The 68,693-nt window shown below is 62.2% G+C and overlaps 2 protein-coding genes across 4 annotated transcripts in view; one reads left to right on the top strand and one right to left on the bottom strand.

Moving 5' to 3' along the window:
• Window positions 1-28,836: 28,836 nt before the first annotated feature.
• On the top strand, window positions 28,837-59,741 carry LOC117651550 (nuclear hormone receptor E75-like). 3 transcript variants are annotated; one of them, XM_034395648.1, is made up of 5 exons: window positions 28,837-29,358; window positions 31,433-31,521; window positions 47,773-47,917; window positions 55,317-55,558; window positions 56,430-59,741. In XM_034395648.1, the coding sequence occupies exons 1-5, from the start codon at window positions 29,169-29,171 to the stop codon at window positions 58,440-58,442; spliced, it is 2,679 nt and encodes an 892-aa protein (XP_034251539.1). In that variant the 5' UTR covers window positions 28,837-29,168; the 3' UTR covers window positions 58,443-59,741. The 3 variants fall into 3 exon arrangements, with proteins under 3 accessions (XP_034251539.1, XP_034251541.1, XP_034251540.1); XM_034395650.1 differs by lacking the exons at window positions 28,837-29,358; window positions 47,773-47,917; XM_034395649.1 differs by lacking the exons at window positions 28,837-29,358; window positions 31,433-31,521; window positions 47,773-47,917 and adding an exon at window positions 53,052-53,557.
• A 3,794-nt stretch (window positions 59,742-63,535) lies between these two features.
• LOC117651954 overlaps window positions 63,536-68,693 on the bottom strand; it is a 6,435-nt gene continuing 1,277 nt past the window's right edge. The window contains exons 3-4 of the mRNA XM_034396581.1: window positions 64,022-64,121; window positions 63,536-63,909 (exon numbers count right to left, since the gene is read on the bottom strand). Of these exons, the coding sequence (XP_034252472.1) occupies window positions 63,792-63,909; window positions 64,022-64,121 (218 nt within the window). The 3' untranslated portion in view covers window positions 63,536-63,791. The remainder of the gene's footprint in view (window positions 63,910-64,021; window positions 64,122-68,693) is intronic.

Here is a 68,693-nt window from a genome sequence, read left to right as displayed (position 1 = left end):
AGTGTACTGGCGTGCGTGCGTGCGTCGGCCACGTCGATACCGAAACTGATGATGTGCCGAAGATTATTCGCAGAAATGGGAAGGAAAAAGGCTGTGCGGGGCCGCCTCGCCTGCAAGCTGACGGCCCAGTCGGACCAGTCGGACCGAACGCCCAAATGCCCGAGCCGATTCAATCATGTTCCCCTTGCAGACTGATTCCGCGAGTCGTCTTCGTCGCTCTGTCTCTCTCGCAGCAGTGCGGGACGCCCCGTGAGTGCGAGAGAGACAGAGCGACGACTTGAACAGCCTCGCGGTGCAAGTCCCTGCAGCTGCTGGCCGTGATGCGATTAGATTTTCCCTGATTTTCCACGGGATTCTCTCTAAAGCGTTTCCTGCGCGCGTGCCGCACTGCTGTCTCTGTCTCTCTCGCACTCGTGGAGCGAGCCCCAGGGGTGCGAGAGAGACAGACACCGGCGCGTGGCGCACATGGCCATCCGGAAGACGGTCATACGCGGGGAGTATACGCTATTTATAGTGTAGTGTGATGTGCCGCCGTTGCACGCCGGCCAGGCGTGAGCCAAGGGAACCGAGGGAAGGACCTTTGCAGTGGGGCGTAAGTCGCCCTTCCCCAGCTGGGCCCAGTCACGCACACACACACACACACACACACACACGGAACGCTTCCAGTAAACGGGCCGTGTTCATGACGATGCATATGCGTCACCCACGGTGTACCTGTCATGCGTCACCACGCTTGCGGTGTGGCGGTGCGCTGCCTCGTTTCGAGTTTTGAGCCACCGCGGCACACCGATTCCGAGAGTCGTGTTCGTCGCTCTGTCTCTCTCGCACCTCCACGGGACGCCCCATGAGTGCGAGAGAGACCGAGCGACGAAAACGACTCTCGGCACCGCTCTGCGTGGGGGCTTTAGGGGCCCTATTCAGCGGTCTATGCGCGCTGATGAGTTTCGAGAGCGTGTTTGTTGTGTGTGGTGGATAGTGAGAGGGAGTGAGAGGTAGCAGATTGCCGCGTGCAGTCAGATGAGCTGTCGCGCAAAGAAGACAAACCGCGTGTCTCTCTTTCGCTTTCGATTCTTACGGCGGCATTGTGGTATTTGGTGTAGTAGCACCCGGAAACATGTCGCCGGACGACTCATCCTCCATATGACACACACACACACACACACACACACGGAGTGCTGCTGTCATTACAGAGAGGTCTCACATTTCACACTTCCAGGCGCATCCAGGTGTGTGGAAGGCGATGTGAGGCGTGTTGTCCCTTGCCAAGACCGAAAGGAGAGAGAGAGGGGGGGGGGCGCCCGGAAGCCTCGTCCCGTCCCGTTAGGCTCACACTTCATTTATCCGGCACGCGCGGCTTATTCATTACGTCGTGACGAGGCAGTACACTGTCGGTAGCGCGGCGTGGCGCGGCGCGGCGTCGGGGTGAACTAAGGTCAAAACACGTCCCGTACGTGTACTAGCCATTATGACGCGTGGTATGGAACGAAAGAGACTGTTTTGGAAGCCGCGTCTTCCTGCCCTGCCGCGTTCCTCTGAGCGGTCGAACGGTAGCGCTTTAAAAACTGTTTTGGTACATCTAAAAAGTTGCAATTTCATAACAATTTTTTGAATTTGTTTCAATTTACTCCTTGTTTCCACGCCCCTATTTTTTTTTGGCGAAATTCACTTTGAATCTGCTCAAATTTTTTTTAGAATATTTCTGAATGACGTGAGAATCGCAAGGTTTTGTTTACGTATCCGTTGTTGTTAAAACTAATTTTTTTTTGTCAAAATTCTTGAACGATTCTTTTGGATGTCTCGGGCGCGTGGAGAAGAGCATCTGCATCATCGCAGGGACGTTGTTTGGCATAAAGGACTAAAAGGGGAGCCGCTTTTTATCGGCGGGCCTTTGGGGGGCCTTTGGGGCAGCGTGGCGCGTGGCGGGGGGGGGGGGGGGCGTGCGCTTGTAACGGGACTGCACAGGTAAAGGGTGCCCGGTGGCGGTGATGTCATCTGGCATCAGCCCTTTTCAGACCCCACACGCGTCTGCACGGCCAGCCGGCAAATAGTTAGAAAAATAATGTTTATCTGTCGTGACGGATAAGTTATTGTCGCAAGCCAAGGCCGCAACATAGACGAGCACTCGAGTCGGAAACGTCGCAGAAAAAAAACAGGCGCGGATTATCTTATCAGTCAACATCTTACATGTGCAGACACGAATTTGCTAGGTGTTCTGGGAACCACGCGGATGAGGCAATGGTGCGTCGCTCTCTGGCCAAGCGTTCTTTTTCGGTTCCTGTGAAACCTTGAACCCTGAATGGCCTTGAACCCTGAATGGCCTTGAACCCTGAATCGTTTTGAACCCTGAATCGTCTTGAACCCTGAACCGCATTGAGCCCTAAATCGTGTTGAACCGCCTTGAGCCTTGAATCGCCTTGAGCCTTGAATCGCCTTGAACCCTGAACCTCATTACGCAACCACAGCGGTTTTCCCTTTCTTTAATTACCTCAAGTTATTATCCAGCGTGACGTCGTCGGGGTGGGGGTGCGTCCGGTTAAAAGCGACAGTGAGGCCTGCGGCTGGCCCTGCGCGCCCTGCGCCCTTCCCGGATGATATAACAGGAACGGGCCAGGTGCGGGCCGCGAGGGCCTGCCGGGGGGTTGGACCGGGTTGGACCCCGTGCCCTTCTGAAAGGAAAAACTCGGGGCGGGGCTGCGGGCCCTGCGGGGCAGGTCACCTGAGGGCAGCGCAGCCATTCCGAACTCCGCTTCTGTCTCTGTCTCTCGCACGCGCGGGGCGGCGGGAGCGAGAGAGACGGCGACGGAGCTTTCGGAATGGGTCTGCAGGTCCCGTTAGACGCGTTCCGTCCACGCGCCAGCCGGGACGAGCCGGGAGCACGCCGGTAGCGGGGGTGGGGGCGGGGGCGGGGTAATCACTGGCGTAATATTTGGGTAACGGGTCGTCGTCGCACCCCTCGAGGTGCACCCCCGCACGCGTCGGCCACGCGGTACCCCGGCCGGCAAAAAAAAAGGCCGCCGTTAGCCGTCCCTTGTCGACGGCGGCGGGACTCGAACCTGGGTCCAGGTGGGTCCGGGTTCAAGCGCCGCGAACGGCCCTGATCTTCTCCAAGTTGACGCGCGGCTCCTAGACAAGCGATTGATGTGACTCTGCCCCCACCTCCTCGCAGTGTCCGCGGCTCGCCACGGCCCGGCGCCACGTGCCACCGCGGTGCCACCGCGCTGGTGCGGGCCTTGTCCTTGGCGCCGCGCTGGTTCAACGACTCGCGAGGTAGGCGCCGTGCCACGCCATGCCGCCCAGCGTAGCGCCGCGTGGGCAGTGTTTGGCATGTTCAATGCGCGCCTTGCCGCGCCTTGCCTGCCGCGCCTCGAGAGGCTGATTTTGGCATCAAGTACTCTTCGGGCCAAACCAGGTGGCGGTTGCCTCGTGTGGATACATAGTGCGACCTTTATAAATCTACGGGCTCTAGAGTCGCTCACTGGGCAGCGCATTGCGGTGGGTCACCCTTTGGCTCGGTGTTGTCACACTGTGCTGTTCGCCCCACAACGCGCCGACTCACGGCTGTGACACATGTCACCCGGTGACCATTATAATGATGAGAAATTGTTGGGGTAGCGAGGCCCGGCGTATGAGTCGCGTATTGGACGTCACAGAGGACACGTAGAGGTCTGTGGGACTTTAGGAAAAGCTATCATCCTTGTGAGGGAAAGCGTACGCTCTTGAAGGCTAAAAATTCGATATTATCTGTTGACCGTCACGTCTTCTTTCCTTAGGCCAGCGGTTCTCAACCTTTCTCGGCTCGCGACCCCAAATTTAAAGCCAAAAATTTCCGCGACCCCCAGGAAAAATTTCGCGACCCCACGGGACCCCTCCTTTAACATGCCACGGCGTCTGATCCGAGGCGGGCATTTTGCTCCCTCAACGGGCAACTGGTCTTTGGACCTTCCTATAGCATGCCTTTGTTACGGAGTGCAATTATCAGTCTTAGTTAGGGAGCAGTATTGTCTCAAAGTTGGCCGAAACGGTCAGCAGTGTCTTTGAAAAATCGTGTTTTGGGCCGATTTTAAGCAGCCACTGCGTCTGATCCGAGGCGGGCATTTTGCTCCCTCAACGGGCAGTTGGTCTTTGGACCTTCCTTTAGCATGCCTTTGTTACGGAGTGCAATTATCAGTCTTAGTTTGGGAGCAGTATTGTCTCAAAGTTGGCCGAAACGCTCAGAAATGTCCATGAAAAATCGTGTTTTGGGCCGATTTTAAGCAGCCACAGCGTCTGATCCAAGGCGGGCATTTTGCTCCCTCAATGGACAATTGGTCTTTGGACCTTCCTTTAGCATGCCTTTGTTACGGAGTGCGATTATCAGTCTTAGTTTGGGAGCAGTATTGTCTCAAAGTCGATCAAAACGGTCGCAAGTGTCTTTGAAAAACCGTTGTGACTATTTTGGTCAACTTTGAGACAATACTGCTCCCAAACTAAGACTGATAATCGCACTCCGTAACAAAGGCATGCTAAAGGAAGGTCCAAAGACCAACTGCCCGTTGAGGGAGCAAAATGCCCGCCTCGGATCAGACGCAGTGGCTGCTTAAAATCGGCCCAAAACACGATTTTTCATAGACATTTCTGAGCGTTTCGGCCAACTTTGAGACAGTACTGCTCCCAAACTAAGACTGATAATTGCACTCCGTAACAAAGGCATGCTAAAGGAAGGTCCAAAGACCAACTGCCCGTTGAGGGAGCAAAATGCCCGCCTCGGATCAGACGCAGTGGCTGCTTAAAATCGGCCCAAAACACGATTTTTCATAGACATTTCTGAGCGTTTCGGCCAACTTTGAGACAATACTGCTCCCAAACTAAGACTGATAATTGCACTCCGTAACAAAGGCATGCTAAAGGAAGGTCCAAAGACCAACTGCCCGTTGAGGGAGCAAAATGCCCGCCTCGGATCAGACGCAGTGGCTGCTTAAAATCAGCCTAAAACACGACCCCAGCATCGCCGCGACCCCTTAAAAAAATTTCGCGACCCCGCTTGGGGTCGCGACCCTAAGGTTGAGAACCACTGCCTTAGGCAATTGTGCAAACGTTACTCATCAAGTCTGTCGCAACCCGCAAGTATTCCACCTCGTTTGTCCCGAGTCACATTTACCGTATGGTTGCCCTCCGACTGGTTTCCGAGTCGTCCAATCAGGCGGTGCCAAACCCAGCCCGTGATAAAGGAGGTCCTCAGCTACAACACGCGCCCGCTTGCTCGTTCCGCCCGCTTGCCGCAGGTGCGGCGTGGCCGCCAAAGGTCACACCAGGACGGGTCTATTGGTCAGTGGCCTATCTCCCAAGGTCCCGGGCCTAGGCCCGTGCCTCGACCGCGTCAAGGACAAGCTAGAGCGCGCTAGAGCGAGCCAAAGAGCGAGCTAGAGCGGCCAAAAGAACGAGTTGGAGCCAGAGCGGCGGTCGTTCACCACGTTTTGGGACACTTCCATCTGTCCGTCTTCAGTGTTAGTTAATCAGCAGACTCGCGGAAACTGGGAAAATTGCGTTAGTTCTTTTGTTTTTCGCTGTTTTTTGGCGACGAGTGCTTTTTACTCTGGCCGGCGCGTGGCGTCCTTTGCAGTGCGTGGAAGGACGCGGAAACCATTTTGCTCGCGTCCTTGGGGAGGAGCTTGCCCCCCGCACCAAATTGGCCTTGAATTATTTGCAGAGAGACTGTGGCAGAATAATGGGCCCGGTGTTGGCGGCACTAATCGGTTTCGCTCGCGGCGACGCACTTTTCGGTAGCGCAACGTGAGTCAAAAAGGGGGTACAGTACGGCGTGCGCACTTCGATGAGTTGAGTCACGAAGTAGTCGACACAGTGGACCAGAACACCGGCCCAGGCGCAAAGTTCTAGACGCTTTTTGAGCTCCAGAGTCACAACAGCGTTGTGTAGTCTTGTGCAGTGGTCTCGGAAGTATTTCGAAAAACGGCGGGGGTCAGCAGCAGGCCTGTGAGTGGGCTCCGGTAACCGACCGACTGGGCGCTGCGTCGGCGCTGGAAAAGCAGTTTTTGGTGTCCGGTCACAGCCCGAGCTGCGCTCTCGACTTTATTTCAAAAACTCTCTTGGGAAAAAAAAAGAGGCCCGGCATTTTCCGAACGCGTCCTGCCCGGCTAGCCGTTCCATTACATGTCGAGACAAAAGAGAGTCCTTCGGTGGGTCCGGTGCCTTCACAGTGCCTTCACGCTGCCTTAGGTGTCGCGTGGGCAGTGCAATGACCCGCGCTATCCGCAGGACGTGACTAACACGAAACAACATCCAGCAGACGACAAACGGCGGCTGCTGTGCGTTCGCTCTGAGAGATGGAACGAGAAAGACAGAGTACAAGCGAATTCGCACCTCCCTCCCTCCTCACTCGGCAGCTCATATACGCCCAAAGGATTCCCGTCTTCGTGGGATTCTTGCGCCGAAAGAGTGTGCAGTCAATGAACGTGGTCAGAGTCAGAATGGAGAGCCGTGACATAACCCGTGATTTCCTCCTCGGGTCCATCGTCGTGCACTGCAAGTCAAAAGAGCAAAGTCTTCTTGCACCAATAATTGTCTGAACACTGATGGATTCTAATTTTGTGTCGGTTTCTGTCTGCTTGCCAAAGGTTCTTGAACTTTTCTCAGAAAATAAGCTGCACACCACCCACGTTTATTTTTGCAGTGTGCTCGATGGAGGCAAGACAATTGGATGTCGATGCCCTTGTCCTGCACCCACAACACCCAAAGCCCGGAAGTCAGCAGTCTTTTGATGCGCGTGCCCACCACACCTGGGGCACTCTGTCTGTGTGTGTTTACGTATTCCGTGAAGTGCAGCAAGGCCTGATGCGCAATAATGCAAATGGAGGTCCAGGTGCTCATATCTGCGAGGCATCTGCCATGGCCATCCCCCCAGCCTAACCTCCACCCCTTTTGCCCGCTTTTGCCGAAGCAAACCACAAACGCCAGTTGTTGTTGCCTCCGTTTTGGGCAAGTGATGCTCCGAGGCAATAATAGCCTTGGACGTGAATGCCGTGTGAGGGGCCTTCACCCCCAGCAGCACAGCAGCGCCGCGATATGATAATAATGTGACGGACAAAGACGAGTCCAGGTGGTCCAAACCCGTCCGCGGGACAGAGGCGGACAATGAATCCAAGTCGGCTGGGTGACAGCCTGGCAGCCTGCTGACGTTTTGGAGGCCTGGTTAAACGCTCTTCGATCCGCACCGCCCAAACCGTCAGAACTGTCCAAACCGTCCGAATCGGGGCGCTGCTCCTCAAAGCGGCGGCCACACATGGTTTTTGGAGCTCGCCGGAAGCGGCGTTTATCCCGCAAAACCTTCCGTGCGGTGATGACATTGTGAAACCCGAGCCGGCGTGGGCCTTCCAGCTTCCAGAGAGCTGGAGCCGCTGGAGCTACCACACTGGACGGGGTCATCAACCGCAGGGCATCGTGCAACCGGAAACCGAACCCCAAAAAATTGGAATCCGGCCATCCTGGACCTCCCTGGACCAGGTGCGTGCGGCATTGGAGGTTAGCCACAGTCAATGGCCTCCGAGCTGCTTGCTTTGCATTTTTTGGGAGTGCGAATGTGTATTCGTGCGAGTGGCCGCGTGCCCCGACGCAAAGTAAATTGCACGCTTTACCCGGAGGTGTTGGTCCCCCCACCCTCCCTCACACACACACGCCCCGCCGGATATAGCCCGAAGCTGGTTTTCATATTTCGAGCGCTCCCCTCGTTGCCACCGAGGTCCCTGTCGCCTTCGATGATACGAAGACGAAAGTGTTGTCCGCACGCACCTGGGCCTCATTGTCGGCGCAAATTCACTCACGCATCTGCACTGTGCGGAATCCGGTCATCTGATTTTGCTCTATAAAAGGCTTGTCGTTGGGAGTCAGGCCGGGAGAGACTGGCAGACAGCTGCGGCTCGGCTGGGCTGGCTAACCCTCGCCCCTTTTGCCCCCTTTTCGCAAGGTGTGCCTCCAGTGTGCCCACGACGTCCTCCTCCGCACCTGTTGGGGGTGGCAAGGGTTCGGCCGTGGGTTCGGCGCGGTGGGTGGGGTGCAGGGTGCAGCAGAAGGACCCCAACCTCGTCCTGGCGTCACCCAAGGCTTTCTGGAGGAAGTGTTGCGTTTGTGTGAGGATGCGCGTTCTGCGGCAAAGGAAGGGGGAAGGGGTTGGCGCGGTCCGGCCGCCCAGGTGCGATCGAAGGCAAAAAGGATTTGGCAGAACAAAACATTTGCAAGCACTTCCTTTTCGGCCAGCGGAACTGGCGCAGTGTGCCTATTTTACGTTCAGTTAAAATCAGTTCGGGGACCATTTTTGGTTACTTTTGGTAAGTAGTTGCTGCCTTGGTGTCTTTTATCGGCCATATTCTTTCACGAACAGATCCACGCCACCCTTTCGGTGCTGGGTGCACAGGAAAACGGTTATTTTGCCAAAAATAAACGGGCTACGCCCGTTTTATGTCTTCCAGAATGTGCTCTGCAACCAGACAACGAACTGACCTCGTCTTTTTCTGCAGTCGCGAATGCTTTTTACGACATGCAATCTTGCACGTACCGAAAAAAAGTGCGATTTTTTTTACGAGCCAGCCTTGAGTAGGGCAGGGCGAATACCCCTTGCCTGCTGCCCAGCTGCCACACTGTCGGCGAACCCTTCCCTGCCGTCGCAAGCCCTTTTTTTTCGTCTCCGTCTCACCTAAAAGACCGGAATTCACCCCCTTTTTTCGGGCTTTCTGTTTTCACCGACGGACCCCGCGCAGGTAGTTTTGTGCAGAACATCATTAGATCGGATGATACAGTTGGCGGAGTGCTCGGTGGCCCGCCGCGCCGATTCGGTATAACTTGTGACGAGGGTGGGGGAAGGCTGCCATAGACAATGGCACACACACACACACAGCCCTAATGTGCCCACACTTACTTCGATTCTCACTTTTTTGGGTTACTTCCACGTCAGGTGTGATTCTCGCACGTGCAACGCGTGGTAGGGTTATGGAATCGGCAAATGGGTGGAAATGTAACCCTTTTTTTGCCGACCTTTTTCATTCTTTCCGCCGCTGCCGGTCGGAAGGGCGTCCGCATCGCCTTGTTTTCGCCAGACAGTGGAGGAAGCGTGCGCGCCGGACGCATTTTGCCTCATATTTATCGTACATTATTTTTCAAAAATAAAAAATAAAATTCACTTTTCCAAAAGAAAATGATTGCTTTCAATAGTTTTTACTTCTGTTTGTTTTTGGTTGATTCTGCAGTGCTCGCCTTACTGGGCGAACAACCGTGTGAAAAAGAACTTTCGACTCTACCACATCGGGCAAAGAAAACGCGAACTTGGCCTTGGTTGCGGTGACTAAACCATGGTGTGTGTGTGTATGTGTGTGTGCGTGTGTGTGTGTGTGTGTCTGTGTGTGTGTCTGTGTGGCCCTTCCCGGCCCGCGGCCCGCCATTCGGAAATGTCAGCATGCTGGCCCTGCAGTTCGCGGAGTCGCGGTGTAAATATAGAGCAAATGCGCCGCCAAGGTGACATCACAAACTTACTGACCTATTGTTTTCCAAGGGGGGAAGAAGAAGAAGAAGAAGAAGAAGAAGAAGAAGAAGAAGAAGAAGAAGAAGAAGAAGAAGCGGCAGCGTTCTGCGTGGCAACCGCGCCATCACGCATGCGTCATCGTAAAGCGAACTCCGTATTGAGCGCTGTGTGTGTGTGTGTGTGTGTGTGTGTGTGAGAGAGAGAGAGAGAGAGAGAGAGAGAGAGAGAGAGAGAGAGAGACTGTTGGACTTGGCACCTACCAAGGACACGCTTGTCGCGTACGCCCGTGCGCCAATACGACGGCCGGTGTTCCATTACCGTTCCATTAGGGCGTGTGTCGCGCCCTCGCTCTGCCTCTCTCGCACTCTCGGGGCGTTCCCCTTTACCCTGGGGGTGCGAGAGAGACAGCGGCCCCTCGAGGACGCCCCTGGCCTTCTGGCCGGGTGCTGCGGCGCTGCGCCGCGTCGACCCCAGCCCCGGCCGCCACGGCCACGGGGCCAAGATCTGGCCCCCTCTTCTTCCTGCCCCTTCCCCCCCTCCCCCCCTGCCGCCCCCCAGGGGCCCCGGACCGCGTCGCGCGGCCCCAGTCGGGCCATCGAAAGTTGAATGATCTGGTGATCGCGGCCGCCAAAAACTCCACGCGCATCTCCTGCTGCCGCCCCCCCTCCCCTGGGAACCCCTTCCCCCTCCCCCTCCCCGTCGCCACTGGCCGCGGCCAAGCGGCGAAGCGGGCGAAGCTAAGCCCTGCTGCCGTGGTTTTCCTTTTTCAAGCCGCCAGCCCGGTCTGCCCGGCCGCCCCGCTGGCTGACTGCCCTGCCTGGCCGGCTGGCCCGCTGGCCTGGCCTGCTGATCCAAACCCAAATCGGGCGAGCCTCTCCCCGCACGCTCAAATTAGCGAAAGGAAGAGAAAAACAAAGCGAGTCTCTGGTTAAAAGAGCGGCCCAGGCTCGCTGTACCACTTATTCAAATAGGATTGGGTGACTCGCGCGACGGGTTGTTCCGTTGCGTCGTTCGTTTTGCTCTCCTCATCCGTAATGTGTATTGTGTGGGCAGACGGGCCGATGTGGGCGAAAGGCTGCGAAAGGCGGGCACAGTGTGGGCACGCTGAGCCACTGCCTCAAGCACCGCGCGCGTCATCGATAAAGACGGACAACTGCGCCTGTCGGCTTTTAGCTTTTGTTTGCCGGGAGGAAATATTTTTCGGTCGCATTTTTCTGCTTTTGTTTTTTACTGCTTTCGTCTCCCACACACAAACACCTTCGCCTTATTATTTTCACTTTGCTGAATCAATGTCACACACGTGCTTGCGTGATGTTTGTCGCACGGACACACACACACACACACACACACACACACACACGCGCACACGTGTCGTCAAGTCCAGCGTTTTTCCCTGGCGGGGTCCGGTTTGCGACCGCGGTCGTGTCGGTAGTGTCGTGCCTCAGTCGAATCAGCCGAATTGTCTGCCCATCGCTGTTTGTTCACGTTCACTGGTCCACGTTGTTGCGGAAGGCGGCTGACTGCCTGACTACTACACTGGAATTTGCCGGGGCACTATTACACGCCCCACTCGGCCGTGACCCTCAGACCCACACCACCGAATCGGGGCGCCCCGCCCCGCCGCGCCCCGCCCCGCCGCGCCCATTACCATGGCGCTTGTTTTTTTGGCGGGCGAGAGGGGCGCGGTGTAGAAAGGGGCAGAAAGGGGCGATGACGCCGATAGCTGGAGTGGTTAGGCCCCGGCGGCCAGGATTGCGCTGGAAGACGAGGTGAGAGAGAGAGAGAGAGAGAGAGAGAGAGAGAGAGAGAGAGAGAGAGAGAGAAGGGAAAAGGGGGGAGGCGTGTTTTGCCAGCAGGTCGGTCGGGAGCGTTGAACCAGCCGCTGAGGTGCACGGCCGCGCTGTGCCGCGCTCGGGAAGCTCGCGGGGGTCGGGGAGGGGGAGGGGGAGGGGGAGGGGGAGGGGGAACGAGTTTCTCAGGCGCACTGCGCCGTCCTCCCGCCGCGACCAACAGTCGTTTCGCCGCCGGAAATTTCGGCCCTTTTCTGCCGTAATCCAGTTCGCTCCATGCCGGAATGTCGTGACGGTCTCTCTATCTCTCTCTCTCTCTCTCTCTCTCTCTCTCTCTCTCTCTCTCTCTCTCTCTCTCTCTCTCTCTCTCTCTGACGGACTATTTTTTGGCCAAGGTTATATACGTCCCGATAATTACGAGAAATGGTGTCTGCGCCGTTTCGATGAGGACTGACTGAAAAACCGCAGGTTTCCGTTTCCCGACATCGTAGCATTCCCATTTCCGGCCAGAGACGCTTTTAGAAAGGCTAAGACGGGTGCGGGACTCCTTATGCATTCGAGCGCGTTTAATTTTGAACGGGGGGTTTGACGATTTCATGGTTCGGTCGGACGGAAGCCCCGTGAAGGGGAGGGAAGGGGGGGGGGGGGGGGGTACTGTAAGTGCAATGCCCGTGACAGACCGCCGTGCAGTGGAGCCCCTTCTCTTGCCAGTGGTTCAGTAGTGTGTGTGTGTGTGTGTGTGTGTTCAACACTCCGCTTTTCGCTTTTCTCGCGTAATGCAGCCCGCTGTCTGTTTTGGCGGCGATAGGCTGCGATACGGGGCGATGGGTGTCTGGCCCAACACCTTCAGCTGAGCGTCACCCACTCAGCGTGCCCCTCATGCCGCCCGTCGCGGTGGTTCCGCGAGATACGCACCGCTTTGGCGTCCAAAATACCCCTCCGCGATCGGGAGTTTGACCGCCTGCGCCGGTCTTCTGGTCCACTGTGCGGCGGGGGGAAAGCCAATCTAGCCTCAACCTGGGGGCGGCCGGCGGGCAGGGCTCTGCTTTCTCGGCCAGTGCCTTGCACTACTGTGCCTGCACTGTGCGGTCATAGCTCCCCATTTATCACGTCAATTACGAAATCGCTTCGCTGGCTGTGCCGCGCTGGCGAGAGCGGCCTGCCCGGCCCGGCCTTGGAGATGACGCGTGTGGCTGCTATCAGCCTCGCTATCAGCGTAGCGATACTGGCGATACCCCGCGCGAGGCTCTCCGAAGCGCCAGCCTCGCGCGAGGGGTATCTGCATTGTTTTCCCCTCTGAGACGCCGCGTTTCGGCGCGTTTTGCGCGAGCACCCCTCACGAGCGCTTTGCGAGCGTCTGAGGTCCGTGCTGCGCGGTGCCACGGCGGCGCCACCCCGCCCCGCAGTTTCCGCATGTAGTTGTAGAAAGTGCGTGGACCATGCACGCCACAGTTTTTGCACGAAACGCGGGGAAGGTCCCGGGCTGCCGTCAGCATGGCTGTCTGCCTGTGCGCTTGTCTGTCCACCACACACACAAACTCACTAACACACACACACACAGTGTACCACACCCACACACGTGGACGTGACCTACCCCTCGCCGCCACGGCGGCGTAACAACAACACAGTGGTGGTGCACACACTATCTCCGCGTGCCGAGGTAGGGAACAGGAGATAGTGGAGAAAACGCTCGAAAACGCTCCGCCGCGGCCGGTGGTCGAACCCGGGCCCGCGCCCCGGCGGTCTGCCCTCCCCAGCAGCGGTTGCGGCCAAAGTTTCCGTAGCGTAGCCGTTGCGGTAGGGTGCGATACGTGCAGATACGCGCTGGTTGTGGACATTCCCGGGTCCGATAGAGAGAGAGAGAGAGACACAGAGAGAGAGAGAGTACACCCCGTTGTTTTTTGATCTCGGTTTATTTCCCGGCCCACTGGTGCACTGGAGCAGTAGTCGTAGCCGGGGGCGTAATCTGCTGAAGAATGCCCCCGACATATCACGCCGTCTGTGGTCGGCGCCAGCTAAGTGAGGCCTAAGCCGGCCGGGGTGCAGTGGGCCAGAGACCGGTGGAGGCGGCCAAAACTCTAGACGCGTTTTGAGCTCCAGAGTCGCTAAAGTGGACTCGAACCGAGCGTGTGACCCCACCAATGGATTGCTCTCCAATCGAGGAATCGGGTTACGCGTTCGGTTCGAGTCCCATTTAGCGACTCTGGAGCTCAAAACGTGCCCGGGATTTCGACCGCGTCCTCCGTTCTTCTGGCCCACTGTGCGGGTCTGGCCGGGGCGTACGGCGTGGAGCAGCCCGAGCGTGGCGGGGCGGGCGGGGCTGGCGGCGCGCTCGGCTCTCGTTCCAAGGTGTCACTGCCCCGTTTCTCTCTCGCTCTCTCAGTTCACTGCTCTCACTGCCCCGGCACTGCCACGGCACTGCCCCCCTCTCTGACGTCATCAGGATGCACCGCGACCCTGCACCGGCTGCACCGTGCAATGCACTCAGAACCGCTTTTCATGCCCCTCTCTCTCTCTCTCTCCCTCCCTCTCGCCGCCTCTCGCCCTGCCTCTCGCTCACCCTTTCTCATTGTCACGGGCGCACTCTCGCACTCTCATTCCCGCGAACTTGTCACTTCGACTTTCTCGGTTTCGTGATGATTTTCGCGCGTCGACTGTCTGTCGCTGTCTGTGTGTGAAAACGCTCAAAATCGTCGAACAGTGACTTGATTTTCCTGGCTACTGGTACACGTCAAAATGGCTAAGCTTCTTCTTCTTCTTCTTCTTCTTCTTCTTCTTCTTCTTCTTCTTCTTCTTCTTCTTCTTCTTCTTCTTCTTCTTCTTCTTCTTCTTCTTCTTCTTCTTCTTCTTCATCTTCTTCTTCTCCCCCCCCCCCCCCCGATCGCTGCCTGTGGTTTTGCCGCCACTGTACTAGACTGGTTCCGAGGGTCGCCTCTGTCGCTCTGTCTCTCTCGCACTCACGGGGCGTGCCGTGCCGGCGCGAGAGAGACAGAGCGACGACTCTCGGAATCGGTCTGGTACTGGAGCACCCCAAGCGAGACGGCCATCGCGTCGCCGTGCTGGAAATGATGACACTGCCGCGCGCCCCGCCACATCTAGGACACCTCCTTTTACTACGACGCGAGTTCGTCGTCCCCGTGACAGGCCTTCTGGCCAAAGGCCTGGCAGTGGCGCGGGCAGCGCGGCAGGGGTGACTCGTGGTGTCTCCGGGTCGTGTTCCAGCGCGTCGCCTTTTTCGTCGGCCTTTCGTTAGCCTTTCGCCAGCCACCCGGCGAAGAAGGGTCTGGCAGAGGAGGACACTTTCATGAGCGGGTTCACATGTTTTTATAATGTTTGAAATTTGCTTTGGGTGCCAGAGAGAGAGAGAGAGAGAGAGAGAGAGAGAGAGAGAGAGAGAGAGAGAGAGAGAGAGAGAGAGGAGAGGGTGAGAGACGCGTGAGTCGCGTGCAGGCTGGCACACCTTTCTCCCCCGACTGCGCTGGCTGCGCTTCGCGGAGGGTCGATGCACTATACGCAGTCCGCGGCGCCTGGCTCGCGAGACTGCAAATAAGTGGGTGTAGTAAACCGCGGCCGGCGGCACCGGCGGCACCCCTGCATGCAGCCCGATGCCGTGTCTCTCTCGCACCCGCGGGGCGTCCCGCATGGTCTGCATGGTCCCGCAGGGGTGCGAGAGAGACGGAGCGTCGTGAAAGTGCGCGGTAATTGGAATGGCGTTCGAGGACTTTTCCGTCCAGTAACGACGTGATCAGACACTTGACAAAAATTCCCGACAGAAGTGCCTGCCTCTAAGGGCACGCGTTGCGATCATCACACGGAGAAATGGTTTCGTCTTTAAATTTGATCTCCGAAAGTTTTCTCGTCTTGCGTGTGAGAGCCGTGGCGCTCGCCCTGGCCGAGATATGAGCACTTTGGTGGATCCGTGGAAGTTTGGTCGTGGACTCCCTGTTGCCGTGGTGCGCGCGTTGCACGCCGTGTGGGTGGCGGTGGCGCTGCGGTTCGACCCGAGCGCTGTAGGGCCGAGAGGGCCGAGAGGGGCGAGAGGGGGATGGCCGGCAGGGCCGGCAGGGCAACGAGTTACCTCGTGCGGTAGCCGCGGACCGCCCCCGCCGCCCCCGGCGCCCCCGGCGCCACACGCGGGGCAACGGCCTCCAGCCCTTCGCGGGGCGAGAAAAATAGCGAGCTATCGATTGTGGGGGCCGGTGAGTCGCGCGTGGGAGAGAGAGAGAGAGACGGGGGGGAGGGAGGACGGTTGAAATTTCCAGTTCCTTTCAGTTCCTTTCCGCCGCGGTTCCTTTGGCGAGTGAATGGCTGACGCGGCCGCGGCCCGGGTTGCCTGGGGTTTCCGTGACGTGCTCCAAAGTCGCCGAGTCCAAGAAGGAAAGGGCGGCCGGGGCTGATGCACGCTGGAGCCGGACAAGATGGCCATGTTTTTATTTCGCAGCGCCCACGCCTCGCACGCCTGGCCTGCAAGCCTCAGCGTAACTCCACCGTAACTCCGCGCAACGCAGCGCGAGCCGCAACTCCGCGGCCCGGCCCCGCAGTTACCGGACTTCACCGCCCCGCGGGACTACACTGCAGAGCGATTCCGCACAGCGCCGTCTCTCTCGCACTCGCGGGGCGTTCCGCCTGGGTGCGAGAGAGACAGAGCGACGAGGCTGCTGCGGTGGCGGCGCCGGGCCGTGGCGAGCCGCGCCGGCCCCGCCTCTATGCGGTCATTCGCTTCCATGGAAAGTTCAATGTCACTCTCCCTGGACTCGGCGTCTCTCTCCCACCTTCCTCTTCCCCTACCTTCTCTCTCTCTCTCTCTCTCTCTCTCTCTCTCTCTCTCTCTCTCTCTCTCTCTCTCTCTCTCTCTCTCTCTCTCTCTCCTCGGTTGGTCACTCCTCTTCCTCGATTCGTTTTTCGCGTCTTGCTCTCTTCCCCTTCTTCCCTTTCGGCCACGCTTCAACTCCTGCCACCACTGTTGAAGTGTTTTCCGATACGCAGTTGCTCGAAATAGTGTCTCAGACAAAGAATACACTCTTCCACCTCGACAAATATTTACCACACACGTCATCTGCACGTGTAGAATAATTTTTCGGTTGCAATCAACTCAGCAAACGGAATAAGCACATTCTGAGCACAAAATTCAAACGGGGGCATTTTCTTCCGAGCAAAGTGGTTTCAATATGATCCAGCCCGACTTACGTATCTATCTTTTTGGTCCCTGTGTCTCTCCCTGTGCCCCGACACCCTTAAAGGTCACTTCTAGTGACGCAGGGGCACTGGAATGAGACCGATTGTTTTCTACAGTGTTGTTGTTTTCGTGTTTGTCCGTCACGTTCCAGGCCCCTCCAGGCCCCTCCAGCCCCCTCCCGGGGCTCCTCAACCCGCGCCTCAACCTCATCCTGACCGGGATGTAGGACGACGCGTCACAGCGCCTCTCCCATGATTACGCCTTTTCGGTTGGCGAAAAACATAGTTTCCTCCGGCCGGCTGGCTGGCCGCGGCTGGAGAGGCTCGCTGGAGGCGGTCTAGGCGGGCGGGGCTGGAGTCGGCCTGGAAGTGGGTCTCGGTGTGCTGGAAATTGCGCTGTTGTTGTTGACGTTTCTGCACGGGTACCTCCTCGCCTCGCGGCCCACCGCGCCACGTGGAGGCGGTATGGAGGGTCACAGACCTGCCGCTGGAACTTCGCTCCCGCCCCCTCTCTTCTTGTCCGCTCGTCGTCTAAGAGTCCTCACTCTCTTTTACAGTGCTCTACTCCGAGGTGCTCCGAGTTTTCAACGAGTTGAAGCGAGCGCGCACTGTAAGCGGGGGTAGGCAAGGCGCAGGGCGTTTGTTCCACAAGTCCAATAAAATACTCTGTGTGTGTGTGTGTGTGAGAGAGAGAGAGAGAGAGAGAGAGAGAGAGAGCCCGCATAAGGTGCGCGTCATTGCTGCCACAACAAACTGCGTCGGATCGTCATGACTCCATGGCCCGGCGGCCCGGCCCGGCTGCCCGCACTACCTGCTTGCCAATTACGCCCAGAGTCAGTGCTCCGCGGAGCCTTCCACGTGGAGAACTTGGCCTCGAAATTTGGCGCGCTGACGTCACGTCACGCCGCGTCACTGGAAGGCGGGGCGGGGTGGGGCGCGTCGGCAGCCCGCGGCCCGGAACGCGATGTGCTGCGCGGCTCGCTCAGCTTCGGTTGTTGTTTTAGGTTATTTTGTGCGGAAGCGGCATAACGATCGGCTCGGGGAGGGAAAATGGGTGCAGGCTCTGCGTGGAAACTGTATGAGAAATTTGTCGCAGTTCACGCTATATCTTTGTGTGTAGTACAGTGTGCGCGCCTCATATTTGACGCAATTTGTGCTGGTAGTTTCCTCTTCGTGTGAACAGAATTATAAATTTTTCAGCAAAGTTTTATATTTTGTCGAAATTTTCATCTTTTGATTGTATTTTATCTGGCTTGTTCCTATCCCAGTGGATCCCCGTACGGCAGTCTTGACTTTGACATTAGCGTGACCTTGCTCCATCCTAAAAACTTGGCATTTTGCGAGACCTTTCACTTGGACAGATTAGCTTTCGTTTCGGGAGCCCCACTGCCTCAGAATGGTAATCTGGTCGTGTTAGTTTGGTCAGCCTTACGGCAGATGGCACACCTTACACAACCGGACCTGGCGCTTGCTTCGCGCTGCCCCCTCCTACACACACACACACACACACACACACACACACACACACACACACACACACACACACACACACACACACACACACACACACACACACACACCATTGAACCGCTCAAAAACGTGACTGACTGGTTTGTGTTCTTTTTCTGTTTCCAGGTTCGTATGTCGAGTCGACGTGGCGGACTGGCGCCGCCTTCTCCGATGAGATAAGGAATTCTTCTCTTCAATTATGCAAAACCGTGGCAGCAATAGCTAACGGGCCCTGTCGCCAAACTCGCTCGATGAAGGAAAGTGAGGTTGTTCGCGTCGCGCCACCCCGGCGGGTTCGTGGAAGGGCTGGGCGTTGCATTGGGGTCCTGCGGGCCTTTATGCAAGCGGGGAACGTCCCCAGCGCCTTCCGTAAACGGTGCCAAGGAAATGCGTACCCCTTTCTGCGAATTCGGTCCCCTACATTCCGAGAAGTCCCGTTGCCCTATGTGGATCACCGACCCGGCCGCCCAGGGACGTCCGAGGACGTCTGCAGTGACCCCGGCCACGGCCACGGCACATTAGCAGCATTGTCCTGCCACGCTCCGCGCAGCGCCGAGCACCCCTTGAGTCCTGTCCCGTTGCTCGACTAAACGCCGTTTGCCTTTTGGCGAACGCGTCAAAGTCGCCAAAGTCACAACAACAATGTGCGGAGGCTGTAAATCAGCGGTCACCCCTTACCCGGCCGACGTCGCGCGACCTTACCCCATTCTCCGGCAAGTTGGCGAGACAATTGCGTGCTAACGGGAGCAACCTTCACGTCGATCTGGAAACGAGGTAAACAAGAGCAGTTTGGCAGGGAGAGATGAGACTGAGGTCGCTTCGCAGGGCTTCGCACTTCGGACACGCTCGCCGCTCCAGTCAGGCCTGTGGTTCATCCACTTCGTTTCTTTCAGGAAGAGTTACGTAAACTCGACTAGAGTTTGGTTCGTTTTCTTTCCGTTTTGTCATTTTGACTCAGGGGGGCAAATCCTGGCTCCGCCTCTGAAATTTAGTCAAAAAGAGTAGGGTACTGTTAAGAAAATGATCATCTTCCAGCACTTGCGTTGTTGCCCTTGCACCAGTCCCACATTGCTTCCACCGGACTCGGCGGCGTGCATAGCACTGCATAGCAAGCAGGCAGGATATCCGACCTTGAAACCGAGGCATTATGTGAGAAAAATAAAGTTGTCAAAAATGGTCGTGCGACTGGCATTGTCTCCGGTCGCGCGCCGAGAGGTGGAGGGGGGTGGCGGCGTGCCCTGTGTCTGCCGATGGCCTAGTCGCGTATATAGCCCCAATAACCATTATCTCTGCTCAAGGCTGGACCAGGCTGGACCATAATGCACCTGTCCATCACGGTGCATCTCCCCGCCTGGCCTTCTTTAGCGGCGGCACTTCAAAGCCCGGCCAAAGGCACGCCAAAGGCACGGACGGGCGGCATTCAGGATTAGACGCATGGATTCCGAGTTTTGACCCACTTTTCCCCATTTTGCCATTCGTCTTGTCCACTCTGATTCGGCATGCCGGACCGGCCGCGCTGTCGCGTCTCTGTCGGGCGTGTGTCGTGTCTGGCGTGTGCCACGGGCACCACGGATATGCACATCAGGACTTTTGTGAGGACTCGAGCAGGACACCTCAGTCGGCTGTACACTGTACACGACCTCCGAAACTGGAGCACCGGTAAAGAGTCACTGCAAAATCCACATCTACACATTGTGTCAAACTCCCAATTCAAAAAAGTAATCCACATTAGAAATTTCTTTATTCATTTTCTTTTTTGGTGAAAAATTGACGGTGTGCCCCGCTCTGCTGGAGCGAACGCTCGGAGCCTGGGGGGGGTCTTTGGCCTGTCCAGCTCGGGGCCCGACTTGGAGGCGGAGGCGGTGTTTGCAAACATGACAGTGCCGCGTGCATTCCGCGCGCCGAGTCCGCGAGCGCGGCGGTGTCACGCAGTGTGTCACGCAGTGTGTCACGCTGCTAGACCCGATGGCCCGCTACTGGAGGCCTCTGGAAAGATCCTGGAAGGGCTGGAAGGTCCCTGGGAAGCCGGTAACACCCTTGTCACTGAGTCGTTATCGCGCGCCGCATCTCACACGCACGCCGCCAACGGGACTGGAGCCACGAGACGCCTTGTGCCACGCCTCGCCCCTAGCCACGCAGTGCTACGCACAGCACAACAGGAGACTCGTCCGCCCAGAACGGCTTGCGGGCCGGAAAAACGCGCGCGCGCGGCCCAACTGCGCGCTCAACGCCTTGCGACGCCTTGCGCGATGACGCCAACAGTGCCAATGCGGGCGCGAGCGCGCGAGCAAGGCGGTGCGTACAGTCGCGCAAATGCCGAACGAGATGCGGGGCTTTGGCGCGCTGCGCTCTGTGTACGGTCACGGCGTTACCTCAGCAATGGCCGCCCCGCCCCGCCACCGCCGCAGCGCCGCGCGCCAGTGCACGGCCGCGGGGTAAGCGACTTGAGTTGACCTCACGAACAGAGAGGGGGGATCCTCGAAGTGGTGCTGGCGGTGGTTGTTGCACTCGCGTCCTCTGTGTGTGTGTGTGTGTGTGTGTGTGTGTGTGTGTTTGCGCGTCGAGATCGAGACTGCTCCTCGCGTTGCATCCCTCGCGCACACTTGGCAGAATATACAGTGGCGGAGCTGCAACATGTTTGGTTTTATGGACTCGGAGCGGCCTTACATTGACGAGTCGATTGCCTCCAATTGGACAACTCGCAAAATTCTCGAACGGGCTGTTTTGGTCCCGCCGCGCCTGTTTACCACCCCATGAAGACGCGATTGAGAAAATGAGAGCCATCGGCGAATAATCGCCCCCGACCCCGTCGACTCAGGACCGAATAAATATGATTTAGATGAGACAGACGCGGGGGGACAGCTCGCAAAACGCGTTTTAAAAACAAAGCGCCGGCCCGCCTTTTTGCGGGCGTGTTGTTTGACGGGGCTTCCTTTCCTCTCCGGGCGTTCGCCGCGCTCGCCGCGTTCGCCGACCCAGCGTTCCAGAGGGCAGCCACCTGCCGACGTCCTGCCGCCGAGTGGGAGGAGAGAGAGAGAGGGAGGGAGAGAGGAGAAGCAGAGGGTGAGAGAAGAGGAAGGGTTATCCTCTCTGGACCAACGATGCAGCCAGTTGTCACGAAAAGTCAAAGCCCGCTTCTCTTGCCTTCTTCTTCTTCTTCTTCTTCTTCTTCTTCTTCTTCTTCTTCTTCTTCTTCTTCTTCTTCTTCTTCTTCTTCTTCTTCTTCTTCTTCTTCTTCTTCTCCTCCTCCTCCTCCTCCTCCTCCTCCTCCACTGCAGGACAATGCCGCCGCTGCTACATTAGGTCAGTGGCCCGACGGGCCGGCCGGCCGGGGAAGGACTTGGACTTGTTTGCGCGAGGGCCGCGAGGGAAGGGAAGGGGCAGGCTCGCAGGTTCACTGCGCCCCGCCTGGAGAGCCCCTCCGCCCCTCGCCGCTGGAGTGACTGGAGTGAAGGGGGAGCGGACCGTGACAGGAAAGAGAAATTCTCCAGAGATGAGCGCCGTTTTGGCCAGCCACTGGAATCATAGATCGTCTCGTTTCTCCGGCCAGACTTCTCCCAGTCTCCCTCTCTCCCTCCTTCTCCCTTCGGTTCATCGCTCGCTCCGTGAACCAGATTGAACCTTCTTCTGTCAGCTGGGGAGCGCGCGCGGTGGCAGCCAGGGGCGGCAGCGCCGGCCGGTGCGTCGTCGTCCTGTAGTTTTACTACCTGCCCGATATCGGAAGGCCATCGAGGAGAAGAAAAAATTGTGCCCCCAAGGTTTTTCCCCTTTGTGAGCTCAGACACGACAGACACGCTTTTTGCATGCCGGTTTGTTTACTCGGAATAAACACAGAATAAAGTCGAGTCTTAGCCGGCCATCGTCCAAAACGAGACCACTTTGAGTTTTTGTCTCGCGACCCTGGCAGGCAGGCCTGCCACCCTCGTCCATTGTGGGACGTCGTCGCGGCACATCGTGGCCGCCTCGGTGTTTTTCACGTTTTTACGCGCGCGGCAGTTTGAATAGGTGAGTTCACTACCCCAGCCCAGTGTGCACACCCCGGCCAGCGTCCCCAAAACGTAATCCTGCGCCCCGACTTCCTGCCCGCCCTTCCTGTGTGTCCGACGTGGCGCCGTGGTCAGCGCTCTGTCTCTCTCGCACTCGCGGGGCGCGCCGAGGGGGTGCGAGAGAGACCGCGCCCCGCACGCGAGGGCCGTATTGACCCAGGGCGGATTTCGCTAAGCGCTGGTTGGCGTGCCGCAGACCGAGAGTCGTTTTCGTCGCTCTGTCTCTCTCGCTCACTCACAAGCGCCCCGTGGAGGTGTGAGAGAGACAGTGTGCTGGCCGACCCTCGCGAGAGCCTTGCCCCCGCCGGCCAGCAGGGCGGAGCAGGGCCGCGGTGTCCTTCAACCCAGCCTTCAACCCGTCAGGCCGTCAGGCTGGAGGGGCGAGGCGCACCCGGGGTGGAGCCCTTCCGAAACACGACGGGCGGCACGCCAGGCCGCGATTTTCGGCTAAAAGGAAATGTATTGAACGTTTTGGAGGCCTGGAGGGGGCGCTGGTGGTCGCGTCAGGCCAACGACACTGCCGACCCCAGCGACGCCGGCAGGCCCCGGCCCGGCAGGCCCACCCCTTTGGGGCCCTAGCTGGCCGCGGACGGGGGTGGCGGCACGGGGTGTCGAGTGCAACGCTCGGTCGGCGTCGCTCCGGCCGGCGTGCAGGGGCAGGGTCCTGCCTCCAAGGTCCCTGCCCTCACCTGCGATCGATCTCGGCGCCCCGCCCTGCCGCGCCACTGGCCGCGCTACGCCCCACGCCCCCTCACCGTCGCCTGCACTGGGAGTCATCTCACGCCGCTTTTTCTTGAGGGTGGCTTCGTTGCTGCGGAGCGCGTCATCTGCTCTGGACAAACATTTCTCAGGGGACATTCTCCGAGAAGCGAGTGTCTTGGTCGCTGTTTTTCACTCCCAGTAAAATACGGCGGGGTTCGAAACGGGGCAAAAAGCGAGTGCTTCTCGCTCCCCTTTCCCCTGTTTACCGGCGTGATTGGAGGAATTTCGAAAAGCGAGAGTTTTTTCCCTTTCCTGCCCTCGGTGTGTGGGAGGGAGGAACCCCTTCGTTCTCACTGACCTTGATCCCATCCGATGCATCCACCACTTTTTCCCTCATTTTATTTTTTTTTCGGCGGCCCCACCGCGCAGCATCTTTTTGCCCTCTATTATCGAGATTCTGTCCTGCGTCTACCTGGGCTAGACGCGGCAGGTCCTCCTCCGCCCCCACTTTCCATTTCCACGACGTGTGTCCGCCAAGACCGCCGCATCTGCGCGCCGCGTCTCACGCAGTTACGCGGTTCTTCGCCGCGCCGCCGAAGGGTTCCTTTTTTTTATTTCGACTACCCGGTCCTTTGGCCCTTTTCACTTTTATGTCTGGGATGCGCGCGGCCTGCGCGGCCGGCCGGCAGACGCACAATCCAACACGTTTCGGCCAACCCTTTTCGCCAAAATGGGGGGGGGGCGCCTGGCTCCGCGCAGAAAAATTCGGCAGATGGCGTCGCCGAGGGGCGGCAGGCCTGGCGGGCCACAGGCGGGCCGACCTGGGGCGTCCCTACCTGCTACCCCTGCCGTGAGAACACGGCGAGAACGACTAGAACGCGGCTGCCTTTCTGGGTCATACTACCCTTTGTGGCTCCGAGTACGACGCACGATAACCGCGCCAGCAGACTCATTCCGAGAGTCGTTTCGTCGCTCTGTCTCTCTCGCACTCGCGGGGCGTCCCGTACATAGGTGCGAGAGAGACGTATACCGCTGTGTACACCCGCTCGGCGAGGTCGCGCTTGGCGCTGCGTGCCGCACTGGCTTCGCTATCGGTCGCGGTGGTTCAAGGGTTCACGCGCCGCAAGCCCGCCGAAGGACCTGTTTGGCACGTGCCGAAAAAAGAAACGGGAAATCGAACCGAGCTGGTATTCGAACCCACGACTGTGGGAGCGAACGGACCGGGCGAGTTCTCGAAAACAAGGTGAGCCAATCGGGAGCGTTTTTGGCGCGCGAGCGCAATCCCACGTGTCGCAGCGGGCCTAAGCCCAAGGCCGCGTGTGCGAGAGAGAGCGAGCGAGTGTTAGTTTAGTCACATAAGTTCGCGAGCGTTCCCCCCCCTCTCAATCGTCCCGCGCACAGCCTTCTATATTTGCGGCAAGGTCGGCATCACCATGCCAGGCCATGCCAGGCCATGCCATGAGGCCAGGCGACGAGCCCCGCCAATCGGATGATGAGAATTAGCAGACGCGTGTGCTGTCTCTCTCTCTCACTCACAGTGCTCTCGCCTTGACGAAACGAAATCAAGGCAGCAGGCGTGTGTGCGCCTGCAGACTGATTCCGAGCGTCGTCTTCGTCGCTCTGTCTCTCTCGCGCCCATTGGGAACACCCTTAGTGCGAGAGAGACAGAGCGACGAAAACGACTCAGTCTCCTGGCTGCCTGGCTCGCGCCTGCCGTATTTTCCGGTGGCGTCGCCGCGGCGACTCGAAAATTCAGGCAGTGTGTCGTCATGCCAGCAGAAGGTGGAAAAATCTTGGCGCTGTTGCGCAATCACAAAAACACGCGGAAAAACGCGCGGTCGCCTGGTATACAACACAAACAAAAACGTCAAAAACAAAATCGGGACCAGTAAGCTGATTTGTCGAAAATGTTGTTGTTGTTGCTGGAAGTTGTTTTTGTTCTTTCGATATACCGATTCCGCGATTGAATCCTTCCGCCGAGAAGGGCGGCATCTGGTCGCGTGACTCACAAACAGGCCGGCCGATTCCACAGCCCGTTTCGCCGCTCCGTCTCTCTCTCTCTCTCTCTCTCTCTCTCTCTCTCTCTCTCTCTCTCTCTCTCTCTCTCTCGCACCCGTGCGGCGCGCCCCGCGAGTGCGAGAGAGACGGAGCGTCGGCCGCTCTTGGAGTGGTCATCGCTCCGGCCGGGCGACCGGTAGAGCGCCGCGCGTGGCCGCGTGGCCGCGTGGCCGCGCCTGCCGGCTTCTTGGTCACGATCAGGGCCACGCCGCCGCGCCGCCGTCGTCGCGTAGGTGCCGCGTCGCCGCGTCGCCGCGTCCCGGTGCCCGTATCTCTCTCGCACTCGAGGGGCGTCCCGCGGGGGTGCGAGCGAGACGGCGAGCACTGCTCGGAATCTGCCTGCAGGAGGACCAGGAGTCGACGACACCGCGGGGCCCCGCGAGGTCAGGGTGGCCATTACAGTGGAGGTCGCCCACCATCGCCCACGCCCGGCCGGCTCGGCTCCGCCTGGGCGGCCTGGGCGGCCCGCGCGTGGCTCGGCTGCGCTCGGCCTGCGCTGCGTGCTCGGCTCGGCTCCCGGTGATTCACCCTGCACGCCCTGCTCCGGGGGAAGGAGTAGGAGTGCGAAGACTCGGTGCGACGCGGTGCGTGTGACTCTGCAAGTGGATCGCTTTGTGTCCTGGCTCTCTCTCTCTCTCTCGCACTCACGCGGCGTCCCGCACCCCGTGCGAGAGAGACAGAGCGACGGGACGCGTGCCTGGGTCAGCATCGTCCACGCGACCGGCCAGCCGGTCCTTTGTCCGTGACGTCATCCCGAAGGCAGAAAAAACAAACAAACACAACAATAAATGAAGAAGCTATCACCCCGCATCGCCCGCATCGCGCATTCTTTGCCTGCTGAGACGCAATAATTCTCCCCGATGAAAGTCGGGCCGTCCACTGTACGGCCGGTCAGAGGCATAAAGTGCTCAAAACGCGGAAAAAATGCGATAAAAGGAGCGGCCAGTTCCCAGAAGCCGAGCCGATTAATTATCCGCCGTTTGTTCCTTTCTTTTATTTGAAATTCGGGAAGCGTTTTTTTACTGTCGCTCTTTCGGGCCGCGTGCTGCCCCATACTCGCTCTGTCTCTCTCGCTCTCATTGGTGGGTCGTACAGGTGCGAGAGAGACAGAGCGACGAAAACGACTCTCGGGATCGGTCTGCTGCAGTGAGTCGTCGCCTTGTCCCTCCGGCCGCGGCTGTTGACCCGAGGCAGAAATCAACTCGCCACCTTGTTGGGAGAGGCCTTGCTTGCGCTGCTTGCGCACCTCCTGCATCACTCTACGCCACACACACTCTGTCAAAATAAAATACGCCAGCCCTCGCGCCGACGCCGGGTTCGAACCCGCGCCGCGCGCTAGCGTAACCTTGACATAACCGCGCGCGCAACGCCGCGAAGATGCAACCGATGCAACGAGGCGTTTTCTCTCGGAATCGAAAGTGTTTCTCTGCCTCTCTCTCGCTCTCGGAGCGCCACTACTTTGATCCGCGTTTCCGAGCGGCGCTTTCTTCGCCCCGCAGACTGCAGTCACTTCGTCTCTCTCGCACTCACGGGGCGCCGCGGGCAGCGAGAGAGACAGAGTGACGAGCCTCGTCATTGCGAAAACGAAGTGGCCACTGAATTCGCACGACGGACACGACGACGGGGTGCAAGTGCACTGTAGTGCAGGACGGTTCGTGCGAGAGAGAGAGAGAGAGAGAGAGAGAGAGAGAGAGAGAGAGAGAGAGAGAGAGAGAGAGAGAGAGAGAGAGAGAGAGAGAGAGAGGCGCGGCCGGTTTGTTGCGCCGTCGGCCTCTGAGGACACCTTGTGGGTCAAGCGACGAGGCTAGACGGACGCATTGACGAGGTGTCAGTGCACTGCACACACACACACACACACACCTACACACGCGCGCAGCAGGGCAGCGGCGCGGAGTCAACGCACTTTGCCCCTTCCGTTGCGCCTGTCGGCACGGCGGCGCTCACGGTCCGTCTTCCTTCCTGCTGGCCTTGCGCGCCTTGAGTCGGTCTCGCTCGCGAGTCAATGGGGGGCGAGCCCGGCCAAGCCTGGCGAGCGAGACTGCATACAGCTCGCCAAGCCGCCGCACCACCGCCCCCCTTGCTTCCGGCCCGGGTTCGATTCACGGCGGCGGCGACGGCGGCGGCGGGGAAGGAAAATGGAATGTGCGTGGAAAACACCCGAATGGGAACGGAACGACGCCGGCAACGCCGGCAACGCCAGCGTCGCCCTGGTTGTACGGGCCACCGTTAGTCAAAACAGAAATGACCGTTTCCGTATTGTGCTGCTGCGACTGCTTGTCCGCGCGCGCGCGCGTGTGTGTGTGTGTGTGTGTGTGTGTGTGTGTGTGTGTGTGTGTGTGTGTGTGTGTGTGTGTGTGTGTGTGTGTGTGTGTGTGTGTGTGTGTGTGAGTGAGTTCGCCGCCGTCGGACATCCGCCGGGGCGCCGCGACCCGCCTGGCCGCCGCTTTGACACAATTAAATTCGTGTCGGATGTGCCGCAGACGTCGCGACGCCCATGCCGCCAGGGCCGCCGACGCGGCCGCCGACGCCCCGGTGCATTGCGCGCATTGCGCAGGGCAGGGTCGCGTGCAGCATGGCAGCACACTGCGTTCGCTCTGTCTCTCTCGCACCTGCAGGGGACGCTCATGAGTGCGAGAGAGACAGACTCAAGGAATCAGTGCATGCAGGCGTCGACCCGCGTCGCGACAAAGAAAAACGTTGTACAACAACTTTTCATGGCTGTCTGGCGTTTGTGTGCCCTTGGGCTTGCCGAAGGGTTCGTCTCGTCCTTGCCCGCGACGCTGGCCTTGGGTCCGCGTGCACCCTGCAGCCCTTGCCGCGTCGGCAGGGCGGCACGCCGATTTGGGAGTCAAGCCGGCGGCGACTCAGTCAAGGTTCGCGGCCGATGAACCTAGAGCAGCGCAGTCAGGGGAGTCAGGGCCCGCGTGCCCCGGCAAGGGGAGGGGGAGGCCGTTGACCAACCCGGGGCCGTCCCCGCGCCTACACTACAAGGCCTGCCTGCCTGCTCTGCATAGCGCACAATGACTGCAGCAGCCGAAAATGGGATGTCCAATTGGGATGCGCGTGTCCTTGGAGCGCGCGGCGCGCGCCGTGCCGACCCTACAAAACCAGCGTGTTTATGGGGATTCGAACCCTCGTCCTCGTCCTGGCCCTGCAGGGTTGCCCATCGATAGCCGGCACTGCCAGGTCTTGAGTCACCCGCGCCTAAATATACATGAATGACAGTGGCGGCGATAAGCGCTGTCACCTGCACTGCCTGCACGCGCTTTGGCCGGCAAAGAGTCCGATTCGCGCGTCGCGGCCACGCTCTGCTTCTCAAGGTCATCGCCACGCGTAGCGCCGCGCGGCGCCGCCAGTGTAGTGGAGTGCCAGCAGGAAGAGTTTTTGGCCGCGGCGCCGGCGCCGCCATCTAGCGGTCAAAGTCAGGCAACAGCCTCGCGTCGCGTCGCGTTGCGTCCCGCGGCCTCGTGGAAGTTACAGCGTCCTTTGCCGGGGCGTTTGCACCCGACCTCCCCGGCCCCGTCCTCGTTCGCCACCTGCCGCAGGGCCTTGCGGCCGTGGGGCTGCGCCTGGCCGCGCCGCGTGGCATTTTGCGAGCCCTTTTGGCCCTTGGGGCCTCTGGGCGTTCGGGGGAAGGGCAGGTGCAGCGGGTGACGAGGGTTTCTCCCCGCCCTCCTAATCCTAGGCCGACCTGCGAGCCCTTCGAGTCTTCGAGCCCTGCGACGCGGTCCTGCCAAAAACTTCGCCTCTTTCTCTGTTTGACTTTCACTCTCTGTCTTGCTTCCTCTCGGCTCTTGGCTCGGTGGTGGCTCGGCGGCACCATCGGGGCGCGCGGCGTCCGTGTGCCAGCCAGCCCCTCCGCGTCGGTCGCCAGCTCGGGCTGGCCGCCAGCCCCCTCCCCCGCCGGTCCCCACCCAGCCGCGCCCCTCCCCCGCGGTGCCCCGCGCCCCCCGCGCCCCGGCCGCCCCGGCCGCCCTGGCTCGGCTCGCCGGCAAGGCTCGGTCCGACGCAAGCCTGCGCCGCGCTGCCGCCCGCCGATCCGAGCCGAGCGCGCAGCGCGCACTCTCTCCCTCACCACGGTGTCGGTCGGACGGTCCTCCGCGCTCGCGCTCCCCGCCACTTCGCTACTTCGCGTGCCGGCACGGCGTGTGACGTCCGCGTCGTGACAGTGATCAGTGATTCCTCCGCGTGTGTGTGCGTGTGTGCTGTGAAGTGCCTCTACAGTGTAGTGCTCTCAGTGCGATCGGTTTGTGTTTGTGACGCCCCGTGGAGTTTTGTACGACTTGTGACGCTGGCAGCAATGCGTTCTGACAGCAGTGCAGTGATGTTGTGAATCGAGTGGATTACCCGCGAGCATCCCACGGATTAACCAGTGTCTTCGCCATGGGTCTCTCCGACACCGACCGCATGTGCCCCTTCGAGGTGGTGCCCCACCCGGCGCCCGCGCCGGCCCCGGAGTCCACGTCGGGCGCCCCCTACATGGACACGGCCGTCACGTCGCCGCCCAGGGACCCGCAGAAGACCGCGCAGCACGCGCAGCGGGACCTGCAGAGGGACTCGGAGCTCAAAATAGGTGAAGTGGCTAGGAGTCGAACCCGCGCCCGCGCGCCGCCGTTCCTGGAAGCGAGGACAATGGGTGGGGCGCTCCGATGGCGCGGTCTCCGATGACGACACGTCGACGACGACCCGCGTGCGGCGGCGGCCGAGGTGGCCGAGGTGGCCGTCGTGAGGGCGGTAGGAAGTGGCGCCGGCCCATGGCCAAGGGCGCAGTGCTGCGGTCGCTGCGCCTCTCTCGCTCGGGGGTGCGAGAGAGAGGGAGGCACACTGTCAGGGCGCTCGCGACTTCGCGCCTTCCTCATTGCCGAGGCGTATAAATTTGCTGAAGGTCGCGTGGGGCACTCGCCCCGGCCTGGCCAGTCTGGCCGAGGGTGCGCCCCACCCCGCCCCGCCCCGCCCCGCCCCGCCCCGCCCCGCCCCGCCCCGCCCCGCCCCGCCCGCCCCGCGCGTCTACAAGACATCCTCGCGGCAACAGGTTGCAGGGTGGCGCCCACGCCAAACAGGTGGCCTCGGGTCGCCACGCGAAATTTGGTGACCGTCACAGGCCCAGCCTCCGCGTCCGCGGCCCGGTCACGGCCTGGTCACGGCCTGGTCACGCGCCGCGTCCGAGTCATCCGCAGTCGTGGTCGTTTTGCCGAAAATAAGGGGCACCGGTAGGCCCGCTGCTTCGTAATCGAAGAGGGCACCGAAAACAAGTCTCTTGACAAGGCGGGGCGTGGCTCTGTCTCTCTCGCACCCCTGCGGGCCCCGCGGGACGCCCCGCGAGTGCGAGAGAGACAGAGGCCCACTCGACCGCCGCTACTGTACCGCCAACAGGCCGAAAGCCCAAAGGCAGCCAAAAGAGGGCATTGACCAGCGAGCCGCGAGTCCTTGAGATTGGCGCGCAATGTCACCTCACTAACACACAGACACACTCAATCGGGCCGCCAATGGACCTTGGTTCCTGTTTTAAGGCCCGCTAATGAAATTGTTATCAACACGCGCTTAGCGGCCGAGAGCCCTACTTGCCCGATCACGTCACACTCCGTCACACCTACACACACAATCGCACTGGCGGACACACTGGCCTTATGGCGCACAGTGGGCCAGAAGACCGGTGGAGGCGGTCAAAATCCCGGACGCCTTTTGAGCTCCAGAGTCACTAAGTGGGACTTGATTTGAACGTGTGACCCCACCAATGGAGTGCTCTCCGAACGAGGGCTCACACGCTCGGCTCGAGCCCCATTTAGCGACTCTGGAGCTCAAAACGCGTCAAGAATTTTGGCCGCCTCTACCGGTCTTCTGGCAAATCCACAGTGCGCCTGCCCTTGAAAGTCGTGCCGACTTTGACTGCTATTCGCGGTACTGGCGGTGCACGTACGTACGAGCAGCTCGCGTTCTCGGATACCGAGCCATTCTGACGAACGGGTCGCCCTCCGTCTCGCTCGCACCCTCATGGGTTGCGCCATGAGTGCGACGGAGACGGCGCGGGCTGCGGGACTTGGCCTGCCAAAACGCGGGTCCTTCGCGGAGCCGCGCAGACGGCCAAGTTTGCGGCTGCCAGCCCCGCCAGCCCCGCCAGCCCCGTCAGAGCGGGGGTGCCATGGCCACGGCCAGGGGGTTGGTGGCAGCTCTGTCGGTCAACAGGGCGGCCGCTGTGGCAAAGCCTGTGGCAAAGCCTGAGGCAAAGCCTGAGGCAAAGCCAGAGGCTGCTCCCGAACCGAACCTCCGTCTCCCTCGCACTCACGGGGCGGCCCACTGGGAAGACAGCCCCCCTCCCGACTCGGCCTGCAAGCGAAGCCCATCACAAAGTTGGCAAAGCGATTCCCGTCCAATGGGAGGGACTGTGTCGGCCTCACCTCGCCCTGCTTGCCCGGCCTGCCCGCGGTTCGCTCGGCGACCGTCCGGGCCGCCGCGCCCCCCACGACGGCCACGTCCGCGCGCCCGGGGCAACGTCCTGGTGGCGCTCTTGGCCTTGACGCGGAGGCGCGCGCGTGCAGCCTAAGCCATGGCCCGGCCTGTGGTGGACGGGCACCGGCCACGGTGCCTCGACGAACCTGTGCAACCCTTTGGATTCGAAACTAATGATTTGCTCTTTCCGTTGCTTCCAGAGTTTGACGGCACCACCGTGCTGTGCAGGGTGTGCGGCGACAAGGCGTCCGGCTTCCACTACGGCGTGCACTCGTGTGAAGGATGCAAGGTGAGTCACGTGACCGTCGCGGCCTTCGAGGCGGCCTTGGGTCGCCGTCGGCCAATGAGCCCCATTCATTCCCTTTGTGCGCAATGTTCTTCGCGGGGTGTGAGAAGCGAGCCAGAGAGCCGGCGAGCCAGCGGGGTGCGCTGCCTGTAGCGAGAGCGTGGGGCGGGGGCCTTGCACTCGGTCTGGAGGTCGCCGCCCCCGCTGGGGCTGGGGGTGGGGGCGCAGTGTGGGAACGACGCCCAGAGCGGTCGCGCTCCAGGACGCGGGCTTGGATTCGACTGGAAATCGAAAATCGCGACGTCAAACTGCAAATGCCAAAACCCGAGTCGCCCAAAAGTCGCCGTCGTTTTCAAACAGTCGACTTGAACTTGGCACGCGATCTTCGACTAATCGCCTGGTGGCTTCGCGGTGTCCTGGGGCAACATACTGCATGTTTATTTCCTATCGACTTGTCAGTGCGTAGTTCGGCCCGTGGACCAGCGTCCGCGGTCGCGAAAATGGCCAGCAGCCTCGCCCTTGACGCCGGGCTTTGAACCCGCGCCCCGCTGCGCGTCGTCGCCGTCCTCGCCGGCCCCCTGCTTCAATTCGGCGGCCGTCTCACCCTGACTGATTCCGAGAGTCGTTTCCATCGCTTCATCTCTCCCGCACTCGCGTGGCGTCCCGTGCAGGCGCGAGAGAGACGCAGCGATGAAAACCACTCTCGGAATCGACGTGCGGCGTGAGCCGTGAGGTCATCGGGAGCAATGTCATAATGGCCAGGCGCGCACGTACGAGCGGGGCGGGGCGGGGCGGGGCGGGGCCGCCACCGCTGCCGCATTTCTCCGGCGGTGGCGGGGCGTGGCGGCGTGCGCCTCGGAGGCTGGGCCGGCCGGGCCTCGCCGAAGAAAGTGCCGGTGAAAGTGGTGTGAGGTTGGGGGCCGCGCCGCCGCGCCGCCGCGCCGCCGCCCCGCCCGGCTGTACCAGCGGTACCGTCGTCATCATGTTGATGTCACTACTATGGAACTGGAATCCAGCCACTGCCGTTGCGGGGCTAGCGGGGCGAGCGGAGCGGGTTGGAGTGGCTCGGGGCGTCCACTTGTTACAACCACCTCAACAACTTTGTTTTGGGCCGCCGTGGGCCGAGCCGGATGGGCTCAGCCGCACAAGCTCATTTGGACTGTCGCCAAGTTCACACACTCACACACACGCGCTCGCACACTCTGTCGCGTTATTTTCGTTGTGTCTTTGGCCGGCGTTTTCACTTAGCCGGAATAAGCAGGGTTCAAGGCCGAATCCCGCGGCCCGCCTCGCCAGTGTGGTGGCAGGCCGCGGCACGCCGTGGCACGCCGCCCAAATTGGAACCTTGGCGGGGCGCCGCTGACCGCGCTCACGGCGCTCTCGACGTGCTGAAGCACCGCGCGCGCGTGCAGGCCGGGTAGGCCGCCACGCAGCAGACCGCGCTCTGTCTCCCTCGCACTCGCGTGGCGCGCCGCAGGGGTGCGAGAGAGACAGAGACTGACTGCAGCCACGCCGTCGCAGTGGCGGCACGCGCCGCGCGAAGGAGGAAGGCTTGGTGCAGCGACCCCGCGTCCCGCGTCGGCGCGCGTGTGTGTGTGAACTGGTTGCTGGCCTGCGCGACGGCGGCCTCGAACGCGGCCATCGCCACGCGCGCGCTGCGGCGGGGCGGGGCGGGGCGGGGCGGGGCGGGGCGGGGCGCGAGCCGCAGCGGGGCCGGTAACCGAGTCCAGGGACGTCCACGCTCTGCACCGTCTGCTCCGCTTCCGCGATGCTCGGGGCATACATTACGGCGGCCAGGAGCGGCGCGGTGCCGCGTTCCCCACCTCGTGGGATCAGCGTTTCGCGTGGGTGCGAGAGAGACGGGGCGAATTGGCGCGTCGGCGTCGTTTGACATTCGCCTGTCTGTTGACGCCGACAAGGGCGCCCTGCTGGCCCTGCTGGCCCTGCTGGCGGTGCGGCCTCAGCGACGCCTCAGCGCGGGAGTGTCATTGCCAAGGGATTGACGCGGTCAGCAGCGCAGTGCCGTCGCCGTCCTCGTCCCCCGCGACCACGCCGACGTCACGCCGACGGCCAGGGCCGCCAGGGCGCGCGGTGCCGCCCCGCTGTCCCACGCCCCTCACGACTCGCGCGATGATAACGTGTCAACGTGTCTGCGCGCTGATCCCGAACAGTGCCATTGTCGCTGTCTCTCTTGCACCCGACGGCACGCCCACAAGTGCGAGAGAGAGCGCGCTGGCCGCCAAGGCGTTCGGGCCGCGGGCCTCGTGGGTATCGCGATAACCTGGCATCGATAACCTTGCCCAATCGCGCCATCGTGCAGGACGTATTTTCGGCCACTTGGTCGCCGCCGTCGCCTCTCGAGGTGCGTCGCCGGGGCCCTTGGGCCCTTGGGCATGGCCAGGCCTGGGCCAGGCCCTGCTGGGCCTGTAGGCCCTACGCACGCGGCCGCGAGGTTCGAGTCAGTCAGTCAGTAAGGCAGCGGCCAGGCAGGGCTGGCAGGCAGGCGTGCGGGCAGCGCGCTGCCGCCTGCCCCCTCCTGCGGCTCGGAGCGCAGCCGGCCAGCCCGGCTGGCAGCCAGCCGGTGTAACACAAGTTGAAGGTCGGTCAGCGGAGTCAACGGCCGCCGGAAGACGGGAGAGAGGGGGCAGCGGAGGGGGCAGAGGAGGGAGGGGAGTGAGCGGCGCGCTTGGTTAGGCCGGTTGCGCGAAGTGGGAGCAGTCGGGGCAAGTCGAAGGAGTATCAGGAGCAGCAGGAGTAGCAGGAGGAGGGGAGGACCGTGGAACAATCACGGAGCGTGTTTGTTGCTGCATTCGAACGCCTTGTCTTTTTTGGGAGCGCCGCGCCGTTGGCTGGCCTGGCCTTGTGTGGGAAGCGGGCGGAGCGGGGAAGGAAGAGTTGGGGAGCGTGGGTTGAATGGCTGCGCCGGCTTGGCCGCGCTCCGCCAGGGGTACCAACCCGACGCCGCCGCGCGCTGCGCCCCAACCGACGCCGCCGCCGGGGTGAGGGCGGGGAGGACGGGTTGAACGTCCTGGAGGAGATGAGATTGTGGTAATGGAAGCCCCACCCCAGCGCCGCGAGCGACGGGGCCCGGCCGACGAGGCCGACGACGAGGGGAGCGAGCCTACAAGTGCCCCGGGCCGCCCTGCCGCCCTGCCGCCCTGCCGCCAGTGTCGACGCCCCAGCCCAACCCCAGCCTGACGCGTGGCGTAGGGCAGTGTGCGAAGCGAAGCGCGAAGCACGCCAAGCCGTTTCGCCCCCGAGTCACCCCTCCGCGGAGTGGCGGGGGTATCGGCAAGCGAAGGGCGTTGCCTCGGACCGCCGCGGCGCTACCCCGCGCTGGGGGTTGCTCGGGGGTGGCGCCGGCCGGCCGTCGTGTGCCCCGCGTCGCGGCGCGTCGGCGATACCCCGCGCGGTGCGAGAGGGAAGGCGCAGTCACGCACGGCCCGGCCGGGCCACGCATCCTGTTCCTCGTGCGTTGGACGGCCGTGACACTCCGACAGTGCGCCCTGCCGCTGCACTCCGCCCCGCCCCGCCCCGCCCCGCCGTGGCCGACGACGTCGTCTTCTCTTTATTATTCCTCTGCTCCGCGCTGCGCCGCGCTCCGCCGTGCTCCGCCATGCTGCGCGCTGCGTTCTCCCTCCGCCTTCCGACCTTCGAGTTCTCGTCGGGTCGTTTACCCACGGGGGGCCGTGCGTAAAGCACGCGCGCGCGCGCTCACGCACACACGCCCGCTTTAGTGATTTCGACATAAACGTCGTCGCGAGCGCTTCGCTTCCTGCTCGAGCGAAACGGTGCAAGCTGTGGATTCTGCCGGGTTGGACGCGTTCCCATTCATACTACGCACTACTCCGGCCCCCGTCGTCGCTGAGATGAAACCGATGAAACGGCCGCTATTGTCGTGGCCTGCACCGATACCGATCCTGAGAGTCGTTTCGGTCGCTCTGTCTGTCCCGCATCCATGCGGCACGCCCCATGAGTGCGAGAGAGACAGAGTCTGCTGCGCGGTGCGGTCCGGCAGTGCCGGGCAGCGCGCAGGGCTGCTGGCCCTCATTTGCCTAGCCGCCCCCGCATTCCATTCCAGCGTTACCTGGTTGCATAACCGGCCGTACCCTGACCGTGCCCTCTCGCGGGGCAGGCCGACGGGCCGACGGCCAGGCGACCGCCACGTGGTTCGCCGCTCCGCCGCGCGAGGGCGCCACGCGCTGCCGGCGGCGCTGGTCCTGCAAGGCCCTTCCCTCGGCCGCCGCGAGGTGGCGCCACCGTCCCCAGAGCCAGGCGGCGCGGCGCGGCGGCCGGGCACTGGCTCCGGACTCCGGGGCGACGTCCTCTGCACCACTTCCTCTTCCTTTTCGCGTGCCGGAGTCTGGGGTCTGCATGCGGGATCTCCGGGCCGGACTTGCACTCCGGTTCCGGCGACTCCGCTCTGACAGGCACGTGTCTCTCCACTGTATTTCGTTCAAACTCAAACCCATTCAATTTTGTCCGAAATGGAACTTTGGTGACCGCTCCAGACAACCTCGCTCGCGCGTTCGTTGTGGGTGTGTATCTTTGTGCGTGGAAAGGAGGTGCGGCTGCAAGCGGTGGCTGTGTTGGGCGTTTTACGGTGCCTCGGCCAGCCTGAGTCCACTCCAACAGCGCCGCGTGGGTAGGCAGCCCAACGTACGCCGCGCGGCTCCCCACCCGTCGCCGGGACCCCCACCAGTGGGCCACCACGCGACGGCCGTGCGCCGTGACACGTAGGCCGCCGCCCGAGCGGCCCGCAGCCCGGCCCGATGGGTTGCCTACCGCCACGGCGCTCCGACTCCCCTGGCGGCCTGGGCCTGTGGGCCTGGCCCAGCCCGGCTCGGCCCCGCGGGCTCAGCTCGATGTGGGGCACGGCCATGGAGAGCCCCATCGGGGCATGGCCTGTATTTAGGTCGCGTCGCTCCGCCCCGCGCTCTCCACCCACCGGCCGGGCGGTCAGTGCTCCCTGCAGCCATGCTAGCTAGCCAGGCCCGCCAGGCCGCGCAGGCATTCCCTTCCGGTGCCTTGCGCCTCGCTGCCGCGCCGCCTCCGCTGTGCCCGACTTGGAAGGGAACCGCGAACTCAGGGGTGGAACCCCGTAGAACCCCGTGGAACCCCATGCTGGAACCCCCAAGTGGAACCCCGGCAGCTCAATCGGCAGGATAGCGCGCACCGATGACTCCCCAATACCGATTCGCTACCCGACTTCTCCGATGATTCCGATTCTGGGTGGGGGTGGGTTCGAATCCCCCTGCCGGGAGGCTGGTTTTTCATTTTCTTCTCAGCTGGCTGCCGTTCGCCGCTGCCGTCGGCGACGGGGACGCGTCGTTGCATCACCGCCGCGTGTCGCTGGGTCCCCGATCCCCGCCACTCGGTGCACTCGGGGGCGCCGACCACGCGACCCCCTCACGCCGTCGCTCTACATGTTCTGCTCGAGCCCCCCTTCGATTTTTCTAGTGTGCCCCGTTTTCCGCACACGCCCCCCCCCCCCGGCCAGCCCTAACATTTCTCGTAGTGCCGGGGGCTCTCCGCCTCGGGGGCCCTGTGCCCCCCTCCCTCCTCTTCGTGCCCTCGAGTCCCCCTCCTTCGGTCCCGCGGGAACGCCAGCTCGGCAGCGCGGCGGCGTGGCGGGGCGCTAGAGGGGCGTAAGTGCGGCGCGCGGCCGGGGAGATACAGCGAGGCACCGCGCGGCACACTGGCGAGGTGAACGCCCTCGCCGCCAGTGTCCTATATTCCGACGCCCAGGCCTAACCACTCGGCACCGCAGCGCATGCGCCCCGCCCCGCCCCGCCCCGCCTCACCGCGCCCCGCCGCCGCCGCGCCTAACTCGGCTGCAGCGCGACGCCTGCAGTGCTCGCCAAGGTTGGTGCAGCGGAGTGCAGCGGGCCGGCAAGAGGTTGTTGCTCCGCTGCTCCGCTCTGGCACTGTCTTTTTGGCCGCCGGGCTGGCGGGCGTGGGCCCCGGGACTCCACCACGGTCCCAGCCCTGCCCCAGCCTAGTGGCCGAAGTCGCTAAGCTGTCCGAGCGATCTATTAAATATCCCAACATTCGGCGCAGCAGTCAATAAAATTTACAACAATTTTATCAGTGGTCGCTCTGGCTTGGGTCCGGTTGGGGCCTCCCCGGCCTTGCGAGCCCCAAATACATACCCACCCGGAAGCCCACCCCGCCCCGCTCCGCCCCGGCCCGCGGCGTTTGAAGCCTAGTTTACGAGCGTGCCGCCCCGACGCGCAGATGGCGCGCGCGTTGCTTCCGGGGCTGCGCCGGGCTGGGCTTGCTTGCTGCTTGCTGCTTGCCGGGGCGCCGCGCGCGAATTCGCCACCGCGGCCGCGACGCCGCGAGGATGCGGAGTCAACGACCCCGGCGGTGGCGGAGGAGGAAAAGGGGGGGGGGGGGCGCACGTGGCGGCCGGCCGCGCGGATAATCTGGGACACGGAAATTTATTTGGGGCGTTGCACACGTTGTACGGAGAGGAGGGGCCTAAGTACGCCGGGGTGAACGACCCGACGGCGCGGTGCGGCGCGGCTCCGCTCGGCACGGCGTGTGAGTAATCTGTATCTCCCGTGGCCCAATTCCCCGCGGCCGCCTCCCGCCCTAGCCAGGCCGAAGCCGGGCCCCTTCCTCGTCCGCGCTCTCCCGCTCCTAGCTCTCCCGCCGCTCTCCCGCCGCGCTCTCGCGCCCGTGAAGCGCGCTCTGGCGAGGGGTCTTTGACCCAGTTCTATTATTGTGGCTCGGCGCGAGATTTGCGAGGCGTTCCGTCTGCTGTGTGGGTCGTTGACCTATCTGCAGCTGCGCTGGCTGCGCTGGCTGCACTGCAGTGCGGGCGCTTCCCTCTGGTGCTGTGGTAAACCGAACGTGTGACCCCACCAATGGATTCCTCGTTCAGAGAGCAATCCATTGGTGGGGTCACACGTTCGGTTCGAGTCCCATTTAGCGACTCTGGAGCTCAAAACGCGTCCGGGAGATTGACCGCAGTACAGCACGCTACTCCGGGCGCCCCTCGTGTGCTCCGCGGTGGAGTGGCGGCAACCCTAACCTGGCCGGCCTGGGCGGCGTGGGCAGGGTGGCACGCGCGGTCGTCGCCCCCGCCCCGTCCAAGGGCCGCTCCAAGGGTAGCCCGGCCGGGGGCATCCGGGGGGTGGTTCCACGGGGGTTCCGCGTTCCGTGAGCCCTCGATGCTCTCAGCCCGCCCTCGGCACGCCCTCCTCACCGAGGCCGGCGCCGGGGTGAACAACCCCCGCTAACCTCCGTGAAGCCAATCTGTGTCGCGGGGTGGGGCTGCCCGTGGGGCTGCCCGTGGGGCTGCCAGTGGGGCTGCCGGCGCGCTGCGCCCCAGGACCCCAACGGGGACCTGCACTGGGAGGGTAGATTTCTAAAACGGAATCGGCGCGGTGAACCGGTTGCCCGCCGGTCTAACGTAACTCCCGCCCCAGGAGTCCGCCTTACCGCTTTTTCTCCACGCGCCGAGGCGATTTTATCGGAGGCAGTCGTATGACGCCATGTTTATTTGATTTGTCCTGGCCGAGTTGGGCCGAGGGGCCGAGCGTGGAGCCCAGTGCCCAGTCCACGGGGTGAATGAACGAAACTGACCTTCTCCTGGCTCGGCGGCTCGGCTCGGCTCGCCTCGGCGATGGCCGGGACCGGGGACCCGAGGCTGCCCGCCGCGCGGGCCGCGCCGCCGTGGGGCCCTGGGCCTCGTGAGGCTGGGGGCGGCGCGGGGGGCGGAGGCAGAGTGGGGGCGGCGCGCTGCAGCGGCGTGGCGCAATGGGGTCGCGCAGCGGCGAGCAGGCCGAGCACTGCCTCTCCCTTACGGGTGGCGCGCGGCGGGTCGTTGACCTGGCGAGCGTTAACCCCAGCACCTGCCGCCTGCCCTGCGCCGCCCTGCGCTGCCGGCCGCGGATTTAAAGCGCCGTCGCCGTGCCCCGCCACCCCCAGCCGTCCGGCCGCCGGGCCGCCCCACAGTGGGTCGAAGGGGGATGGATCGGCCTGCCCCTGTTAAGGGCTGCTGCGCTCACAATGGCTGGACCACGGAGGCACCTCGGCACCGCGGTGGTCGGAGGGCTTTCCATGCGGAAACGTGTTATGCCGGGATTGTACGAGGCGGCCAGACAATGGCGGCCTGTCTATGAGAAATTTATGGTGGCGTGTTCCGTATTGGCCTGTCCGGCTAAACGGGGCCCACCGCCGTGCAGGGCCCCAGGGCCCCGACTCCAGGGCCCCGACTCCAGGGCCTCCAGGTCAGCGAACCCGCGGCCGGAGCGCGCGGCGAAAAGGGCCAACGGCTGGAGCGGCTGGACCGGCTGGAGCGCGGAGGGGCTTTTCTCCAGCGCGGTCAATACCCTTTTGAAAGGCAACGCTGGCGAGTCGGCCCAGGCGGCCGGCAAGGCGAGGTGGGGCGATGCGTCAGCGCCGCGTCCCAGGAACGCCCGGGAACGTCCGGTCGTCGAAAAAGGGGTCGCCCACAGCCTGCATCTTAATTTGTTCCCCATTTTGTTTCGGTTTTTTGCTGCGCTTGAAATGCAGTTGTTGAGGTGCTGCTTACGGTGGGCGATGACCGTTCGATGGGTCCACGAAAAAAAATGGTTGTTTATTAGTCGCGCGTCTAAAATGGTGGTCGTCCGTTGAGTTTTTTTTTCGGCCGCGTACCTGCGCGCGTAATTGCCAAAGGCTGCACAGGTTCACTGGCCATGCCGGCCACTGGCTCGGCCGGCCGGTCCGGCGACAACTCTTTTTTTCCGCAACATAATCTGGTGGAATTTCTCGTCCAGTGAGTGCACCTCGCCTTTCTTTTGTGGCGGAGGCACTGCCCTCGCGGCCACGGCGCTGCATGCGATTGCATGTGGAATGGGCCGACGGGGCCGGCTGCTCCGGTTTCCAGCAGGCCCATTCCGAGACTCGCTCTGTCTCTCTCGCACCTGTGCGGCGCGCCCCGTGAGTGCGAGGGAGACAGAGCGACGCTGCAGCCGCACCGCTCCGGCAGGCTGCCCGGCAGCAACAAGAGGAGCGAGCGCTGATCGGACGCGCGGGGAGAGAGAGAGAGAGAGAGAGAGAGAGAGAGAGAGAGAGAGAGAGAGAGAGAGAGAGAGAGAGAGAGAGAGAGAGGAGAGAGGGGCCGAAAGGGGAAGTCGGGTCTGTTTGGTCGTGCTGGGGCCGATGCTTCGAGAGCGCAGAGCGCGCCAGGGCGTCGACCTGAGGCCTTCCCCGCCCCGCCGCGCCCCGCCCCGCCCCGCGTCCAGTGCAGCGTGCAGCAGACGACGGGCAGATGACGACGACGCGGACGCGACGCGTGACGCCAAAACAGAATTTAATTGGCCGAGTCACATAAATCTGACTCGCGAAACGGTTTGAGATCGGCGCGCTTTCTAGGCCGAGGGACCGCGGGGTGCCGCGGGCTGCCGCGGGCGGGGCGGCGGCAGTGGCGGCGGCAGTGGGGGCGGCAGTGGGGGCGGCCCGGCCCCGTCTGCTTTCCCCTGGCCGGCCCGCCGCACCGCCGTGCCATCGCCCGCTAGATGAAGCCTTTCTCGACGGAGGCTGCGGCCTGGCGGCACGGCGGCGACCACGGCGGCGACCACGACGACGACGCCGGTCGTTGACTGGAAAGTTGTCCGTCGGCCTGTCGCGCATCACCGCCGAGATGGATAGCATTGTGGCGATTACGGCGTGCGCGTGTTACGTGTGTGTTTGCTGACGCGCTCCCGTGCGTGCGTGCGCCTCCGCGCGCGTGCCCTGGCCGAGGGAGCGTGCGTGCGTGGCGGCGCGGCTACCGACTCGTGCCGAGAAAACAAACTTTCTTGAAAGTGTTCGCGGTGCCTGGCTCTCGTGAGGGTGTGTGTGTGTCTTTGTCGCACGTGGGTATGTAATAACAATAATTTAGCTGCACGTCGAAAAATATAAGACACTGGAGAAGGAATGTGACGGGCAGGTGTGCGTGTGGCCGGTGTCGCCCGGCTGCTTCCCGTCGGTGGACTCGCGCCATGTCGAGGTCCACGTCGAGGTCCACGTCGTGGTCCAGGGCAATTAAGATGAAAGTGGCGTTTGGAGCGCACGCTGCTTCTCTCTCTCTCCCTCTCCGTCGTCCAGCCAGCTTCTAATTTAGTCCGGGCTATTTTCCTTCCTCTCGGCCCAATCTCCTGTTGTTGTCTCTCCCTCCCCGCCTCAATGTTTTTTAGGTAGGTCAGTTGTCGTGATGTTGTTATTGTAGGAAAGTTCCTAGTGGAACCGGTCCGGTCGGTGACGGCGGTGCGGCCGTCGTGATGCTTCTATCGAAGCCTCGCTGCACCGTGCTCGCCCCGCTCGGGCCGCCCGAGTGGGGAGTGGGGAGCCCCGGGCCCGGCGGTCGTTTACCTCTGACTAAGAAAACGGTACTTTCAATTGTTGAGGTAGGCTAGGCGTGACGTCAGTCCAGGGCAGGGACCCTTTGGTGTTTACTATTTACTATTTGCTAGTTACACTGCCGCTGCGTGTGTGTGCGCCTTATCGTGCGCGGCTCTAGAACTCCAGGAACGCGGTTCGACGCCCCCCCACTGGCGCTGTTTGACGGACACGCACCCGTCTGCCGATACGCGCCGCGCGCGCCGCGACCCACAGAACGCCGTGCAGTGTAGGCAACGCCGAGGCAGGTCAGCGCGGCGGGCTGGCCTACGCGGCAGGGTGCTCCGTCGGTGTGCGTGCGTGTGTGTGTGTGTGTGTGTGGAGCGGGTCCCGTTGCAGCCAGTACCGCATGGTGACAAGCAGAGTCCTTTGGATTTGTTCGTGCTGCCTCGCTGCCCCCACCCATGGCAGCCCATGGCAAGCCGTGGCTAGACGAGGCCAACGGCGGCGCTGTGGCCGTGTGCCTTCACCCCCCCCCCCCCCCCCGGGCCGTAACGGCGTGCCCTGAACAAAGTGCAGGTCATCCTCCTCGGCGCCGTCCTCCAGGGCGTTACGCTGGAGGTGCGAACGCGGTGCTGGAACAAGGCGAAGCGTCGAGGCGCGCGGCCGGTCCGGGCCGTTGAACTTTGATGTGCTAATTTGCAAGTGGGGGCAGCGGGGCGGGGCGTGCAGAGCGCAGCCGCGCAGCCACGCGGCGTGAGCCCCATGCAAGCCCCCTCCACGCGAAGGGCGAAGGGCCCCTCAGGGGGCAAGGACCTGCAGGGACCGGCGACGCAGCACAGTGGGCCAGAGGACCGGTAGAGGCGGTCCAAATCCCGGACCCGGTTTGAGCTCGTCGCTAAATGGGACTCGAACCGAACGTGTGACCCCACCAATGGATTGCTCTCCGAACGAGGAATCCATCAGTGGGGTCACACGTTCGGTTCGAGTCCTGGAGCTCAAAAGGCGCCCGTATTTTGTCCAGCTGGTCTCCGCAGAGTGCAGCGACTGGCCGCCATGTTGGTTTCGTCAGTTGGTCCGGCGCGTTTCGCTGCCGTATTTGACCTTGTTCTCCATTCGCACGCTGCGGCTGCTGCGCCGCGCCACGCTGTCACGCGCGGCCTGCCGAGGTGAACAGGCGCAGTCTATTAGACCGTTTAAAGTCGAGAGGGCGCTGCCGTCGCTGGCGTCGTCGCGCTCGGGGGCCGTTCGACTTCTACGGTTTGTCTTGACCTGCATTGTGGTTCGTTCACCCCTCTCTCTCCGTCTCCCACCTTGCGGAACGCGAGTGTGTACACCGGAGGCTGTACTTGTTGGCGCGGGTTCAAATCCCCGCCAAGGCCGATTTCTTTCTCGCTTCTTTTTCGCCGTCTCTTTTTTTCGGAGGCCGTTGTAATTGCGGCTCGCGACACTGACCAAGTCAAGTGGCGGAGTGGCTCGCGTCCTCGAGGATCTGAAGGACCCCGAGGATGCGGGGGCGGATCGGGCGACCTCGCGAGCGAAAAGGGGGAGGGGGAGGCGTCGCGAGTGGAGGGGGAGGGGCCTGACCCCAGGCAGCGCGGCAGGCAGGCCTACGAGGCCTCGGCCCGCCCAGGCCCGCCCAGGCCCTACCAGCCCGCCAGTCAAAAGTAGGTCGGCCAAGCAGTGGCGAGCGTTACGACACGAGGCGAGGTTATCGCCCTGTGGGCCGTCCCGCTGCCTGCCAGCTCCGCCAGTCCCGCCGGGCAGGCAGCCGCCTCTGGAGTCCTGCTGGACTATCGCGGTGGACATGCCCCTGCTCGTCGCTACATATGCATGTGTCGTGCCGTCGTGCCCCAGATTGGGCGATAGGGCGGAGACAGCGCGGAGCGGGCCCCGTTTTAAGGTCGGCCCTCCACCGCCTTTCGGGCCTTCGCCACACGGGCCGACCCGGCCGAGCCGATAGCGGCCGAACTAGATCACGCCGCTCTCCGAGCTCTCCGAGAGCAGCGCGGGTCGTGGCGGCTGCGCCGGGCAGCACTCGTTTCCGGGCGGGAGTCACTGACCCCCACACCGTGGGGAAACTCGAGTCGAAACCACCCGAATCAAGTTAATCTCCGCAAGGCGCGTAGTTCAAATAACTGAATGAACACCGCGCGGAAATACTCGAGTCAAACTGAGTTTTTCTTCTTGGCAGTGTGCTGCGCGCGCTGACCCGAAATGCACCGAAATAATGCTGGCAGCGAGGCGGCCAGGTGCAGTGCACTCACCCCGCACTGAACTAGACCGAGCCCCCCCCCCTCGCCTCCACGCACCGTCATCGAACGTTACGTCATGCCCCTCCCCTCCCCTCTCTCTCGCTCGCTCGCCGTCCTCGCCCGCTATCTCTCTCCCCCTCCCCGCCACGCCGCGCTGCGGTCGACGACCCCGAGTGTCCTCCTTGCAGCGGAGCAGCGCGCGGCTCCATTTAAGCCCCTGTCGTTGTTTTCGTCGTTTGCGATTTGTGTCTCGCGCGCTCTCTCGAAAGGCATGTCGATGCATTCTCGTTGTCGTATCGAGTTATCCGGCATCGCCGTCGTCTTTGTTTTTCGCGATGCTGCTGCTACACTGCTGCTGCAGCGGGGCCGTCCCGGGGGGACGCTGCGCTTTTATAGGCCACTGAACCCATCACGCCCGGGAGGTGGGGTGGGGGGAATCCAGGCGGGCCGGGCCTGGAGGTGTTCCAGGAAGGTTGACTTTGTTGCAGTGCAGGCACAAGGTGCGGGCTTTGTCCCCCATCCCTTCACCGCGCCTTCTTCGTCCTTCACCCCCGGGACAATGGACCCGTGTAAAAAGTGACCCCGTTTCGGTCGCCCCATTCACGTGTGTGACAGGCTGCGATGCACTTGCTGGCGTTGGCGCCGTCTCTCTCGCACTCACGGGCCGCGCCGTCGGGGTGCGAGAGAGACAGAGCAGGCCTTTACCGCGAAGGGATGACGAGTTTGTTGAGACTGGAAGCCACTGCAAGGGTTGGGCCCTTCGGCGAAAACGCACGCAAAGTCATACAAAGCCACTGAGTACACGAAAACCGCAGGCTGACGGCGTCCTGACAGGTCTATGCTGCCGATGCTGTACGGAAGAACCATTAGCGAAAAGGTGGCCTCTTTGTCCGTCCGCAGGGCGGCAGGGCCATTCCGGACCGCGCCTCTGTCTCCCTCGCACCCCGCGGCCACCCCCACGAGTGCGAGGGAGACGGAGCCTGTTCGGAGCCAGTCTGCCGGTTTTCACACAGTCATTGGCGTGGCCGTGCGGCTCTGTGCGGCCGGCGAGGAGGACCACCCCCGACGCCAACGCTTTGTTCGCGATGACAGTGGCGCGGACCGCCGTGGTCCCGGGTAATCGCATCAACGCGCTGGTCCGCTTCAGGGAAGACTTTCGCCAGGCCGAGGAGAGGGCCTTCACTGGGCGGCCGCGGAGCGCGCAGCGTCCGCGTCGAAGGGAGCGGGCCCCGGACGCTCCGGCCGCGGGTATCGGACCAGCTATCGAGAGGTACCGAACGCGCGGCGAGCCGGCGGTTCGTCGAAGCGGTCGCCACGGTGTCGCCGTGTCGTCGTTCTCGTTCCTGGTGCAGGGACCTTCTGCTCTGCTTTCTTCTGTCCCTCTGTCCGTTCGGTCGTGTTTTTGCTCCCTTCTCCCCGGCGTGCCTCGGTGGCGTGCCTCGGTGGCGTGCCGTGGCGTGCCGTGGCGTGCCGTGGCGTGCAAACCTGCATGGCCCTTCATTGTGGCCGCGCTGGCCGTGCTTCTCGGAACGGCTCAATGGCGCTGCACTGCTGCTGGGGCACGCCGGGGCACGCCGGGGCAATGAACGCTAGCGACGCCAGCGGGGGGCGGGGGAGGGGCGCGGTGCCCCGGAGGGTGTTGCACCCGGGGTGTTGCACGGATGTAGAGCGAGCGCTGACCTCCCCAACCCCCCCGCGGCGCCCCCTCCCCTTCCCCCGCCGGGCCCCGCCGGGGTCAGATGAGTTCACCAGCCAGCTTTGGGGGTGGCAAGCGCTCCAGCGCTGCCCCCCCCGCACAGGGGACCGCCAGGGAGCTCCAGATGGGCCGCGAACCGAACGTGTGACCCCACCAATGGATTCCTCGTTCGGAGCGCAGTCCATTGGTGGGGTCACATGCTCGGCTCGAGTCCCATTTAGCGGGGGCTCAAAATGCGTTCGGGATTCTGGCCGGCTCCGCCGGTCTTCTGGCCCACTGTGCGGCCGCGCATGTGACGTGTGCCTCATCCGGTAGGCGAGGCTGGCGAGGCGCCTGCCGGCCTACCCGGCGGGTCCGGTTGGGCCGCGCGACGCGACGACGCGACGACGCCTTGCGTGGCGTGGTCGGCCTGGTTGGGTAACACCTCGCGGCCTGGCCTCGGCCGGCACGCCCCAAAACAACACCGCTTCACCTCAATGAGCCGCGAAGCCGCGCCACTGTGAATGAGACTCCGAATCCGCGAGCGCGGCGCGCGGCGTGAGTCACAAACGCGAAACGCGCCGAGAAATTGGGGCGCGTGAGTCAGAGTCGCGGCGCTTCGCCTGTCTTCGCCTTTTCGGCGCTGCGGCCGTCCCTTCCAGTGGGGCCGCCCTTTCTCCCGCCTCGCGTCGCCTTCCGGAACTTTCTAGCCTCGCGGTAGGGGGCGGCGCTTGATTGGCGCGCCTGGCGCGAGGCTACGCGAAGCATCGCGAAGCCCCAGCAGGCGAGGGCCGCGAGGGCGGCATAGCCCTCAAAGGGAGAGGGCGCGGCGGCGGGGCGGCGGCGCGGCCTCAAGGTTCGAGGCCGTCGACCCCGCCGCCCTGCACTGTAGGCTCCCCGGGCTCCCCGACGGCGGCCCTGCACTGTAGGCTCCGGAAGTGGGCGCCAAGTGGTCCGCGGCGTCGCGGCGTCGCGGCGTCGCGGCCGTGCTGAGGGCCGTGCGGTAACCGGCGCGGCGCGTGGAACGCGGGGAACGTGCAACACACTCACTTCACTCCTCGCGGATTTTTATTGTTTCCGAAGCCAAGCGGATCGGACGAAGAAGCCGCGCGATCCCGCACTCTTACTTTCGCGCGATGTGCTCGCTGACATGATCCGCGATGTGTGAGTGTGTGTGCGGGCACCAGCCCCACACGTACGGGGTGGCGGCGCGTTGATCGCGGGCAAACGACCCCGAAGTGGGTCAGCACAGCCTAACTGTAACCGTGCCGCGGCCCCCACCGCGGTCCCCACCGCGGCCCCCACCGCCCCACTCGGGGCCCGCGGTCAACAACCTCCGTCGCCGGCGTCTCTCTCGCACGCGCGGCCCGCCCCGCGCGCTCGGCTCCGCTCTCTCTCGGGCTCGGCTGCGCTCGGCACGGCCGCCGAGGCCCCGGCCAGCCCCACCAGCGCAGCGCCAGCGCGCCCACTAGGGGACCCAGTCAGTCCAAGTCTGGCCCGCGAGGCAAGCGGACGTTTGTGTGTGTGTTTGTGCCGCCCGTTGTCGTGACAGTGGTGCAGCGAGTGTGTGTTTGTGTGTGACAAGTTCTGTGATGGTGTTGTGACTGTGACGACAAAATGGCTGTGCTCACGTGTAACGAATCCCTGCTGCACCAGCACTTGAAGGCGCCGCCGATGGCCGCCCAGCAGCAGTTGCCCTCCGCGCCCCAGGTGGGCGAGCTGCAGCTGCGACAGCTGCAGCTGTGGCTCAACGAGATGGTCGTGGCCAACAACAAGCAGGTGCCCGTCGTGGACCTGGAGGACGAGGCGGGGCCCTCGACGGCCACCGCCACGGCCGCCGCCAAGGCCGCCGCCCCCGCGCAGGCCTCGGACAGGCCGTCGTCGCCCCCGAGCAACCCCCCGAGCAGCCCCCCGAGCAGGCCGCCGTCCCGCTGCACCTGCCCACCATCGCCCACCGCCTCCTCGGACAACGCCACTGACTCCTCGCCGTGTTCTTGTGCCTCCGAACAGGGCTTCTTCCGGCGGTCCATCCAGCAGAAGATCCAGTACCGGCCGTGCACCAAGAACCAGCAATGCTCTATCTTGAGGATCAACCGGAACCGGTGCCAGTACTGCCGCCTCAAGAAGTGCATCGCCGTCGGCATGAGCAGAGACGGTGAGTCCTCCATCCTTCTTATCTTTACCTTTTAAGTAAGATTTTCCTCTGGGTTTCTGGGTTTGATAATGGCCTTGGCTGATTCAAAATCTATGGTCCGAGTCGAGTATCTTCCGGCCGATGGGTACTTCATCTCATGGCCAGCCGCGAACACGGCGAGAATGGCGGCCAACCCGCGGCCAGCCCGCGGCCAGCCCTAGGCCGACGTGCCCTCCTTCTCGAGGGCGGCGGGGCGGCGGGGCGGCCTCATGGGCTCACGGGAGCATTGCCCTCGCGCAGCCTCGGCCCCACTACGAGTTATATCATACCCCCTCCCCTCCCCCTGCCGCGCTCCGCTACGCCCCACTCCACCCCCACCACCGCGAGCAACTGGTGCCGCCGCCACCGCCGCCCGTCGTTGAGCGGGTCGCGAAATTTTTCATAGATTGTGCTGGATTTAACCCGCGCGTCCCGTTTCGACAGCCGTTCGAATCGGGGACGGGACTTTGAATTAGTAATTCGCCGTCGCGCTAAAGCCTGGCCTGGCCTGCCCGCCGAAGAAAGTGAGGACTGTGTTCTTCTGGCGGTGCGGGCGGGTGTTATGTCCTTCGGCACCAGGACCCTCTCCGTGCGTTCGTGCGCGTGTGTGTGTGTTTCGACACGCTTCCTCTCCCTGCAAACTTGGCATTGGCGGAAAGCGGTTTCGCGTCCCGTCTCGCCGGCGCGTTTTTTTTTTTCGGCCCCGATTTGGGGCGCCGCGGCCGCGCCCCGCCGAGCGCCCCCCCCCCCCCCCCCCCCCTTCCCCGCGGCCGCGCAGCCTCGTTACCGCCGCCGCGGCGGTGGAGACACGGCAAGGTTTGTTGACTCCAGTTGCGGCATCGCGTATTGGGAACGGGGAGCGAGAGAGAGGGAGACGGAGACGGCGGCCGCGGGACAAGGACGAGGGAGAGGGGGCAGCTCGAATGAGAGCACGGTCCCGGAGTGGTGACCGACCGCGGCGCCTGGAGTCCTGGAGGGGGGCCGTAAGGTCGTTGTACCGTCTCCCTTCTCCAGGCCCTCCAGCCCGCTCCGGCCTGGGGAGAGCCACTGGAAGAGTTTCTCCAGCGAGTCCGCTGTGGCTGCAAGTCCGCGACGACGAGCCTCAGCACGGGCCTTCGTTTGAGAACTTTAGAGTTTTGAGAAACTTTTCGGGGGTCGAGGGTGGGGCAGTATTTGTTCTTTCCGCGGATGGGACGTCAGAAGGCCGTGCGCCGTGCTTGCTGGTCGGCCTGGTGACGACGCTCCCCCCCCCCTCCCCCCTCCCCGCGACCCGGTTGCAAAGCGCCGCACAAGCCGGGCAAGAGGTTGTTGAACTGAGCGCCAAGGCTGCCGCGGAGTGGGTCACCTCCGTTCCGTAACACACACACATTCGCACACAGACAGACACGCGCGCTCTCCCCCCCCCCCTTCCCTCTGACTCTGGCACGCACACACGCGCGCGGCCGCGAGAGTGTGTGAGTGACGTGCGCTACGGCCGCTCCGCCGCTTCGGCAGCTCGCGCTGCTTGGCCATTTGAAAGTTGCCCCGCGTGTATCGTAACACCACCACACTCTCACTGCCTTGCGTAACGCGCACGCGGCGGACGCTGCCCCTCTCTCTCGCTCTCGCCGGCCAGCGCGCCTGACCTCTCGCTCGCTCTCCCTCGCACGCACTCACACAATGATGATTTCATTTGAGGCGGCCGCCGATTTCCCCGTTTAGGCCGCGGCACCGGGGCATCGATCCTCGGAAGGCCCCGAAGGCCCCCACCGCGCTCTGTCTCTCCGTCTCCCTCGCACGCGCTGTTCCCGGCGGTCCGTTTGTAGGTCACAGCCCAGGCCGCAGCCACACAGCCGTGACTCGTATAGCGTTCGTTGACCTCACGGCCGCCTGGCCGCGCGGCTGCGCTGGCTGCTCTAGAAGTGTGACTCGGTGCTCGCGCAGCACAGCCCGTCTGTGATTGGTCAATTGCGGCGGGGGGAGGGGCTGGGCTGGTCCATTTTACGTCGCGCTTGTGTCCTTCCACGCCAAACCGTGTCGAGGCCCTTGCTCGGCCGGCCCGCCGCGGGGCGCTCACGGTCAGTGCGTGCGTGCGCGTGCGCGCGGGGCCGCGAAAAAAAAAATGAATAAGGATGACAGTGGATGATTGTTGCGCGGGTGTTTGAACCCGGGACCCGAGGCTGCTGGCCGTTTTCACAATGCACCTGCTGGGCCGAGGGCGGCCGAGGGACGGCGGTGACGTAAATCGGGGACGTGTCGCAAGGGCCGAAGGGCCGCAAGGGCGCGCTGCAGGGCAGTGTAGTGCCACTTGCAGTGTCACTGGCAGTGTAGCACCTCGCCGACCGACTCCGCCGCCTCGACGGCCTCCACGGATCCGCGGTTACCCAAATCTCGCGGCCCGCCAGGCGCGGCCCGGACGCGCGTTTACGAAACGCCCCTGGCCTAGCGGCGGGGCGCCGCGCCTGGCTGGCGGCGCGACTGGGAGGCTGAGCTGGGTCGTTGGCCCGACCTACTGCCACCTGCCCGGGCACGGCCGCCGCGACGCCACGACGCCGCGACGCCCCGGGAGAGCTTCGCCTGCTCCTTGGCCCGCCCCGGGCTGGCCGTCCCAGCCCCGGGCCCTAATGCACTCTCACTTTCCCGGCTGGCTGGCTGCCCCCCCGGCTTGGGGTAGGCCGGGTCGCTGGCCGCGCGGTGAAATTCGAGGACTCGATCCCCTCCAGGCCGTCCAGGCCTTCCAGGCGCACCGCGCGCGCCGCCTGCAGGCCGCCTGCAGGGCGTAGGGGAGGTGGAGGGGACGGCCGTTGCAAGATGCACGTCACCGGGGAGGTGCTGCTGAACTCCAAGTCGGTCGGGTTGAGGCACTTTCGCTTTTCGCGAGGCCGGACCGCCACCGCCACAGCCGCCTTGTGCCTCAGTAGGCCAAGTCGACGACCTCGCCGTGCCTCGCCACCTTCGCTTTCTCCCTCGCCGAGAGCGAGAGTGCCTCAACAATGACACGGGAAAGCCGCGCTCGCCCGCCGCCTCGCCAGCCTCGCCGCGCTGGACCCAAAGAGATCCGCCCGAGTCACGGAGGGAGTGCTCGGAGTGCACGGAGTCAGGGACCTGGATCCGGGCCATCCGGGCCACGTGCTGCAGCGGCTGCAGCCGCGGATCAACTTTTCCTTTCGTGGCTCCGTGCTCCTGTCCACCGCACTGCTCGATCTTACACCAAGCACCGGCTGGGTGGATGACGGCGACCTGCCCGTAGGCGGCCACCTAGTCTTTGACGGCCACCTGGCCGTTGGCGGTGTGACCTGCGGTGACCTGGCCGCTGACGGTGACCTGGCCGTTGACGGTGACGTGGCCGTTGAGGGCGACGTGGCCTGCCGTTGACGGTGGCCGACGACAAGGACCCCCTCCGCCTGCTGATCTCGCCCCGCGGTGAACGACCGCGCCTCGCAAGGTGAACGGCCAGGACGGCGAGGCAGTGAAAGTGTTTCCCTGGCGGGGCGGCGCGGCGCTGGGCCCTGCGCGGCGGGCGGGCGGCAGCGCGGCAGTGGACGAGCCCTCAGAGAAATCAGTGTGCCACTTAGGCCCTGGACCAACAAGCCAAGCAAGCAGCCCCTGAGAAAGTGACGCCACTCTTACTTTCCTCGGGGAGCGTCTCGTCGCGGTGCCGGCCGTGGCAGTGCCGTGGCTCTGCAGGTCCTGGTGTGCCAGGATGACGATGACGGCCGCGGGTCGCCTCCAGGACGCCGTCGTTCCCATGGAAATGGCATACAGCAGCGCCGAGTGACTTGAATCGGCTTTGGATTTCATTTACCGCATTTCCATTCATTGACGAGAAAGTGCAGTGCGTGGTGCAGGCTGCAGGCCAGTGGGCCAGACAACGCGGTGCGGTGCACTGTGCGGTGCGGCTGCGGGGGCATTGGCCCTTGCGACACCCGAGTCGTACAGAGTGGCGGCCGACCGGCATCGGGACGGCTTCGGAGCGGCTCGGGTCGGGCGCCGAACCCGCAGTGGAGGGGGAGCGAGGTTGGCGCTCTCGCCGCTCGGGCCGCGTGGCGCTGGCGGCGCGCGAGGCGCGTGCTGCCACCTAGCGGCGGAGCGCCGAACTCGGTGCAGGCCGCCGCCGCCGCCGTCGCTACTGCCGCCACACTGCCGCCACGCGACGTAACAACATTTTACGTATTCTGTGACGCCCGGCCCGGCTCGCGCGCCGCTTAGCTCCTCCCTGCTCAAAATTGATTTTAGAGGCGAGACCTTGGGACATTTCCTGAAAGCGCTGTCTCTATGCGACGTGAGGCTCGCGGGTACACTGTACAGTGCCTGCGGCGGCCTCGCGCCTGGCGACGGCCTTATGGGACGTGTCACAAGCACTGCGTCAGCGCCCGCGTGGCGGCCGGAGCAGTGTGTCTGCTCAAGTTTGATCGAACTTGGCGTCCCAACGAATCTGACTTGAATGATTTTTGAAGGTCCTTTGGGACTCGTGGGCTTTGGGGCCCCGTCCAGGCCCCGTCCAGGCCCCGTCCAGGGCGCGCACGTTTTGGCGAATCTCGTGGAGGCAGTCAAGTGGCAAGTGGACCGGGCGCGGAAGTGAGCGAAGGGCGGCAGGGCGACGGCAGGGCGGCAGGACGGCGAAGGACAAGGCCGTCGGCGACATGGCGTGGGCCAGGCCTCAGGCCAGGCCTTGCCGCTACGACGTCACCGTGCTGCGCGAAATAGACGCCCCAAGGACTTCCCGTGTGGGCCACAGTGGGCCCCCTTCCCCTGACGGCCCCCAATTGGTGCCCATCGATTTTTGGGAGCCTCGGCTCGGGTCCACCTTGAGGGTGTGTCGGGCAGGCGGGAGCACCGAACGTCCGGGAAGTTTGTTGCTCTAGCTGTGGTTGTCGCGGTGCTGGCGTGGCGTGCCATGGCGTGCCGCGCCGCGCGCAGCCAGACGGAGGCAAGTTCAAGGTTAGGCGTGGCGCGTGGGGCCCGGTGGGGCCGTGGGGAGGGGGCAGCGCGCCCAGGGGGCCCCGGCGCGGCCTTGCGGCCCGAGCGGCAGCCGAGCGGCCGCCGAAGCCGCCCGAAGCGCGCGTCGTCTGCTTGCGCGGGAGAGAGAGCCGGCTCTGCCCCGGCCGGCCCTGCCCCCCCGCCGCGCCGGCATCGGGCATCGCCGCTGGGCCGGCAGTCGTGGGGAATGCAGCGCGGCGAACGCACGTCCGCCCGCTACAGCCCGTACCGAGTCTACCGAGTCGAGCCCTGACTGTCGTGCGCTAAATGTGAGCCGGTCTCAGTGGCTATGCCGTACCAGCCCGCTTCGCTGTCCCTACATCACCTGCGGAAGAGCGAATTTCTCCTGGATACCAAATTGGATACCAAACGGACGACATTCTGATCTGCGCCTACTTTGGATTACCATCAGTGTGTGATCAGTGCAACAGTGTGCAATCCGAGGTGTCAAGCCTCGACTAGTGTGTGAATCTATTCATCTGTGAAGTGTGATAGCCAAGCCCACTCTTCAGTGCCATACCAAAATCACGTCTAGTGAAATAACGTTAGTGAAAGTGACTGCCTGTGATATTCGCCCATTTGGATTACCTTGGAATACAATGGGGGACGAGTTACCAATCCTCAAAGGCATCCTCAACGGGGTCGTCAACTACCACAATGCACGTAGGTATCTCTAGGGAGTCTCGACGTCGCCCTCGCCTTGCGCGCGGGCGACTTAGTCTAAATCCTCTCGAAAGAAACTCTGCGGTTCCATGGGTTTCGCGGTTCGGGGGACTTGGCGCGGTGACCGTGGCCGTCGCGGGCCGCGACGCGGATGCCGCGGACGCCGGGTCGTTGACCGTGTGCGCGGGGCCGAGGGCGTCGCCCGCGTCGCGCGCCCGCACAACTGTTGCGCGGGTTGCGCGCCGTGCTCAGGCACTTCGCGGCCTGCTCGACGCGGACCGCGCGGGTCAGGGAGGTCGCCGTCGTCCGCGCGTCCGCGCGTCCGCGCCGGGTTCACCACTCCAGTTGAACTTTCTAAAGAGCGAGAGTGAGAGAGGTGGAGGGGGCGGGGCGCTGCCCGCGTTGCTCGCCGCGTCCATGGCTGCGGCCGGTGCGCTCTCTCTTCCCTTCCCTCTCTCTTCCCTCTCGCTCTCGCTTTCAAGTCGGGGCGATGACTCCTGGCCGCTCGACGTGCAGCTGCCGCCTGGCCTCCGCCGCGCCGCCGGGACGAGGGTTGGCTTTTTATATCGCCTTCTACTTCTTCTTTTAATCCGAAAGTGAAATTGGCGTGGCTGACGGTCGCCGCGTCGCCGCGCCTCGGCCGCTTGGCCCTGACTTGCGGTCTGCCTGATAAGCCGCGACACACTCGCCTTCCTCTTCCTGTTGTCTCGCCAGGCAATAGCCGATAGGGCTCCGAGAACGGCGCGCAGCACGCACTGCGACCCGGTCAACGGGGAGCAGAGACAAGGTGGTGTCTGAGCCGCGAGCTCGTTAGAACTCGACGGGGTCCTTGTCCGCGACCAGCGCGACCAGGTGTCGGCGCGCACGTGCCCGGCGTCGCCCTCTTTCCCGAGCCTCCCCTACCGCCTCGCCACTCCCCTCGACCGTTGCGGCCCGGCGTGCCGGCGTGCCCGGCCGGCCGTTGGAGGGAAGGGAGTCCCAAGGACGCTGGTGCTTTGTGATGGTAATGGCGTCTGGGGCCTTGGCCTGCCCTGCCCGCCTGCACCGGCCGAGCTGCGCCGCCGCGCCGCCTCCCCGGTGCCCTCATGCACTGGGTATAATTGGTCGTCTGGTCCGTCCGGCCTGCACCTGGCGAGACGCGAGACCTGAGACGCGCGCGTGTGCCCGGAAGTCAGTCACCCCGGCCGGGGCAGGCCGGCGGCGCAGGCCGCACAGAGCAGGCCGGCGGAAGCAGACGGGGCGTGGCCGGCGTGGCGGAGGGGCACTTGTGCGTCCTCGGCGAGGACCCCACCCCGCGCCCCTCGCGCCCCTCGGTCTGACGAGCAGTTTCCTCAGTCTGCAGCTCTCGTTATGTGCGGTACTGTACTGGACCGTCTTGCGCTGCGTCGCTGCGCCGCTGCGCCCGGTGCATCCTGGGGCCCGGTCTGGCCGAGTGGCCGCCGTGCTTGCCGCCGTGGCCGGGGACTGACCTACTTTCCCGGCCGGCCGGCGTCGCCCGGCCAGGCCACTGCCAGGCCCCAGGCTGCTCGTCTTGTGCCCCGGGCGGTGTGGCGGTCCGTCCGGGGACCGGGGCGGTGCCGACAGAACCCTCGTATACAAGTCGCCCCCAAAGAATGGGATAAAAAGAATCCCCAGGTGTCTAGGCTGATTTACGCGCGGATTGACCTGGTTATGCATTGGCGCGCACCGGCCGCGTCGTCGGCCACCTTTGCGGCAGTCTGACAGTGTACTCATGTGTCGCGTCTCTTGTTTGTTGCAGCCGTGAGATTCGGGCGGGTGCCAAAGCGGGAGAAGGCGCGCATCCTGGCCGCCATGCAGCAGAGCTCCAACTCGCGGTCCGCCGAGAAGGCCGTGGCCGCCGAGCTGGAGGACGAGTCCGCCCTGTTCAGCACGGTGGTGCGCGCCCACCTCGACACGTGTGACTTCACCCGCGAGAAGGTGGAGCCCATGCTGGCCCGCGCCCGCGAGCAGCCCTCCTACACCGCCTGCCCGCCCACCCTGGTGAGTAGTACTGGCCCGGGTTCAACGCTCAGCCGTTTTAACAGTGCGGGTTCGTCGCCCCGGTAGGCGCGCCGCGCGCCCGCTAGAGGAATAGAGGGTTAGGTCATCTCTGGTTTGGGACACGCCTCGCGGCCCGGCGCTGCCAAGTCCGAGCCGCCGCCTTGGGCCCGGCGCCAAGCGCCAAACGGTCGCGCCTGTACAGTCGGCCGAAGCCATTGCGCGGGTGCAGCGTTAGTCACGGACCGCTTTCGAGGAAAGCCTGCGAGGAGCCAGCGAGGCGAGGCAGCGATAAGCCGACAGGATTTCCTAGCCGCTTTGCGCTTTTCGCGGCTAAGTTGACTCGCGTGAAGCCAAGCCTCCGCGCGGAAACGCCGAAGGACGCAGTCTCATCTCTCTGCCTGCCCCGCCGTCGCTTCCGGGGCGTAACTGGAAAGCCGAGCGGCTAACGGCAGTCGGTGCGTCGCAAGGTCGAATCAAACACCTTTCTCCGCGGCGAGGCTGCGCGCCTCACTCGCGGTCTCTCTCGCACTCGTGGGGCGGCCCGCAGCCGCGCGAGAGAGAGGGGACGACAGAACGGTCGTTCAGCATCAGCCAGGCATCAGCCGGCTGCGGGGTAAAAATAGACGTTCATGTCGCCAAGTAAGCGCGGCGTTTAGGTCGGGCAAGACTTGCCCTGACCTTCGGGATGCCTTCGGGACGCCTTCGGGACGCCTTCGGGACGCCTTCGGGTCGGATGCTCATTCACTTTCGTTGGCCGGTAGGCCGGCCTGATGGTCTCGATCCGGTTCGGCAGGGCAAGGCAGGGCCCTGGCCGGCGGGGCAGGCGAGTCACTTTCTTCGACTGACCGAGGCTTTCTTGTTGTTGTTGCAGACGTGCCCGCTGAACCCCAACCCGGTGCCGCTGTCCGGCCAGCAAGAGCTGCTGCAGGACTTCAGCAAGCGCTTCTCCCCCGCCATCCGCGGCGTCGTCGAGTTCGCCAAGAAGCTGCCCGGCTTCCTCCACCTGGCGCAGGACGACCAGGTCACCCTGCTCAAGGCGGGCGTGTTCGAGGTGCTGCTGGTGCGCCTGGCGTGCCTGTTCGACGGCCAGACCAACTCCATGGTCTGCCTCAACGGGCAGGTGCTCAAGCGCGAGAGCGTGCACAACTCGAGCAACGCGCGCTTCCTCATGGACTCCATGTTCGACTTCGCCGAGCGGCTCAACGCGCTGCGGCTCTCGGACGCGGAGATCGCCCTGTTCTGCTCCATCGTGGTGGTCGCCCCCGACCGGCCAGGCCTGCGCAACACCGAGCTGGTCGAGAGGATGCACAACAAGCTCAAGCAGGCCCTGCAGGTGGTCGTCAGTCAGAACCACCCGGGCCAGAACCACATCGTGCACGACTTGATGAAGAAGGTGCCCGACCTGCGCACCCTCAACACCCTGCACTCTGAGAAGCTGCTCGCCTTCAAGATGACCGAGCAGCAGCAGCAGCTCAACGCCCACCACCACCACAGCATCCACAACGGCAGCAGCAGCAGTAGCAGCAGCAGTAGCAGCTCCAGCACCAACATGTGGGGCACCATGATGTGCGGCGAGGTGGACGACAGCAGCAAGTCGCCCGCCGGCTCGTCGTCGTGGTCCTCCGCGTCCGACGTGACCATGGACGAGGTGGTCAAGAGCCCGCTCGGCTCCGTGTCCAGCTCCGAGTCGGTGTGCTCCGGCGAGGTGGCCTCGCTGACGGACAGCCCGTACTCCAACGCCCACCACGGCCACCACCACCAGTCCAGCCACGCGTCCTCGGCGCCGCTGCTGGCCGCCACCCTGGCCGGCACGCTGGCAGTGTGTCCGCACCGCCACCGCGCCAACTCGGGCTCCACGTCCGGCGACGACGACAACCAGCACCACGCCATGTCGCTGTCCGCCGCGCTCGGCCACGGCCGGCCCATCGCCCACCACCGGTTCCCCAGGAAGCTGGACTCGCCCAGCGACTCGGGCATCGAGTCCGGCACCGAGAAGCTGGACAAGCTGGGCGCGCACTCGGCGCCCACGTCCGTCTGCTCGTCGCCGCGGTCGTCGCTCGAGGACAAGGACGAGCACTCGCACCCCAGCCACGTGGAGGACATGCCCGTGCTCAAGCGGGTGCTGCAGGCGCCGCCGCTCTGCGACACCAACTCCCTCATGGACGAGGCCTACAAGCCGCACAAGAAGTTCCGCGCGCTGCGCCACAAGGACTCGGCCGAGGCCGAGCCCATGGTGGTCGCCTCGCCCGCGCGCTCACCCGCGGCCGTGCACGTGTCCGCCGCCGCGGCCCCGCCCGCGTCGCAGGCCAGCCTCACGTCCTCGCTGTCCAGCACGCACTCCACGCTGGCCAGGAGTCTGATGGAGGGGCCCCGCATGACTGCAGAGCAGCTCAAGCGCACCGACATCATCCACAACTACATCATGGCGGGCCACACGGACACCTACCACCACTACATTCCCCCCGCGCCCCACGCGCAGCAGCAGCGGTGGCCCGCCTCGGCCTCCGCCTCCTCGGGAGTCATCACCTCGGCGGCCTCGGCGGCCTCGCCCGCGTCGCCCTTCGCGTACGCGTCGCCGCTCGCCCCCAACTCGACGAGCAGCCCCTCACCACCCCCCACGCAGCCCGGCGCCGAGCTGTCCAGGATATACCTGAGCAGGAGTCCCGCCTGCTCGCCGTCCTCCACCGGGCACGCCGCGCACGGAGCGCACGGCCACCTCGGCAGCCCGCACGCCGCGCACCCGCCCAAGCTGGTGGAGCTGCAGGTGGGCCTCGCCGCCAACTCGCAGCCGCTCAACCTTTCAAAGAAGTCACCATCCCCCTCCCCCCGGCCCCTCTCGGCGCCACAACCCACCCCCCACAAAGTGGTGTCGTTAGAAGCCTAGGGCGTGCGGCGTCGTTACCGCCAAGTGTGAATAGTACAAAGTACAGTGGTACAAACAGTCGCTTCATGTCGCGGGTCGCGGATTGGATGCCTGTGCGCCCCACTCGGGGCGTCCATATCACTCTCTTCGAAGGTGCCACTTTTAAACTGTATTAAGAACCAAATAATTTATTATTTCTTAATTCTACGTGTGTTTTAAGTCTATGTATAGTGTTGCTGTGTTGCGAGGTGGGCCCTCAGCCTGGCCTCGTCCAGCATCAATCCTAAATAATATTCATTATATGTGATATAATTCAATGTAGGAATTGCATTTTTTTTATTTGTGTAAAGTTTGTTGAGTCTATTGTACATCTTTTTTTTTCGAATTTGTAAAGAAAATTCATTTAATGTTAATTTTTCTTCTCCTTCTGTACATGCATATAAGAAAGGTGTTAGATTAAAACCAACCTCAACGATCGTATGAGGAAAATTGAGACTGAGGGAAGTCAACGGCACCCGGAAATGATTGAAAAAAAAAATGTCGTGGTTGCTGTATCGTATGTACTTGTAGCTTTAGGCGTCTGTATCAGTGTCTAGTTGTTAGTCATCACCCCAAACACCGCTCCAATATTTAATCTATTCAATTGTCTAAACTCCGACGGCCGTGACTTCCTACGTATCCTGAGTCACTTTGAGCCTGCGAGCTCACGCGTGCCTCTGTAATTGTTGTTGTTTTATATAAAATAATATTAGATGCAATGCGTATTTACTAGTACGTTTGACTCGGTCGGCAATCCCATCATTTAGTAGAGAGGCTAAATAATTTTTGTTTCATTGTCTTTTCTAAGAAAAGTAACTGACATGAAATTTTAAACTCCCTTTCTTACCCTACCATAGTAGTCTTAACCATTTTTGTCTTTCTCAAGAAAAGCAGGAATTATTATAAAGTAAGCAAATTTTTTCGCATTTATAAAATATATTATTTATTGCAATATCTGTTGACCAAACAATTGCTTGTTTATAATTATTATTAGTGTAATAATTTGGAGAGTAGCCTTCACTACACAGGTCGAAACGCCGTACCAGACCGGCCTTGCACATGCATATGCATGCAACGCCGGCATGGCATTGTTTGGTCAACAGATCGAGAGTCCCCAGTGAAGGCAGCCTAGCCTCTAGTGTGGGCCGGTAGTTGGGCCTGCCCTACAGGCTGTGTGTGTCACAAGTAAAAGCGATGTGAGTGTGCTTGTAAAAATGTTTTGTAAGCTTGGGAGTGAGGAGTCGTCAGAATAAACCTGATGAAATACAAAAAGAAACTTTATCTCTTGTCTTTTACAAACATACCCTTCACCATTTAAAAAAAAAAAAAAAAAACTCGATTGAAAAGAGGAATTGATATCGCGAGCATTACAGTACCAAGAACAAAAGAAAAGAAAACAAAAAAATACGAGTATAAAGCAAACCTGAGATTTACGCGCAGTGAGGAAAAAATGCAGATCACTCGGTGCTGAGTGAGAGAAACAACGTACACCCTCAAAAACACGATCGCGGCTCGCGTGAAGTAGGCAAGAGAAGGTGAACGAACATTCTGCAATGCACCGCCGGTCACCAAAGACCAATGCCTCCACACCTTGAGTGAGACAAAGTTCAGAAACGGCGGGAGTTGAACGCCGGTCCTCGGCGTCCCGAGTCGGCGCCGCAGTCACACCAAGTCAGACATAAAGTTGGTCAGCTAATTGGCCGCTAGACCACGGATGTCGCACGCCGCATGGCGCAACGCCTGGGTCCTCGACGGCGTCCTCGACAATGATGCACTCGCGGGCCGCGGCATGCCGTCAGACGGGGATGGCCAAAGCCGCCAAAGCGCGCAAGGTGTAGGCACGTGGCCGCCGTCTAGAAGGATCGGCATGGTCCTGTACGGCCACCGCGGGGCACCGGGCCTTGCAGGCCGATTTGGCGGGGCGGGCGGACGGGCCGCGCTGGCCGGACACGTGATGTTTGGCCTTGCACCGTATTTCGGCCAGACAACGTCACCATGCCGCACTTGCATAAGCCGCAGTGGAAGAGGTGGTGCCAGCGGCCGTGGCGGCACCGCGCGGCACCGCGAGGCACGGCGGGCCCTCGCCGCGCCAACTACACGACGGTCAAGAGCAAGGTCACCCCTATCCCGGTCTGTACGACGGCCACCCAGCCCAGCCAGGCCCGCCAGGCCGATCAGGCGACGCCGGCGTGGCTTGGCCGGCTTGGGCGCGCAGCGTGCGGCAGCGAGCGAGCACACCGGTAACGCCATGGCCACGCCACAGCCTGGCCCTCGGCCTGGCCCACGCGGGTCAAACCCCTGCGTGCAGGTTGCCGCCACACAGCAACGCACCACCACGCCACGCAAAACACATTTTAAAACGTTTTCAAATGAGTGCGGAGAGCTAGAGGTTTGCACGCCCAGGGTCGGGTGCAGACGCCTCCGCACTGTTAGTCTCGTACAGCCCCTTGGGTTAGCCAGTCGGCCCGAAGATCGATTCCAAACGATTTCTTGCTTTTTCGACCAGCTTCCTCCCACTGCGACTGCAGCCCGAGCTGAGGAGGCAGGGCGACCATGTCCAAAGTAATCGCTGGCTTGCACGAACTCGCACGTGGCGGCCGAGTCTCTGGCGTGCTCTAGCGCCGCCGGCTGGCCGCGGCCGCTGGTACGTCGGGACCCCTAATCCGCCTCAAGCCGCGCCTTTATCACCGCATTTTGCAACCGACGACGCGACATTTCGTGGGCCGCTGGGCCGCACCTCGCGGGGCCGAGCCAGCCAGGCTGCCGGCGACAGAGCGCGTCCTTGGGCGCGGCGCGGGCGGAGCGCAGCCGTCACCGACCGGTGGATGCAGCCCAAATTCTAGACGCGTTTTGAGCTCCAGAGTCGCTAAACAGGACTCGAACCGAACGTGTGACCCCACCAATGGACTCAGTAAAGAGTTGTGGGTGAGCAAGCTTACACTGGCCATTCTCCCTATCGGTTGCCAAGCGGCCGCTTGCTCCAAGGTCTGCGGGGGAAGCCCCGGGCAGCCCAGGGAACCGCGACAAGGGCATAAAGGGATATATTCTCATTTTCTTTTGTGTGTCGAGAGAGGGAGGAGGGGGTTGATTTAGTTCGGCCCGGAAAAATAAATCAGGTCGGTGGTATTAGAGCGTGGGTGCCCATGGCAGCCTAGGGCAGCCTATGGCAGCCCATGGCAGCCTATGGCAGCCTATGGCAGCCCATGGCAGCATAGGGCAGCCTACGGCAGCCCATGGCGGGGGGCTGCACTATAGTTGACGCAGGCCGGCCATGCATTGTGGTCGCAGTGATAACGGTCGTAAAGAGCGGCCAAGCGGAGTCGTCGCAAGTCCTTAAATAGAAAAAAAAGTGAAAAAAAAATTTCAGAATTTTAAGAAAAGGCACAAAATCGAATAAAAGCAGTGGTGCTGCCCGGGTGGAAGGATCTGCAGTCTAAACAGCACTTCTTCACTTGCGTTTTACTGAACTTAACTTTGTGTTTAAAGTAACTGTGAATTATAAAAAAAGTGGAAGAAAAGCCGAGATTTTTCTGTGTTTAAACTATTCTGTAACCGTAAATTTCTACAAAAAGACTATAGAATTTTGTACAAAAAGTGTAGTAAAACTGCAGAAAAAGTACCAGTTTTTTCGCCCAACTACAGTTTTGACTACAGTTTATACCAATTTCACACTGCAGTGAAATCATAGTTACACCTACAGAATTCACTTAAAGGAAGAATAAAATTAAAGTGTAGTATTAAAAATACGTGTTAAAAATGAATTTGAACGTTCAATTTTCCTACTTCTGTCAGATTCTACTGCCCCCTTCGACCTTCCATGGTCAGCTTCCTTATTGTCTGATGATGAAATCAGATTTTCTGCGGGGAATCGAACCTCGCACCTTTTGGTTGCGGATCAAGTGCCTTACCCACTGGTCTACGCCGCCTGCCTGGGAAGGTGATCCACCCAACGTGACCACATAATAAGGCCTGGTGCCGGTGGCATTAGCAGGGAAACTCAGTTAAAACTGCAGTTTTTCTTCAGATTCTCTGCACTCTCTAATCTCGACACTATCATGCAGTCTAACTGTCTCAGAACTAATCATTAACTGCACTTACTTCTGTACTTCATATCTATTGTAGTGACTATAATTTAAACTAAGTCAAAACTGAAATCCTTCTGCAGAGGCGCTCTGTAGTAAGGCTGAAGACCAGGAGAACAATTTATTATTAGTTTAAAGTCTGTGACAAATGCACATGAATTGAGGTTCTCAACTCTAATACTTTTGCAGTTACTTTTGAATCCATAGTACTGTTCCAATACTGCAGTTTTTCCACTGAGTTCAAACTACACTTGAACTGCAGATCCTTCCACCCGGGTGCCACTGCACCGTTTTTCCACTGCAGTTGCGTCCGCCAAAGCCGACAACCAAGTGGCATTCTGGGAAGGGCGGCGCCCCGTGAAGGGAAAGTAGCGCACGGGCCGACACACACACACTCACACACGTGTATTGCGTGGCACCCTCTTTCAACCCTCTCGCCACGCACGCCCACATTCTACGTTCCGTTAGGCAACAGCGACAGCCACCCCCGCGAAGGAGGTCACCACTTTCCACTTCGGTCCCAATCCGCGCCGAAATGCAGCAATGCAGCCCGGCCAGGGGTCAGCTGCGGAGCGAAACACGCCCCTACCTCCTCTCGGAAACGACAACTGGGATTTGAACAACCGGTTGAAAGAGACATGGCACGTAGATTTTCAGCGTGAATTTGGCAGTGTACTTTAACGCAACGACTGCAGCCATTGCGGCACCCACAACGGGTGCCGCGAGAAAGCGGGGCGAGACAGTGAGGCTACCAACCCACCCAAAAATAAAGACATTGGGTGGTGTCGAACCCCAGCCCGCACAGTGGGCCAGGCCAGATGACCTGTGGAAGCGGCCAAAACTCTAGACGCTTTTCGAGGTCGAGTCGCTAAATGGGACTCGAACCGGCCGCGCGATGCCACCAATGGATTGCCCTGTGAATGAGCAATCCATTGGTGGGGTCACACGTTCGGTTCGAGTCTCATTTAGCGACTCTGGAACTCAAAACCCGTCCGGTACTCTGACCGCCTCCACCGGTCTTCTGGCCCACTGTGTGCCGGGCCTGCCGGGCCCGAGCAATGCAGCAAACATCCTGTGTCCTTGGCGACACCTTGCATGTTCGGCACCACGTCAATCGAACGTCGGAGCGGTTATCGCAATGACAATGGGCTCGCTGCAGTTTGCGTCGTTGTCGTCGGCAGTGTCGTCTGCTAGTCGGGCTGCGGCTGGCCCGCCGTGAGCTATCGCCAGGCGACTACTTGTTGATTGCTCACGTCGGACACGGCCTCGCCATGGCTTCGCCGAACTCCAGTGTGGCGGCGGATTGACAACAAAACGTGCCAATCAGCATACGTGGCCGCGGCAGCCGAAGTTTGAAGAAACCTCCCCTGAAAAGGAAAAAAAAAGAAACAAAACGCTGGCAAGGTGGATGGCGTTTCCGGTTTCACCGATGAACCTCTTTGCAGAAATTTAATTGAAATATTTTCTTGAACCGCATACCTAGCTGGAAGCCGGTCTCCCAGGATGTCCCGCAGCGCGCAGAACTGCGTGGCGTCGCGGTGTTTTACCTCAGCACTGGAGGCCCTGCTTGCCGAAGCCCCTGCGACACAGAGAAAAGGACAGCGTCAGTACGCGAAATTCACGGCGACACAGTAAACGGAGGAGGGGTAAAAACCCCTCCGCCCCTCCCCTGTACTACCCGCGCCTGGCCTGCAGTGTGTATGCGCCGGGCAAATCGACCTTGTAACAACTGCGGAGTATCACTCCGACCGTGACAAACCAATCAGCGAAGAGAGGCGCGCTACCAACGCGGAAGCACGAAAGCCTCGCCTCGTTGTATGGCTTTCAAACTGGAATACGAAAAACCGTGTTGCGAGGAACCCCAAACCCTTGCGTTCAAATCCCAGCGCTTTCTTCACGTTTTTATTTCGTGTTTAAAAGTGTAAAAGATAAAAACGGTTTCGTTATTTCCAGGGAAAATTCGGCCTAACCTGCTGACTTCGCTGCCCGGTCTGGGCTCCCAGTGGTCCCCCCCATGCCAAGCAAACAGCAAGCGTGAAACTCAGAGGCACGCCCTTGAGTGCTTTGTCCTCATCCCTACAGTTCGGCCCCCGGCGGTCCCCGCAGACTGATTTCGAAGGATCGTTTCGAGAGAGAGAGAGGAAATTAGCTGTTCAGACGTTATGGCTTCTTCTCGGAATCTCATCCAGTCCATTTTTGTCCTCGGCGTAATTAGCGACACTATACCTGAATGACCTCCAGGGAGGTGACTGATAGCAACAAGGCCTTGCTAATACTTTTTTGGGACACTGACTTACAGTGAGCCCGTCCGCCAGCAACAGAGACAATACTCGGCAATATGACATTGGAGCTCATCTGAATACGGAGCCTGGCGCCGAGGAGCTCAAGGGTAAAACGCGGCGTGTTGTCCTGAGACGGAGCGGGGAATCGTTTTGATCGCTTACCCACCGAGGCAACGCACCCGAAGTACCCCGAGATCGACTTGGCCCGGTACCCGAGGTACCCTCACACCCACCCCTCCGCGCGGCGCGTTGTCCGCCCCCGCGACCCGCCGCGACCTACCCCAAGTACCCCCTGCCGCCGTCTGCCGCCGTCTGCCCTTCAGCCATCAGGCCCAACCGCCACCCGTCGGCGCCGCGCCCGGCCGCGCCCGGCACCCACAAGGTCGCCTCGTCCTCGGTGGCGTCCTCGGCGGCGTCCTCGGCGGCGTCCTCGGCGGCGTCCTCGGCGGCGTCCTCGGCGGCGTCCTCGGCGGCGTCCTCGGCGATACAGCGCTCTGGCTCCGCTCCGCACACACGCCGCTCGACCTTGCGCGGGCCACGCGATTGCGCAAGGTAACGAATCCCCAGTCCGATTATTTTGTTTGCGGTGACACAAGCCGCGCCGGGCCGCGTCAAGCGCGGCGTGTGAATCAGCACGACGAGGTGCGCCGCCTGGAGGCAGGCAGACACGGCGGGGCGGGCGCACAGTGGGCCGGAAGATCGGTGCAGGCGGCCAAAAATTTTTGAGCAGATGATACATTTATGTACAGCAAGACAGGGTATTTTTTGTCGTCTCCCTAAGTCTGTCTGTCTGTCTGTCTGTCTGCCTGCCTGTCGTCTGCCATGGCACCCGAGGGCCACTTGTTGACCGCCTAGCTCACAGAGCCGCGTCCCGGGACGGGCCCGTCGTGCGCTCCTCCCGGATTTGTAAATTTTAATGAAAGCCCCCGTGAGGAAGGTTAAGAGCGGTGCTCTAAAGTCACCTTGGGGCGGCGCGGCGCGGCTGCACTGCGACTCGGCGACAGGCCGGCCGGCCGGAGTGGAACTCGCAGTGGAACTCGCAGTGGAACGGAGCGCGCGGTATTGTTTTTCCACATCATCGACGGAAACGGACTTCGGCGGAAGAAGCTACTCGCTGCGACGATACAGGGCAAAAATTTTAAAATGGCCATTTTATCCGCACAGAGAATGAAAGAGAGACGGTCACATTCCAAGGCCTTTGATTGCCTTGAACTGGTGTCAACTGAGGGGAAGTCGTGGCAAACCTAACCTTTTCTTTTTTTGCCGGTTGTAGGTGACCCCACTATCACCTGGTCCCGGGTGCAGGTGGAGCACCTTGTTTTTCGGCGCGCTAATCTGTTTGCTTTATTTCACTTTTCGCGCCAAATCCCCGCCCTCGGCGGCCTATCGCCTTGATAGCAGGCAGGCAGGAGAGGGGGGGGGGGCGTCTAGTTCACGGTGAAGGTCGAAAAGGGAAGCCTATCACGACGGCGGCATCGGGTCCCGGAAACACGCAGTCCGTTCATTAGTTCTGATAAAAGAGAGAGAGAGAAGAGGAAAACGAGGGGACATCACTGCAAGCCGCGATATTGGCGTCGGTGCGGCGGGTTTTCGCGAGCACGTGGCACACCACAATGTCGCCGCACAAACTTTCCGCTCGGTGTATTTCGGACCCCAGGAACAACTGATACAGCGAAGCCTGCGGAGCCAGCGAAGCCAGCAAGACCGGCACGTGGCGGGCCCTGCAACCTCTCTCTCTCTCTCTCTCTCTCTCTCTCTCTCTCTCTCTCTCTCTCTCTCTCTCTCTCTCTCTCTCTCTCCTCCTCTCTCCTCCTCTCTCCTCTCTCTCCCTCTCTCAGCACCCCTTTGACCAATCCGACACTTCGGCGAACCCTGCACCGGCCGCACACAGGGTTCGTGAGAACCGATGCACCGGGCTGTCTAGCCGACCGAGGTCCCACGCCACGCCACGCCACGCCACGCCGCGCCACGCCGCGCCACGCCACGCGACTGACGCGAAGCGCTGCCCAGCCCGCGGCCCACAGCCCGGGGGCCCATAGTGCGACTCCGCGCTTTACATAACTCTTTTACGTAATGCAGCAAAGTTTCTGTTTGGACGAAACGCCGGCAATGAATGGCAATGTCAAAGCGAACGCTCCCGAAGACGTGTGAGCGGCGGCGCCACCGTGGGAGGAAGAAGGGGGAAAAGGAAAGGGGGGGGGGGGTGTCCACCAATGGCAAGCCGCGAGGCCCCCAATTTAAATAGCATTCGACTCTGTATTAGCACACCGAGTTAGATGTACATTACCATGAAGCACGCTCATGGCGCTGGTGGTGCAAAGGTATGCTCGTTCGGCGGGGAGGGACGAGGGGAAACGGGAAAGGAGGGGGGGGGGAGAAGGAAGAGGACAGTCTACCAGCCTTGCGCGCATCACACCGCTTTGACGACAGACCTTGACTTTTGTTCCGGACTCTGTCACGGCGCCGACCGTACACACACACACACACACACACACACACCACACTGCTTGGCTTCAGCCGGCCTGTGGCGCCAACGAGTGCGTGTCTGTGTGAGTGTCTGCACCCTCCCCCACAGTGGCGCGCCCCTTAGCGCCCGACGGGCACGGATAGGCCACCTGCTCCACAGGCCTGCGCAGGATGGCCTACACTGCAGGCGTTTCGGCCCGCCAGCCCGCTCCGCAGTCTAGGCCCACTGTGTGCTCCACCCCAACAAAAAGAAATGCCGTCGAAGGAACCGAGGAAGCACGGCTCGGCGCGCTGCTGGCGGCGCAGGCGAGGCTGGTGGCGTCCTTGGCCTTGCCCACGGCGCGGCGCGGCACGGCGCGTCTTGAGGCCCGGACCGCTAGCCGCCGCCGCGCCGTATAGTCCCCGCGGACGTGCAAACAAAACGAAGCCTGTTTTTCACACGGCGCTAGGCGGGGCGAGGGAGGGCGGGGCGGGTTGGGGCGGGGCGGGGCGGGGCGAGGCGTCCAGCCGCGCGTGCCCGCTCCGTTTAATTTGGAGCGAGTGGGCGTCTGCGTCCGGATCAAGGAGCGCGTCATTTCAATTTCACGCACGTGGAGGGGCGGGGCGGGGCGGGGCGGGGCGGGGCATGGCGGGGCGGGGTGCGGGGCAGCAGCGCGACAGGTGCGGCCAGATAAGAAGACCCATCCTCCGCCCAGACGGGCCCTGACGGCCTCACGCCCTGACGCCTGTCGTGTTCGACAAAGTCCGCGAGCCCCGGCGGGCCGCGGCCGGCGCACGTGTAGAGGGCGTGTGTTTGTTGAACCCGACCCCCGGTGCTCGTGGCCCGCGCGGCTCGCTCACCGAAGGCACGGCTCGCTCAGGCCGAGGAGCCACAGGCCACCACACTGCCACAGGCCGCCACAGGCAGGCTCAAAGAGACCTTGGCGCCACCGCGCGGCGCGAAAATGGTTGTTTATCGAAAGGAAATCCATCCGCGGACAAATACGTGGGCCCCGCCAACGCGTCATCGCACCGCGAGAGAGAGAGAGAGAGAGAGAGAGAGAGAGAGAGAGAGAGAGAGAGAGAGAGAGAGAGCGCTGAGCCCAGCTCGCCTCAAGAGCCTCGTAATCGCGGTCCTAAAGTCCAGGTGCCGCCACACCCTGGGCGTCGCGGTGGTCGCGGTGGCGGTGGAGGTCCCGAGGCTCTTCGCGAAGCTGCCGCCGCGGTTCGCGGTCCGCCCTTATCACCAACGCGACGACCTTGAGACCGATAACCACCGCCACCGCGCCAGGACCACGGCGGCGCACGGCGGCACGGCGGTGCGCGTGGAAACACGACCACCGAATTTCCAAGCTCGATACTGTAGTGTGGCGGCCGGGCCCCGCGGCCCCGCGGCTGCCATGACGCGCGTGGCGCGCAGCGCG

Source organism: Thrips palmi, unplaced genomic scaffold (genome assembly GCF_012932325.1).
Source record: "Thrips palmi isolate BJ-2018 unplaced genomic scaffold, TpBJ-2018v1 HiC_scaffold_6, whole genome shotgun sequence".
Classification (NCBI taxonomy): Eukaryota; Metazoa; Arthropoda; class Insecta; order Thysanoptera; family Thripidae; genus Thrips; species Thrips palmi.
Note: the sequence above shows the minus strand (reverse complement) of the source record. Positions and strands in the feature narration are given on the sequence as shown.

Bases quoted from the DNA above. Each gene is read 5' to 3' on its own strand.
- LOC117651550 (XM_034395648.1), top strand. From the start codon at position 29,169: ATGGGTCTCTCCGACACCGACCGCATGTGCCCCTTCGAGGTGGTGCCC. The intron at 47,918-55,316 runs GTGAGTCCTCCA...TGTTTGTTGCAG, and splicing joins CGTCGGCATGAGCAGAGACG to CCGTGAGATTCGGGCGGGTG. The intron at 55,559-56,429 runs GTGAGTAGTACT...TTGTTGTTGCAG, and splicing joins CCGCCTGCCCGCCCACCCTG to ACGTGCCCGCTGAACCCCAA.